Source organism: Polypterus senegalus, chromosome 10 (genome assembly GCF_016835505.1).
Source record: "Polypterus senegalus isolate Bchr_013 chromosome 10, ASM1683550v1, whole genome shotgun sequence".
Taxonomy (NCBI): Eukaryota; Metazoa; Chordata; class Cladistia; order Polypteriformes; family Polypteridae; genus Polypterus; species Polypterus senegalus.
In genome coordinates this window covers 117767548-117839636 of record NC_053163.1, presented here as the reverse complement: position 1 = coordinate 117839636, position 72089 = coordinate 117767548, and the positions used below count along the sequence as shown (strand labels likewise).

General features: G+C 39.3%; 1 protein-coding gene and 1 long non-coding RNA gene across 5 annotated transcripts in view; both read left to right on the top strand.

The window, feature by feature from the left end:
• Positions 1-10974, top strand: part of txn2 (thioredoxin 2) — a 25200-nt gene extending 14226 nt beyond the window's left edge. For 3 of the 4 annotated variants that reach the window (XM_039766430.1, XM_039766431.1, XM_039766432.1), the window contains exons 3-4: positions 2373-2496; positions 9900-10974. In XM_039766430.1, the coding sequence (XP_039622364.1) occupies positions 2373-2496; positions 9900-10016 (241 nt within the window). In that variant the 3' untranslated portion in view covers positions 10017-10974. Of the gene's footprint in view, positions 1-2372; positions 2497-5434; positions 5485-9899 lie in introns of all 4 variants that reach the window. The other variant, XM_039766433.1, reaches the window with a different exon arrangement.
• A 4352-nt stretch (positions 10975-15326) lies between these two features.
• LOC120537472 lies at positions 15327-60127 on the top strand. Its single transcript, XR_005635330.1, has 4 exons — positions 15327-15466; positions 36602-36698; positions 40025-40154; positions 59808-60127. It is a non-coding gene; the product is annotated as an uncharacterized LOC120537472 (long non-coding RNA).
• The last annotated feature ends 11962 nt before the right edge of the window (positions 60128-72089 follow it).

Genomic DNA, 72089 nt, shown 5'->3' with positions numbered 1-72089 from the left:
CAATTAAGGGTTTACATGACCATATAATTGGATTATCAGTGGGGAAATATACTTCTAATAATGTGGTTTCTCCGAGGCAAATAACCTGATTTCTCCGTTCAGAATAGGAGTTTGCATAGCATTTTAGAAACCAGATTTCTGTGAATAATCAGGTTATTGATGTGCATGTAAACGCACTAATTGATGGAATTGCAAATTAAAATTTTATAAATATTCCTGTCCGTGACCCTGAATTATATTAAGTGGATTTAAAAATGTTAAGGTAGCCATTGGTAAGAAAAACCCAAAGAAATTAACACTTTTATATAAAAAAAAAAAAGTGAAAAAACAAAGTATAACGTATTTTCTGTAATTGCGAAGTACCTAAAAGTTCTGGAGTTATTGTAATAAAATGATTTTAAATAGACCTGTCTTTTGAAACATTTCATTATTTTAAGAAACACTTCTGCCTAGGTTCCCTTGAAACCATGCTATCTTTAGATATAATGGGCTTCGTTCCCTCAGCTCTTATTTGACTTGTCCTTTTTCCTAGGGAAACAGATAAATTTTATTTGCAATTTTAGTTGTTTCTTCACTTTGCCCAGAGGGTGGTATATTTATGTTAACATAAGTATGTAAATGCTTTCTGTCATTTTGCTTCTTATGTCTCCGTACCTCTCATCTTCCTTTTATAATTTGATTGCTAGCTGCCTACATGTAGAGAACTGAATTAATGTGCATATTGTTTTTAAACTCTACTTTTAATTATACTGATTATCTCCTTACTGTTTGTGAATTAAACAGTAAATGATTTAAAGTGAAATTGCTCTCTTGCATATTCCTGGTGGACTCTGCTAATTATCTCCATCCTGACTGAGTATTCTGTTCTTATCTGTGCTCTCCATTTCCTTCCCATTAATCAGGCCTAACTCCAAAAGCTTATGCTATTACATTTGATTGTACTTTTGTGATGGCGTCTTGATGGCTCTCCTATAAACAAAGCTGTCCAATTGTTATGTCTTGAAATGTTCTTCTTTTAATTTTTGAGATATAATATTTTTTTTTTTTTTGTAACAATTTTTAATTCTCATAGATTTCGTGGTTGTGGAAAAGTAGTGCTTATGTTAGCAGCACATGGCAGGTACCAGCCCTAAATGGAATTGCATACAGGGCACACTAGGTCAAACATTTACACTCATTCATAATAGGCCAAGTTAGAATTCCCACCAAATGCCCAATTCTCCTCTTAAGGGTAACCTGAATTAAACTAAGAAAACACACACAACACTGACACTTAGAGAATATGCAGACTTAAACAAAGGCAGTGAGTCTACTGGAAATAAGGATAAGTTCCCTGGAGCTGTGGCACCATTATCCAGTTATTAGAACACCATTAAACGGACTGCTCAAAAAAAATTAAGGGAACACTTAATCATCACAGTCTTCACCTGGTTTGGTGTAAATACATGTGACAACAGGTGTACTGGAGAGGCAACAGCAAGACAACCTCCAAAAAGAGAATGGTTTCGCAGTTGTGCCACAGATAATTGCTCTCTCCTCATCCTTCCTGACTGATTCTTCTTTAGTTTTGTGTTTTGCTAGTATCCTTGTCACTATTGGTAGCATGAAGTATTACCTGTAGCCGATTTTGGTTCCACAGGTAGTCCAGCTCCTGGGCGTAGGCAGTGGTACCCTGACAGCTGTTGGGTACTGGGATTAATTCTTTAGACCCTTTGTCAGACCTAGTGCTGCTGCAGTGGGTCCTGGGTTCCTCCTGCTGTGGGACAATGCCTGGCCTCATGTGGCCAGAGTGATGGCAGTTCCTGGATGACAAAGGCATTGATGCCATTGACTGGCCCACACATTCTATAGACATGAATCCAACTGAAAACCACTGGAATGTAATGTATTGGTGCATCCAACACTGCCAAGTAGTATCATAGACTGCCCAGGAGCTCACAGCTGCCTTAATCCAGGTCTGAGAGGGAATCCCCCAGAACACTCGGGAACATGCCCAGACGTTGTCAGGAGTGCAATTAGTCACATGGGGGCCATGCACACTACTGAGTCACATAGTGAATTGCTTTGGTGAAATTCACACAAGTTGGATCAACTGACTTTGCTTTTTTGTGATTGTCAAATCCAACCCTCAGTGGGTTGGTGATTTTAGTTTCCATTGACCATTGTTGCATCATTGTGTTCTTAATGAGTTACACAGTATAACTCAGTAAAGATTTTCCACTTGAATATTTTGTTGATTGAGAACCAATGTGTGATTTGAGTGTTGCCTTAATTTTTTTGAGCTGTTATGATTCGATGTAAAAATTGAAAAAAGGAGCCATAGTGAAAAAGAGAGATCACTCATATGTATGCTTGTCATTTGTTTATTATAGGTGGTGTGGTCCTTGTAAGATCTTGGGTCCCAGACTAGAAAAGATGGTTGCCAAGCAAAATGGCAAAGTAACAATGGCCAAAGTTGATATAGATGATCACACTGATCTTGCCATTGAGTATGGGGTGAGTTACAAATTCTTATGCATCATCATATAGAGCACCTTCTAAAGTGTTCTGGGGTAGGCAGTGGGGCATAGTGCTTACGGCTTTGGACATGGGACATGAAACCCTGAGGTTGTGGGTTCAAAACTCTGTGTGACCATAAGCAGGTACTTCACCTGCCTGTACTTTAATTGGAAAAATGAATGAAATGTAAAATATTGTATCTCAAATGTTGTAAGCTGACTTGGATAAAGGTATGTTAGGACTTTTCCTGAAATTTGCTTTGTAACGAGTTAATGCAATCCAAGAATTTTAGCTTCTGAAGACAGACATTATGTTTTACTTAATAGAATTATCATTTGGAAATTCTCCAGAATATTTTTTGACTATAATTTCAGATTTTTTTTTTTACTAAGATCATATTAAAACTTGAAATATATTTTACAATTTTAGCTTGTGTTTACCTCTTTTGAATGTTCTATTTAAAAACAAAAGTCAGTTTCTAACAAGTACAATTAAATCCTTACTTGTTTTTTTTCTATCAATACGATTTTAAAAAGGGCAGTTGTATGCAAAAATTAAGTATGTGCATTGTAAACGCATAATACAAAATGCATCAATATACTGTATTTCAGAGTCCGTCATACAGCAGATTTTAGAGGGTTTGGATATATTGACTGCTGATACTCCCTTAGTGACCATTGACCCTCTTCAGTGACATTTTAGGTCCAGGATAATATTTCAAATCATCAAGATTTAGAGAGAACTATCAATCAGAATGCACAGCACCACTTTCCTTTTATCACTGCTGATTTCCTTTTCCAGCCTAATATTTGGCAGTGGCGGTCAAATAACCTCAGTATCTGATCTTTGTAAGAAGATACAGTTCTCTGAGGACTGTGGCCATGAAAAATGGAAATTTGCAAATCTGCTTTCTCTGCATCAAAGTACAAGGACAGCTGACCATGCCTGTACTCATCAAGCCGTGTACACCATATGGCCATTTAACACATGATTCAAAATGGAACATAATTATAAGATGAAGTGGCTATGCAAGCTGCCACTGTACGTAAGTGCCATCTATGTTTATCAGCCTTTTAGTTGTTTCTTAATTATGTTATCCATTTTTTTTTTCAGTAGGTAGACAAAATTAGTTTTCTTTATGCTTGATAAAAAAAAAATACATTTTTAAACCCACATTCACATTGTGTTTTCTAATTAGTGCACGGTTTCTATTAATTTTAAAGGATTAGAACAAAATAGTGAGCAGTTAATACATATTTTAAATAAATATGCAATCTGTGCCTCTTCAGTTTCTTGCACCATGGGTATAATTTGTAATATTTACCGTAGACCATGGCAACTACAACAACATTAAAAATGTGAATTGCTCTGATTGATTCAAAGTAGTGGATGATTAGAAAACAGAACAACAACTTGGTAATACTTCAAACAATTAGTCTGTGTGCTTTGAATTGATACTAAATGGGTGGGTATTCACTTTATAAGGTATGCCTTGTGATGCTTTAAATTATACCTTGCATATTCTTTCCCAGTAATTTAACAATGTGTGCAAGCTATCTAAAGTTTATTTCTATTTGTTTACAAATGGACATCCCTAGTCTATTTTTGAAGGGTTTTTAAAAATGACTTAAAACTTATTGCAAGTTTAGTTTAATCTTTAAAGAGAAAACAAGTGAATTCAATAAAAAAAAAAAAACCTTATTTGCCTATGGAACCAGTGTTTCATTGAGAAGAAACGCTGTCTTTCACGGCATTAACTTTTACAGCCAAATCTATAAATATAAGTGCAAGGTAAACTAACTTTCTATATGCTGCATATGCAGTGACAAATTCCCCAAGTTTGACTGTAACTTAGCAGTTTCTGACTGATACCACGTTTTGAAGTAATAAGGACTAGTCATCTTCTCGAGTCACAATTGACTGCAATGCCATCTTTGGTGTGTTTTCACCAGAAGCAAGTGCCACAGATTTTTAATATGACTTTGATGGTGGTTTTCCTATTAACTCTGCAAAAGCATTCTATTATAAGAAAGGAAATGAAGTGTAGACATTCCTTCCCCGCTTCTTATAGACCTATTGCGCTATGCTCCGTACAGCATAATAGATGCTTATGTTTAATGCAGAGATAAAAGCAAATCCATCTTGATTTGTTTATTTCCCCTGTTGTTGGCAAATATTGGTTTGTATAGCGACTGCACCTTTGTTCAATTTAAAAAAAAGAAAAAACGTTTATATTATGTAGTGTCTTGTCCCTTTAAGCATGTTTTATAACACAAACAGCAGGTCTTGAACAAGTCTTACAGTGGTCTTTCTTTAAGGAGTAGGCAAAAGAGTATTTGGGGATATTTAGAGCAGAGTCATAACCAAAATACAATTTGTAACGTTTAGTCCTAATTGCAAGATGGAAGTTTACTCATTGCTAATGATGTTTTTACATCGGGCTATTCAACTTTGTACTCGGCTTATTATAATTTTCTTCAACAAGTGACAACAGAATACAGGAAACGTAGGTACATTTCATATCAATGGACTGGACCATGAAAGGAAGCAAATTTTAGAGGCAAGTGCTCATGTTTAGATAGATACTTTATTAATGTTTAACATATACTGTTAGCTGAGATGTACGCAATAGTCTGATCATATAATCTAAATGTGTTTTGTTGTGTTCAGTCAAAAGGTAAAAAAAAGACAACATAAATATGCCAATATGGAATAGAGCAAGAAAAATACAAGTGTTTGCATTAGGAAGTTTTGCCCACATTTCATCAATTAACAACTGTTAATTATTAAAAACAAAAGACAACCTGCTTAGAATAAATTCCCTGAAAAGGTTTAATGTATTATGTGTGTAAGACTTTTTTTTAATGTTAACAAAGACTTTTTTGTTAATGTTATTTTAAGCTACTGAAAAGCTTTTTTTTTTTTTTTTGTTTAGGAATAGCATGTAAACTGTTGAACAGGCATATGACTCTAACTGAACTTAAGGTACAAGATAAATCCATCATAACAAAAGTCTAATTACTTTTAGCATGGTTAGTTTTTGCTACCGGCATCTTTTCTGCTCCTGGATGGAAAACAATCTAACAAGCAGCCTAAAAACTGTTGTCCTTTGTCTACTGACTACCTGTTGCATATTAAGACTGTATACGTTGTTGTCCTTTACAAGGCAGTTGCATTTCACAACACAAATTTATATTAATGGCACAATTGATAAGACTACTTAGTCTAAACTCTTCATGTAAGTTAATTGACCAACAGTTAATCATTAGCTACCAGATACTGAGCATCTTACGCAGGTTCTAGCTTTATTTGAAATTTATAACAAATACTTTGAAATACTTACTCATTTTTGCTCTCCCAATATATCAATAAAGAATTTAGTACCATTAAATAAAAATAGATATTGGATGACATTAAATATAGTTGATATGAGTATGGAAAAGTACAATGTTTCTTATACAATATACAAATCATAAAGTGCTGCATACACCATAGTGCAGTATGTTGTGTAGATGTATGACATTCATTACTCACGACAGTAATGGGATAGCTGAGACTGTCGTTGATTTTATCGGTGAAAGACATCTACTATCTTAATAACTGTGTGGTAAACATCGGAAACTGCAGTATAATCTGCTGCATTGTAAAGCGGAGATATTGAAATTTGTAGCAAAATGACTATAATGCTACATTGGGTTGTGATTATCTCACGAGTTTGGTTTTCAAGGGCCTGGTTGTTTTTGATACCACTTGGTCAGATTATAGATCTCTTTACTGTATACAGTCATATTTTTATTGTTGCAATTTTTGATATAATAAGCAAATCAAATAGCAATACTGTTTCTGTGGAAAAAAAATGAGTAGTGGTGCAGGAATCACCCTTGAAAGACTCCAGCATTCAGAAATCTGCATATTCCTTTACAATCTGTGATCTCACTCAGAGAAAATTGAGTGTGTTTTTGCAGATCTAGCCATGCAAGGTTACATGATAAAGTTTCAAGACTGACTAAGTGACTAAGGTGTGGCTGTATCTCTTGAATGGCACCCTGAAGTAGGTGTTATGCCAATCGGAGTATTCAAGGACAAAGTGTTGGTCTAGAGAGACTGTATCCTTCACTGACCTAATTAATTAATTTGATAAGCAAACTGGAGCTGTTCCTGGGAGCCTGAAATAATTCTACAGATGAAGAGTCATTACTTGTGTTTCTAAATGTTCTATTTTAATCACTGAAGTGACAGTAATTCAGGGATGTTATGTGATATTTTTTTTTGCAGTCCGTAGCAGTAGTGCCTACAAAATCTCAATACATATAATTAGTCCTAATACTATTTGGAAAAATGTTCCCTGGTTGGCTGACTCAAAAATTACCTGTCTTACGCAAAATTTAAGAAGAAAAAAATCAAACTACATCTGGTGAAAGCTTAACATTGCCTACCACTAACTATAGTCTTCTTTCCATCAAACATAGTATTGTTGCTGCTTTTTCTTCCATTAGACCTGAACAACCTGTCACAATTAAGGGAACTATCTTTGGAAATTCTTGATTTACTTTACCCTTGGTAGTTCATACATGATTCAACTTAGACATTTAGTTAGAATCCAAAAATATTTCACATTAAAATACCCATTTAATGTCCAAACTTCATTTTCTGCTTTTGAAAAGTCAGTGATTGATATCAGTGCTAGTAGTCCATAGTGTCCCTTGTTAAAGTATGATTTAATCCGTTCAGCCTCTAATGACAGAATCATGTACCCTATCTTCTGTTTTTTCCAAATAAGATATGTTCTGAACAGTAAGCCTCAGCTGATGAATGTATAATGGTGTATTTTACAAATCATGTATTTGCCTGCACTGTAGCCTTCGTCAGTCATTTAAATTTACACATATTTTCCTTAACAAATAAATGATTACCTTCAGTTATTTTTTTCCTCCAAACTTTTTACATTGTTTTATATTACGATTTGCTGAATAGTTTAAGGTGGCACTTAATATTTGTGGGATTCTGTTACAGACAATTTTTACGCTGTTAATCTGATAGGACATGTGTAATTTGTACACCCCCAAAAATTAGACTTTGACTTCAAGAAACATATTTCTAATAATGGACTCATTTGCAACAGTAAAAAAGCAGTGTTTACATTTCAGGAGAGGAGTTTCTATTAAGCTAGAATAATTTATTAAACAAACACACACACCTTTTGAGTTAGTACTTGATATACACCTTAAGGTTTTATTTACAGCCAGAGTTGTTTGGAAAGGTATGTACTAATGTAGTATATTGTTGAAGAATGGCTGGGATGGCGACCTGGCCAGGAACGCCTAGGAAGAACGGAGGAGGGTTTACGCCTTTCAAAGGACCATGTGGGGGCGACTGCCCTGGTTCCTTTGGGGGTCACGGGTACAGAGCCTACCCTTTAGGGGCCCGTGGTCTCTGCCAGGGGGCGCCCCCGTGCCGTTGGAGCCCTGGACCTCGGCACTTCTGCCACACCCGGAAGGGCCTAGGGGAGAAGAATGGGGACACCTAGAGTGCTTCCGGGTATGCAGTCGGCACTTCTGCCACACTGGGGCGTGTCGGTGGGAGGTTGCCGGAACACACCTGGAGCACAACTGGGTGCTTATAAAAGGGGCCGCCTCCCTTCATTGAATGGCAAGAGTCGGGAGTGGAGTAGGACGGAGCTCTGGAGGAGAGAGAGAGGCGGCCTGAAGTGCGCAAGCCAATGTTGTGGCCAGGACTTGGAGGACTTTTGGGGTTGTGTGGTGCACTAAACTTGTAAATAATGGATGTAAATAAACATGTTGTGGGTGACATTGATGTGTCCGCCTGTCTTTGTCTGGGTCATGTTCCACATATATATTTGACAGTGTTTGTAGATTCCTACATTCAAAACTGTTCAGGTTCATTCAGAGTGATAAAGAACCACTGGTACACTCCAAGTGATTATGTAGATTTTTATTTTAAGTCCGAGTCCCTAAGTAGGCTTGTTTTGTTCTTTGTACACTACAATGTTTGTTGATTTGGATATTAGGTTTGTTCCCATGTTGACCTATTTCTGTTTAAGTCTTTTTCCAAGAATTTGTTTTTACTTTGGCTTTTATGCTAATAAATTTCTCTGTTCCTGCTGAAGTGAAACATCCCTATGACAAAATGCTGATCTCCATTGTAGTTTAAATTAGGAAAGAGCTTCCTTAGCGTGTTAATGCTGCATTGCATTTTCTCTAAAAGTAGAATTGTGCTTTGAGGTGTAACACCTCCATTGAGCCAAACATTATTTCCACATGGTTTTAAAAGTTAGGCATGGTTGTTTTGTATCCTTCTAACCTTCAATCCCAGCTTATCCCCACACAACACGACTCACTTTGAAGTGTATAGCTACAGTCCGCATCATCCAAGGCTTTGTAATTAATAACCAATTTCAAAGATACCTGGATGGGCCAATTAATGCTGAATAGTTCTATTACAAGGCACTATGCCATTCAAAGCAACTTTAGTCACTAATGAGACAAAAATTATTACACTGAAAAATGAAACACTATTCAGGTGTCGTCTGCAACAATATCATAGTTTTAAAGGAAACCTCTTGTTACACACAACTTACAAACAGATTGTTGCCAGGATAGGATTTGAATCCAGGGCCCGGTAGCCTTGACAAATTTATTTCTTAATTTTTGCAGTTCTAATTTTAATAATTTTATTATTTTATGACTTAGTGGTTATGTTGCTACATTGTGTTTTAATTTGTTTTAGATTTAGGTTATAACTTCAAAAAAGTGAGAATTTTTGTAAGGGTATTCAGGCTTTCTATATGCACTGTACTGTAATTTAAAATGAAATGTAATGCCAAGATATTTTGAGTTTTATCAAGCTTTGGGGGCGAGCTCTTGTACAATTTAATTCATTTTGGCTGCCTCTATGTGCCTAATAATTTATAATTTTACAAAGTATTCATATTCACATTTTGTCACTGGATTCAAAATAGATAATTAATTATTATGAATATACAATTTTAGATAGAGGAAAAAAAAATTCCTGTATGACCACTACAAAATCTGCAGCTCATACTGGTGAGGCCATTTCTAAATTAAAAAAAAAAAAAAAAATGTATTTAGAAGTAAGTGAATCTGATTGCTGTGCACCTCCTTTATGCAAAGTTCATGATCATGATTTCTGCTCAGTCTATATTTTATGTACAGCCTCATAAAAAAACAAGGGTTATGCTTTCATTTCACAAGTAATGTTGGAATTTCAGTACCAAAAGTGAAACGGCTGAACAAATACATTTGTTGCCGAAGAAACTGTATACAGTATATTTTTGTATTTAGTTGCTACTCGTCCAATGTTACAAGTTGCATTTCTTGTTTGTTTGACTTCTCTTTAAAATCGTTGCCCTTTTTCCTCAGGTCTCAGCAGTCCCTACTGTGCTTGCTGTGAAGAATGGAAATGTAATTGACAAGTTTGTTGGGATTAAAGATGAAGATCAATTGGATGCATTCATTCGCAAGTTGATTGGCCCCTGAAAACTCCTTATGCCCATGATATACAATATTCCTTTTTAGCATACCTCAGTCCTGATAATTGTTTCTTAATATAATGTTAACAAGTACCTACAATAAGGCAGGAAACTCGCAACTTGATTTATGACTAACCCCCCACCCACCCCCATGATAATTGGAGTTGATGGAGTACTTCTTACTTGCATTGCTAGCTATAGTTATCCTAGTATAGGTACATGATTTTGTCAGCACAGTCTGAGTCAATTTGCATTGGTTATGTTGCTAAAAGCTCCAATAGTACTTTAATAAGCATCAATTTTCCAGAATGTTTTACTGAGTAAGGAGAGAAATCCCAACTCTGTAATTTAATGCCACCAGTCTAAATTATAAAATAGTGTTTATACATTGAAACAGCCAATATATAATAGCCTTATCGCCAAGACTATAAACAGATTGACTTGGTTGCTTGGCTATATTTCAACGAGTCTAACTTGAGATATTTAATTTCTTTATTGGAATGTAGAATTTGACTTAATATTCAGCGATTTGGTTTAAGAATTAACCTTTAAATCATCCTAAACACTGTGAAGATATTTTCAATGTTTAAAATAATGCATCGTATTAATATATTTAGAATACATTTTCTGTGAAATTCAAGTAGTAACATGGTTTTGATTCTTTTTAACATTACCAGAGAACGTAAACATTTTAGCATTTTGTTGTTTTGCCCTGTATCATTTCAGGGTATTGCTGTAAATCTGGCTTTATTTAATCTGGCCACCAGGGGGCAGGTCTTTCTAGGTACTGTATTTGTGGGAGGGGGTGGGGAACATGGCCCTGAGCCCCCAGTATTTTATTTTCTGAAGATATAGAGAGGTCAGTCAGATACTTAGCAGACTTGTTTGCTGCCTGCACTGTTTACATGTCTCACTGATAACATTATAGAAAAAAATAATAAATATTTTTAATATGTATTACAAAATCTTCCTTGTTTTCCTTTTCTTTCATAAAGCTAAAATAATATTTTAAGTATTTTTTTTTTCCTTGCTGCAAGCCACAAGTAGAGCACACCTGGATGTACAGCAGACATCTGACAGATAAAAGGGGTGCTTATCACTGCATAGCCTGAGGCAACACTTGGTGATAGTAGAGCTGAAACAAACTTGTTGGTTCAGCAAACCGGGCGTGGTCTTGTTACTAAGAAAGTGGGCAACAGGTATGGCTGGTTTGAAAATACAAAAGATGCAAGTTTGTGCAAACAATTTATTTGACAGGAGTACTTCCATTTTGTCATTGTGCATGCAGTTGCATGTGCAACACATGTACATTGTTTCAGATTGCTTAATGCAAAATACTGTGGTTATATTTTGCTTGAAAATTTTAAGTTCTTCTCCATTCCATGTTATCAGAATGCTTATCTGTGGCCAATTGAGTAAGATGATGTACACTGTGTTTTTGTTTATTATACGCATGAAAGATCAAAGTGGATGTTGAGCAGCAGATGTAGAAAATGTCAGAATTCATTGTCCTCCATCACATTTTCTCCTACCCCCCCGATTTACCCCTCAGCTTCTCAGTTTAAAATTATAAATCTAACAATTCAGACATGATTAGAGTGCATATTGCGGACTTTAGTTTAAGCGTATTTGTATACATTTCTGTCATAGGTGTAGAAATGACAACACTTTTTCTACATGGCCTCTCCCATTTCAGGGCACCATAACTTTTAGGACAATTGGCGTCACTTGTAGTGTGTGTTTGTGATTACTCAGGTGTGGTTCATTGATTCATTAATGCAGGCATAAGATTCCTAGGCTTGCTTCTGCCTACAGACTACCTTTTGGATTCTGTGATTGCTGCTGTTTAACATTAGGACAAGAGTTGTCCCAATAAAAGTCGAAGAAGACATTATGAAGTTGAAAAACAATAAAATCATTAGAGACATCAGTAAAAACTTACGATTAGCTAAATCACCTGTCTGGAGCATCATTAAGTAATCTCAAAGAGACTGGTAGGCCAAGAAAGACCTCCGCTAATGATGACAGAAAAATACGACAAATCAGAAACAGTCTTCAGGTGGCAGATGTGGATGGCAGGGATAATGATCCACAGAAGATGTCATGAACAGTAATACAGAGGCTACGCTAGTTAGCCACAAAAACAGGATGGCCAAGACAAAGATGAACCTGTATCAGAGTGGTGGCAAGAGCAAATTGAGGAGATGAAAAGGAACTGCCTAGGATCCTGCGCATACCGTATTAACTTTTAAGCATTATGGTGGGGTTGTAATAGCTTGGGCATGAATGGCTGCCACAACTACGGGCACACGTATCTTCACCTGTTGAATTCTGAAGCATGTAGAAACATCTGCTCAAATTCCAGTAAATACCTCCAGACTCATTGGATGGTGTTTCATCCTACAACTAACTAAACAACAGAGTTTTTCAAAGCTAAAAAATTGAAAATTTATGAATTGTCCTAGCCAATCACCTGATTTAAATCCAATTGAGCATGCCTTCCATATAATGAAGAGCAAATGTAAGGGGATAAGCCCCTGAAACAAGCAGGGGCTGAAGATCGCTCTATCAGAGGCTTGGCAGAGTATCACCAGAGAAAATCCTCAGCACCTGGTGATGTCTATGAATCGCGGACATCAAGAAGTCCTTGCATGCAAGGGAAATGCAGCAAAGTACTAAATAGGACTGCTTTAATATCCCTGCCATTGCTATGTCCCAAACATTGTCTAGGACAGAGTAACTGACTAGAGGGAAGTGCTAATGAATTGAAATTCTTAACAATCTAGGAAATATGCTTTATTTTTCCTTAAGAAAGTTGTTCATATTGTTTAAGAAATCCAATAAAGTAAAAGGAAAAAAATGAAATAGCTGGGATTAACTGAACCAGTAGCAGTGTTAGTAAAATTGGAAGTGTTGTCAAGTCCACAAAATATAATTGTTCTTCTGTTTATTTAAAAATATAAAAATAAACATATATGAACTCTTGTTATACTTGTCGAGTTAATGCTTGGCAGTAATGACATTTTTTTTTTTTCATAGCTATAATACTGAATCTTTGTAGCTTAAATATGTTACATACCAAATCTCCCAGTGACTTGGTTCAATAAAGCTACAAGACCACAGGGAGAGGTGAATCCCGTATAGTTCTTGTGTATCAAGTAAAACTGGTTAATAACCAAAAAGGTGGTATTAAACTAAATTTTCATAAATAAATTGTCATGCAATGACAACAGCTGGTAGGCAAGATTGACATTTGAATCACAGAAATAAAGCTAACAGTTTGGAATCAGAAAAATAATTCTGTAATTTGTCATTTGTAAGCCTTCAAAACAGAGGAGTCAAAATGAGATTAATCCATTTTGGTGTGGCAGTCTGAAAATTTAAAAAGAAAGGCACTCTTTTACCTAGCATGAGAGAACACCTTGTTAAAATTAATAACTACTAATTTATTGGTATTGTTTAATGCATTTTTTCTAAGAAGACAATATGGTTTAATGGCTAAGGCTCAGGAGTTTAAATTGCACGACTGCTGATTTATTCTTATGTTTGTTACAGAGCTGGCCCTGAGCAAATCATGTAAATCATCTACCTGCATTCTAATTCCAAACAGTTGTACTCTATACTGTTCTCGCAAGTCGTTTTGAGCAAAGGCATCACCCAGGCATAGTACAGTCATATGAAAAAGTTTGGGAACTGCTCTCAGCCTGCATAATAATTTACTTTCAACAAAAAAGATAACAGTTGCATGTCTTTCATTTCCTAGGAACATCTGAGTACTGGGGTGTTTAGTGAAGCAGTATTTAGTTGTATGAAATTAAATCAAATGTGAAAAACTGGCTGTGCAAAAATTTGGGTACCTTGTAATTTTGCTGATTTGAATGCATGTAACTGCTCAATACTGATTACTTGCAACACCAAATTGGTTGGATTAGCTTGTTAAGCCTTGAACTTCATAGACAGGTGTGTTCAATCATGAGAAAAGGTATTTAAGGTGGTCAGTTGCAAGTTGTGCTTCACTTTGACTCTCCTCTGAAGAGTGACAGCATGGGATCCTCAAAGCAACTCTCAAAAGATCTGAAAACAAAGATTGTTCAGTATCATGGTTTAGGGGAAGGCTACAAAAAGCTATCTCAGAGGTGTAAACTGTCAGTTTCACCTGTAAGGAATGCAATCTGGAAATGGAAGGCCACAGGCACAGTTGCTGTTAAACCCAGCAGGTCTGGCAGGCCAAGAAAAATACAGGAACAGCATACAGTATGTGCAGGATTGTAAGAATGGTTACAGACAACCTACAGATCACCTCCAAAGAAGACCTGCAAGAACATCTTGCTGCAGATGGTGTATCTGTTCATCGTTCTACAATTCAGTGCAATTTGCACAAAGAACATCTGTATGGCAGGGTGATGAGAAAGAAGCTCTTTCTGCACTCACGCCACAAACGGAGTCGCTTGTTATATGCAAATACTCATTCAAAGTAGATGAATCTTAGAGGTTCATTTTGGAACAAAGTGCTTTGGACTGATGAGACAAAAATTTAGATATTTGGTCATAACAAAAAGAGCTTTGCATGGTGAAAGAAGAACACCTCATTCCAAGAAAAACACCTGCTACCTACTATCAAATTTGGTGGAGGTTCCATCATGCTGTGTGGCAAATTCAGGGACTGGGGCCCTTGTTAAAGTCAAGGGTCGGATAAATTCAACCCAATATCAACAAATTCTTCAGGATAATGTTCAAGCATCGGTCACAAAGTTGAAGTTACGCAGGGGTTAGATATTCCAACAAGTCACTGACCCAAAACACTGTTCAAAATCTACAAAGGCATTCATGCAGAGGGAGAAGTACCATGTTCTGGAATGGCCGTCATTGTCCCCTGACTTGAATATCATTGAAAATCTATGGGATGATTTGAAGCAGGCTGTCAATGCTCGGCAGCCATCAAATTTAACTGAACTGGAGAGATTTTGTATGGAAAAATGGTCAACAATACCTCCATCCAGAATCCAGACACTCATCAAAGGCTACAGGAGGCGTCTAGAGGCTGTTATATTTGCAAAAGGAGGCTCAACTAAGTATTGATGTCATATCTCTGTTGGGGTGCCCAAATTTATTTACCTGTCTAATTTTGTTATGATGCATATTACATATTTTCTGTTAAACCAATAAACTTAATGTCACTGCTGAAATACTACTGTTTCCATAAGGCATGTCATATATTAAAAGGGAGTTGCTACTTTGAAAGCTCAGCCAATGATAAACAAAACTCCAAAGAATTAAGAGCGGTTCCCAAACTTTTTCATATTTTTTTACATGAAGTTTTAATACAAAGCAATGTATAAATCACAAGTGAATAGTAAATTCTTGTCATATTTCTACAGTGTGAATACTGGCAGATTACGTAAATTTGGTCAAGGTCACTAAGACGGTCGATAGGGAGGACTGAAGCCGCAGCCCTTGGTTTGTAGTCTTTTAACACTTTACATTCTTTCCTGATTACATAGTTTCTTTAAACAAGTTACATGTATTTTCAAAAAGTACCTAAAATAGTACATCGATAATTTACGTAATTTTATTCCTATGCAGTATATGTATGTATTGCACTCTTAATTCCTCTACCCTATTTGTAATTTAGATCTGCATTAAGTTTGAAGTGAGATTTAGAAATGTGGTCCTTATTGTCTCTATTGGTGCAGTTGTAGTGCACCTACAAATCAAAATCCAAGTTCATTAAAAAATTCAGCTTATTAATTGAAAATACCGTTTAAGGATGCATTTGCTGTAATGTAAATATTTCATAATAGTACCTTCTATGTATTTTTAGAAATACATGCAATAGCTGTACAAGTACCATATGTTTAAGTAACAGTTTTAAAAATGCTTTTTGAAGGTTTATTTTAATGTATTTGCAAGCTAGTATACTCTTAATTTGATCCAAGGCTGTAGAACTTGATCCATAAATTATTTTAATGTTATGACAGTAGCAATTTACTTAAGTTAAATATTGTCATTTTTTGCCACGTTATCTTTGTAATTTCATCATGGTTGAGCTGTATTTTTTATTTCATTCTTTTATTTGCCATCTTAGAAAAACTCATTTACTTGAATATCAGAAGTCTCTTGAAATAGGCCAAGAGCTGGTTAATGTTCATCACATACTTCATGTAGTTTGTTTTAGTAAAATAATTAGCCTTTTATTTGACTAACTTCCATGTCAGTATACAGGTTTATGGGAGAGTGGGTGTCTGGTGTACCACTGTGTTTCTTCTTAGTTTCCCGTTGTTGTTAGAATCTAGCTAAACATACACAGATGTTAACTGGAGCCAAAGAGTTGCAAACCATCTGGACTTGACTGGACTAGGACTGGCCAGGAGGTCATTGTGTGAATGAAATCCAGCTGTGTGTAAAAAGCTATGCCTGGAATGCGTGTGCCTTAGGAAATTTGGGAATCACAGACTGCCATCTCTCATGATCCTAGTGTGCGACATGAGGCCAAAAATGAGCAAATGTAGGTTTTTTTCCAAGTTTACAATTGATCTGCTGCTTTTGCATGATGGAATCCTTCAGTGTGCACAAGGATAGCTTTCATTACAATCCACGTTGTGAAATGTTTTGAGCTTTTTTGGTAGTTCTGTTATCGCTCTGTACAGTTCAGTTGACATTTGGCATTTTCTCAGATGAAGAAAAGTTCAAGCCAGGCAACCAGTTAACTTTGATGTAGCAGTGTTAGCAGTGTTCACCATTCTTTGAGGCATTAAAGAAGAGTTAACACTGTAACACAAGATAAGGCGATATAATCTGTATGTGAAATCAGACATTTTTGAGCCTGAATCTGAAAAGGGTATTCTACGGCACTGATTTGCTAATTGGCTCAGATTAGCTGCTGTGTATGTCCTCATGTGTGAAAGGCAAATTTCATGCATTTCTGGGTCAGAGTGTATGTTTCATATTTCAGAACCAAGTCAGTATGTATGTGGAAAAAGATAAAATCAAGCTATCACTGAATTTCTGAAGCAGGAGGACATCATACCTTCAGGGATTTATTCTCTCCTAGTCAATGTGTACTAGAACCAGTTCCATTGATATATATTAGTCAAGACCTGGACAAAGAATTCCATTGTGGCAGGATGTGTCTTGAAGACAACTCAAGATCTAGCCAGCCATTTTGTTTACACTGATGACAGAAAAAATGTTGTCACCACTGAACATATCTTAATAAAGAATCAAAGAATGAAGGTGCATGAGATAGCAGACAGCTTTTGGTCAGCTGAATCGGTTCTCCATTAATAATTAAACCATGAGCAAGGTTGGCATTTGTTGGGTGTTCAAAATGTTGACTTCTGAAATGAAGAATCACTGTATCCAGTTTTCCAAAGACTCTAGAGCTATTGAATTTGGAGCTAAATATAAAAATAACAGGATGCAACATGAATACAAAAAATCACCCGGAGTCTAAACAGCAGAAGCATTGTAAGTCTTCAACAATGAAAAATTCAAGGTCCAGCTCAGTGTGTGCAAGATCATGTGCACAATTTTTTGTGATGTTGAAGGTATAGTCCATATTGGTTACATGCCTCAAAACCCCCATATAGCATGTCACGATTATACAGACTTGCTTTGGTGGTTCAACCAGCCAGGAAAAATCAGCAAGCCAAGTTGCTGATGGCACCTCCTACACATGCAGCCATAGTTGTAATGGCTGCTCTACAAAACTGAATTCGGGGAGATGCCAAATCCACCTCATTCTCCAGTGCTGGTCCTGTGTGACTATCTTGTGTTCCCCAGCCTGAAGGTCTGCCTCTGTGGAGGGGCTATCCCAGAAGGCAAGTCAGCTATAGGTATGTGGTTATACAAATGACAAAATGTTTCAGTAAAGTCTTCTTAATATTATAACAAGATTATTAGTATTCAGTGGAATTAGATAAAAAAAAAATAGTTTTAATGTTGTTTCTTTTAAATTTTCTTGCTCAACTCATTCTGAGTTACCCTACTACTTAACACCCAAAACTGATAATAAAAATAAAATCAGTAATACCTAATAAATAATAATAAGACAAAAGAAGAAAATAAAGTGTCTAGTACGTAGTGGAGGAGGACTAGTTTTGGAAAGCAACTGAGAATCAGTCTCCGGTTAAGTGCTGAGACTGAAGAACGAAAAGTGTGCAGCTCAGCCCCTAGCGCTGATGTGTCAAAAGGCGCTTTTCCACTGCATAGTACGGCACAGCACGGTTCAGTACAGCTCACCTTGGTTCGGCTCAGTTCAGCTCGGTTTGCGTTTCGACTGCAGTTTAGTACCGCTTTAGAGTGGGTGGGATTATTCACTTGTCGTTATAGTTGCGCCGCCTCTACTGCCGAGACACCGTGGAACTTTTACAACAACACGCAGACAACGACAACACTTTAGCTCGACGACGCACAAGGGTAAGCATCTAAAAAAAGCACATCACTAGCTAACTTTTATCACTGTTGCAAAGCATAAAATGAACTTAACTGCCAGTGTAACATTAAAATGCTGATTCTGTATATTACAGATCTTCCACATTTTGCAAAAAAGTCGCCGCAACAGACCATCTGTTTGGACATTTAACCGTGCTTCAGAGTGGTGGGATGTGATTGTTCCCGGTTTTACAAACACTCAGTGGCTGGAGAACTTTAATGTCTGAAGAAACATTCATCCACTTATGCAACAAACTGCGTCCAGCGATGGAGAGACGGGATACAAACCTCCGCGTGTGTGTACCTTTAAAGAAAAGAATAGCCAGTGACGCAGTAATGACGATTTTCTCCGGCCAATCAGTGACCAGCAGAGTTTACACGTCACGTTTTGGTAACGGTTCGGCGCACTTGGAACCTCGGCTGAGGTGGTACTAAAAAAAGGACCAGGTACTATTCCCAGTGGAAAACCCCCCAAAAGTGAGCTGAACTGAACCGTGTCGTGCCGTACTATGCAGTGGAAAAGCGCCAAGAGTTCCATAGTCCTTGGCTCCACTCGCAACCCACAAGCTCTCAATGTGGAGTTTGCACGTTCTCACTGAGCCTTCACTCATTTTCCTTAAAGCTCTCTGGTATCCTCTTGCATCCCAGAAGTGCAGAATGATTCACGATTGTAAAGTGAGGTCTTGGGTGCCTACATGAAAGTACCCTGCAGTGGGCTGGTGGCCCATTTAGGGCTTGTGACTCATTTGCATCTGATGCATCCACAACTGGCTGCAGCTGTCTGTGTTGGAATAAGTATGTCTGAAAAATGAATAGGTACAGATTGTGTCTTTCCATCACTGTTTGTATAAAAATGACTGCATTTAATATGTGGATTATGCAGGAGTTGTCAGGTTTCCAGGGCTTGTCTGTTAATTATGATTATGTGTACAAAGGTAAGGTAACTGATTTTGTCTAATAAAGTGAACTAAATGATCTGCAATTAAGTTTCAGTAATACTGACAGGGTACCTGCTACATTATAGGCAATGTTGTAGAGGCTGGCTGAGATTTTAAGGTGTTTAGCAACCACATTTCTAATAGTAACATGGGTGATCAACACATCATTTGTGGTCAGGAAAGTTCACTCATGGCTTTAGTCATTCAGGGACAGTACAAGAAGTCTGAAGCCTCACTTGAAGCAGTAACCCTTTTCTGGTTATTGAGAAGTGTTTTGACTTTGTTCAACACAGTGTTATACAACAATATCTCCACCAAGGACATAAACCAGCTAAAGAGGGTGTTACGCACCGCCTCTGAAAATGCAGGATGCCTTCTTCCCCAGAAAGACTGAAACATAAAACCTTACAGATCTTATCTGACCCTTTGTACCCCGCCCATCCTCTGCTCACCCTCTTTCCGGTTGGTAAATGACTTAATTCTGTCAAGAGCAGAATGATCCGCTTAACAATGGTACTTACCCCACAGTTGTGAAATGCAGGGACTTAATATTTTGTATTAATTTTATAAAGGTCCGACTGTTGTGTTAAACTGATGATTTGTGGGCTCTTAAGGAAATGCCTATTGCTGTGTTCCTTACACAATTTGTGTCTGGTTTAATTTGTATGAACTTAACCAAAGTAACCAGTGTGTAAAAAGAAGCATTTTGGCTATAAATATAAAGTTGAGGAAAGGAATGTAAATTCCTGGCTTGGCCTCCTGAGTCAATTTTCAGCGTAGGGGTTATGGTTCCTTTTTTTGTCTCCTCCTGCAGTGGTTTCCAGCTGCAGTTTTCCCAGCATTCACATACACCTGTACTAGACATTGAAACTGGGCAAGCAGATTGAACAGTGGGCTCCATTCCACTTAGTGTGTGTCGCGTAGTTACACTGATAAATGTATAAAGGTGGCAAGGTCACCCATTAGTTAGCAATGAAACCTCACAGATGCTGGAGGCTGGGCTGAAATCCTGGCCCAGTCACTGTCCATGTGAAGTTAGTATATTCCCACATAAGTGCACACATTTATTTTCTGCATACTCCAATTTCCTGACACATCCCAGGAACATGCATGTTAGGTTCATTTGAGACTTTTCATGGTGTGGAAATGTGTGTGTTGGGGGTGCCCTGTGGTGGACTGGCATTGCATTTATGGTTTGTTCCTCTCTGCCCTATATAAAAAACAGCGTGAGTCAAAATTATGTTAACGTTTGAATGGCAGAAACAATTGATTCACAAAACATACTTCATATGTGCAAGATAATTTATAGGAATGTCTGAACCTGTTCGCCATCATGTTCAACATGATCCATCCATCCATCCATTATCCAACCCGCTATATCCTAACTACAGGGTGACGGGGGTCTGCTGGAGCCAATCGCGGCTAACACAGGGCGCAAGGCAGGAAACAAACCCCATGCAGGGTGCCAGCCCACAACAGCATATACCATATGTGGCACATAAATTGTATATAAATATGTACATAGCAGTACCATTAGTGTTAACATAATTTTGACTCACCCTGTATATGTGTGTATATATATGTATATACAGTATATGTGTGTACCTCCAATATTAACAAAATAAACAAGAGTGTTGAGCTAAGAGTGTGTCAGATAAACAGATGACAAAAACCAGCTTTACTGGGCCTAACTATGCAGTTGGTGGTTCTGGCCCAACCTTCTCCTCCTCCCACCAGTTAGCCCCTGCCCCACCTCGTCTTCTGCCGGAGGTGGCTATAAAGCCCACTCCAGAAACAATTCAAACAAAAGGTTGTTGTCGTCGTTGTGAAGCGTGTGTATTTATCTGTACAGTATATATACAGTAGAGTGAAAGGAAACCTGAAACAAAAAAAATTAGGGCTGGGGTCTCGGAGAATGCCTAATTTAAATTTGTTGTCTGAAGGACTAGGAAGATACAGTACCAACATGCAGATCAAAAGGTTTGGCATATTGCCTGAAAATACAGTAAACTTCAGAGTCACAGTTCTATTCTCCTCAGAAAGTGGTCTGATAATGAATGCCAACTTTTGCTGAGAGCTTTGACTAAATATATCTAAGACTGGAAGAGGTATGACTTTTGGGGCAAGGGAAGCAACCTCTTCAGCCTTCCAGTGCTTTCATCTGCTCCATGTTCAAGAAAAAGATGGGACAAAGGTGCCAATGTCTCACTCTTTTTTCCCCTTATTCATCCAGCTCAGAACTATAAAATGCTCCCTACACTCACTAATAGGTTCATACAGTCATACGTATACACAGAGCCTCTACACTAGAGTTTCTATTAGTGACCCTAGATTTAATTGCACCCTGAGCTTTGTATAGCTTTAAAGATGCTGCATGTCCAAGGAAGCTGTCACACTGCTTGTCTTACCCCTCTTAATTTGCTGGTCTTGTCCACTAACTGACTGGAAAACGGGACTTGTCGTCCCTATCTGGAAAGGGAATGATGATCGCCTGGATTGCAGCAACTACAGGAGGATAACACTGCTCTCTGTGCCGGTTAAGGTCCTTGCTATGGTCATCCTCAATAGGATCCGTGATCACTTGCTCACCTACCAGCAATCAGAACAGTCTGATTTTACACCTAAGAAGTCTACCATCAACCGCATCCTGGCATTGAGGGTTCTCATGGAGCACTATCGCGAATATTGGCAGAGTTTCTTTGCAGCCTTTATTGATTTTCGTAAAGCGTTCGACTCAGTTGATCGAGCTGCCCTGTGGGACATCCTGAGGGTTCATGGGATCCCTTCGAGGTTGCTGGATATCATGGCTGGCCTGTACACTGGTACTGTCAGTGCTGTGCAGAGTGGAGGCAGGACCTCTGTGTTTTTCCCAGTTCATTCTGGCGTTCATCAGGGGTGTGTTCTGCTCCTACTCTGTTCAATGTTTGTATGGACTGGGTCTTGGGCAAGGTCATGGGGTCAAGTGGCTGTGGGTCATCTGTTGGTGAAGAAAGATTCACAGATCTTGACTTTGCTGACTATGCTGTGATCTTCACAGAGGCTCTGATCGGGGCATTCGAGAGATTGTGTGAGGAGTCTGAGTGTCTGGGCTTGCGAGTGTCCTGGATAAAAACCAAGATCCAGGCTTTTAATGAGCTTTTTGGCACGGCCATCAGCAGTGTGTCTGTTTGCGGAGAGAGTTTTGACCTTGTTGAGAGGCTTACTTACCTTGGCAGTGACATTCATGTCTCTGGTGATTCTTCCTGTGAAGTCATTAGACGGATTGGGAGAGCATGGGGGTCTTGAGGCCGCTGGAAAGGTGTATGTGGCGCTCCAAGTCTTTACAGTCCTGGTGCTTCCTGTCTTGCTAGATGGTTGTGAGACATGGACGCTATCCAGTGACCTGAGACGAAGACTGGACTGCTTTGGTATTGTCTCTCCGGAAAATCCTTGGGTACCATTGGTTTGACTTTGTGTCAAATGAGCGGTTGCTCATGGAGTCCCAAATGAGGCACACTACCTGCATTGTGAGGGAGCATTAGTTATGGCACTACGGCCATGTGGCGCGTTTTTCCCGAGGGTGATCTAGCTCGTAAGATCATCATTATTGGGGACCCGAGTGGCTGAACATAACACCTGGCTGTGGCAGATAGAGGGTCATTTCCGGAGGGTGGGACTGGACTGTGTGTCTGCCTGGGGGGTTGCAAACCAGGAAACCCGAGTTGTTTCGTCATGTAGTGGGTGTGACAACACACTGCACCAGTGCATGCTCCCCAACTTGACTTGACTTGACTTGTCCACTAAGGGTTTCAGATTACATGATTAGAAACTGCAGGGCATGACAAATTACACAACTCTGTGATGTCCTTCTAGCACAATTTAACATTTCTAAAATATAATGAGCTTGCCCCTTTTTTTTGACAGCCAATAAAATGTTGCCTGACAGAGCTAGTTTTGTACAAATGCACTGCAGATATGGAGAGTTCAGCCATAATCTCATACCTTTTTTCCATTCTATTGTTGTACATAAAACACGAGACGTCAGACATACAAGCCTCTGTTCTGTTTTTGCGTAACAAAAACCTGTGTTCATTATTCCTTTTCACTAATGCACTGCTGGGTGGGAGTTCATTGGTTAATCAGCTTTCATGAACACAGTGCCCGTCCCTAAGACTTAAGACAAAATGAAACGAGTTGCAGACTAGTTGGACTGGGTATGTCAAACTACACGATGATTATAATGGAATTATACTGTGACTGCCCCGACTCACTAAGATTATGTAAATGAAGTTTACAACTGAAACATGCAGGAAAAGTTGTGTAACGTGATGGGACCTTTAAAGGGATGAGCAGTCCCTAGTCTGTCAGTGTGAGAGTCAGTTTTTTTTTTATTAATTTTATTACAATCCATACAAAGCAATCAAGTTTTTACAAAAAGAAAAACTGAGTTAAGAACAGATCAATCCCCATCCTTGAGAGAGAGAGAGCAAGCCAAACGGTGTAAAATTTAAGGCTTGTAAACATGCCTAAATTAATAAATTCTCTGTGCTTTATGAACTTATTTTAAAATATTACTGATTAGATCCTGCCATGTTTTGAAAAAAGTCTGTACGGATCCTCTAACTGAGTATTTGATTTTTTCCAATTTCAAATAATATAACACATCGGTTTCCCACTGACTTAAAAGAGAAGAGTTTGGGTTCTTCCAGTTTATCAGAATGAGTCTGCGTGCCAAGAGTGTAGTGAATGCAATCACTAATTTGTTTGTCTTTCTCCACTTTAAGCCCCTCTGGAAGAACCCCAGAAAGAAAGTCAGAAAGTCTTTAATCCTCTTTCCATGCATCCATAGCCACAGTTGACCTGTCTTTCACTTTTTTTATTCAAGGTCAGGTTCCCCAAGCATCTCCTAAGCTGCCTGCCCTCTGGTTCAGGGGGCACATTACCTGTCTCTTTCCAGGTTGCCCTTCACCCTTTGCCTCTTCCTGTGCCCCTCCGGTAGGCCGTTATAGCATATCCAGTAATGTATCATATTTTGCAGGGCTTGTTGTCTACATCTGTGTGTTTCTCTCTCTCCCTCTAAAGCATTGCTGCGCCCTGCTGTGTTCCACCCTTTCCTGTCTGGCAATCCCTTGTCCATTGAGCCACCCATCAAAATAAATGACATGTTTGTGAGGCTACATTTGGCTTAAATGTAGTTCTTTACTCCGCCATCTATTGAAAGTCAGATAACACCATTATCCCTATAAGCCAGGGTATACCAAACCAACAGATTATAAATAGGTGAGTGCATTATAATATAAAGTGACTAATTCAACATCACAAGAGTTCTAGGGAATAATACACCTTGAACTTTCAATAAAATGTAAAGCATTAATATGTCCCCTTTAGTCCTGATGCTTTGGGTGGCCTGCTCTGGTGTACTCCAGGACAGCACCTCCCACCACACCTCCATGTGGAGACTCATAGGAGCCCAGACAGACTCGTACTATCTGAATAATCCGCAAACAACGCGTCTCCGTCTTTGGTGTATGATGGCTAATCTTGTTCACACCAAAACTTTTTTTTTTTTTTTTATCAGGAGTTTGTTGCCTTAGGTTTACTTGCAAACCTGAGCTGGGCTGTGCAGCATGTCAGAGCCGTGAGGGGGGAGGTTGGTGGTGGTGGTGGTGGTGGTGGTGATTATCAGTGCAGCGTGCAGAGGCAGAGACACAATAGACACACCTCCTCTCTCTCGCACTCCCTCTGTCCCTGCTTTTACCATTTAAGGAAGAAAAGCTGCTCAACTAGAAGTGGTGTGCTGTCGGCTTGAATGCTGCTGACGAGTACGACGCAAGGCATTCGCCGGATAGAGACATGCAAGCGCCTATGTAGTGGAGACCCAGTGTTTTTGTGTAGCTGATTCCCAGGTCAACAGTACAAGCAAAGTTATGCGGTAGTGCAGCCTGAAGGGAATGAAAAATGGGGGAGAAATGTTAGATAAAGCCAGACTGATATATCATGTAGCACACTCCAGATATGTTAATAATTTTAAAAGAACATTAATCTTCCATGTGGATCATAGGGCAGGACAGTGGTGTCCCTGCCAAGCTGAGCATCCAGTTTCTGCAGACTGTGGCATTTAGGTGCGGCCTCTCCGTGCCTGCCATTCTTTTAAGTGGCTAGTCAAATTGCATAGGGGCTTAAAAACAGCAAGCCTTTCTAAAATCTGGCCGGCGGGCCTGGAGGGTGGTGGACTGCCCCCAACCAAATCTCCTAATCAGCACCACCTTTGTGCAATTGTTTTTCCAAGGTGATTAACGGGATGTGGGAGGAGATTTCTTCTTCTTTCTTTTTTTTTTGTGCTTTTTTTCTTTTTCTGAGCTGCATTCCTAACGGTAGTGTGAACTCAGTGACTCATCTGAACATGACTTCCTTTTCCTGAAACAGAACTTCCAGAAGAAGGCCTTAAAAAGGCAATTTCACGTTGACCCTTTTCAGACTTGGCTCTGAATCATGTTGTTCTAGTATTGGGGTTTTAGGTTCAATCTGGTTATCCTTGAGGAAATTAAACTGCTGTTTAAAATATGATGTTGTTACTCCTCGTCTCTATGCTACTCATTCAGTCTGGTGACATGGTGGAGCAATGCTTAGTGTCACTGGGGCCTTGTCACTGTCTCGGTGGAGTTTTCATTCCAACTTAGACTGTATTTCACAGTACCCTAAATCCTAAAGACAAGCTCTACGTGATAATAAAATTTGATTTAATAGATTCTGAACAGGATGGCATGGGGTGGCAGGATGCTGAGGTTTGTGTCCCAGGCTGTGCCCTGTGTGGCATTTGCATGTTCTCCCCATGTCCACATAAGTTTTCCCTGGATGCTCTGGTTTACTCCAACCATCCAAAAACATGCAGGTTAGGTAAATTGGCCTTAGCATCTGCATGTGAGTGTGTGTTCTCCCTGCGATGGACTTATACCCTGCCCAGGAGTTGTTCCTCCTAGGAATTCTGGAGTAGGTTGCAGCTGCCCCATCACCCTCCCCTGGATAAGCAGATTAGTAGGTCTTTGAATGGATGAATTTAGGAAACAGTGTAGGACTCCATGGTGGCTCAGCAGTTAGGTTCAAATCCTGCGCACTACTTTCTCAGTAGTGTCTCCGCATTTTCTCCTTGTTTTCTCCCCACATCCCAATTGCGAATATGTTAGTGTATGTTAGTCACTGTTGAGTGACTGTGGATGTGAGCTTGAATGTGCCCTGTCATGGAGTGACATCCCCTCCAGGGTTGATTCCTGATTTGGCTTGGTGCTGCTAGTGTAGACTACACCTGAGAGCAATCCTGTATTGGAAGAAGTGAGCACAGAAAATGGATGGATGTTTCCATGTAGGGTCCCATGTTGATACAGTTGTTAATTTTAAATGTTGTTTGTTATTTTCTCTCTGGAGTCTTTTGCATGTGTAGTATTCTTTTCTTCTGACATCCCTATATGTGATATATTTATATATACACTCACCTAAAGGATTATTAGGAACACCTGTTCAATTTCTCATTAATGCAATTATCTAATCAACCAATCACATGGCAGTTGCTTCAATGCATTTAGGGGTGTGGTCCTGGTCAAGACAATCTCCTGAACTCCAAACTGAATGTCAGAATGGGAAAGAAATGTGATTTAAGCAATTTTGAGCGTGGCATGGTTGTTGGTGCCAGACGGGCCGGTCTGAGTATTTCACAATCTGCTCAGTTACTGGGATTTTCACGCACAACCATTTCTAGGGTTTACAAAGAATGATGTAAAAAGGGAAAAACATCCAGTATGCGGCAGTCCTGTGGGCGAAAATGCCTTGTTGATGCTAGAGGTCAGAGGAGAATGGGCCGACTGATTCAAGCTGATAGAAGAGCAACTTTGACTGAAATAACCACTCGTTACAACCGAGGTATGCAGCAAAGCATATGTGAAGCCACAACATGCACAACCTTGAGGCGGATGGGCTACAACAGCAGAAGACCCCACCGGGTACCACTCATCTCCACTACAAATAGGAAAAAGAGCCTACAATTTGCACGAGCTCACCAAAATTGGACAGTTGAAGACTGGAAAAATGTTGCCTGGTCTGATGAGTCTCGATTTCTGTTGAGACATTCAAATGGTAGAGTCAGAATTTGGCATAAACAGAATGAGAACATGGATCCATCATGCCTTGTTACCACTGTGCAGGCTGGTGGTGGTGGTGTAATGGTGTGGGGTATGTTTTCTTGGCACACTTTAGGCCCCTTAGTGCCAATCGGGCATCGTTTAAATGCCACGGGCTACCTGAGCATTGTCTCTGACCATGTCCATCCCTTCATGACCACCATGTACCCATCCTCTGATGGCTACTTCCAGCAGGATAATGCACCATGTCACAAAGCTCGAATCATTTCAAATTGGTTTCTTGAACATGACAATGAGTTCACTGTACTAAAATGGCCCCCACAGTCACCAGATATAAACCCAATAGAGCATCTTTGGGATGTGGTGGAACGGGAGCTTCGTGCCCTGAATGTGCATCCCACAAATCTCCATCAACTGCAAGATGCTATCCTATCAATATGGGCCAACATTTCTAAAGAATGCTTTCAGCACCTTGTTGAATCAATGTCACGTAGAATTAAGGCAGTTCTGAAGGCGAAAGGGGGTCAAACACCGTATTAGTATGGTGTTCCTAATAATCCTTTAGGTGAGTGTATATTAGTGTGTGTGTGTTTATACAGGATAAATAGATAGATATAGATATACAGTATACGCAAGTTTAAGTGATAAATTGTTCATTGAGCGTGAATGTGCATGGTGTCCAGCATCGTTCCTAATGCTGCCAGGACAGGGAGACAAAGTATTTAGTGTTGTTCCCGGAGTTCTGGATCCAGATCTATTTGAGGTGACTTTCTGTCTGGTGCTGATATGTTCTCCCTGTGGTGCTTTGGTTTCTTCCCACATCAGAAATACAGAAACATATTGTTCAGTTGCACCTTTGTTTTTGATTAAAACTGAATTTATAAAACTGAAAAATGGGATGAATGTTTTAGTGTAGAACAGAGTGAGTGTCAAAGTAGCTAGGATCCTGCTACACAGTATTTTATTTGAACTTCTGCCCAGCCACTGTCTTCCGGTGTCAATATGTGTTTCATCCAGTGTAAAAAGAAAGGTAGAACATGCTTAAAAATTTGGGGTACCAGGGTGGTAAACTCATCTAAGAAAAAGAGGGTCCTTGCAAGGAATAACAAAAAATGGAAGGACTGTTGGTCCGTTACCAGGGCACTTGTTTTCACAGGGCTCTTGGTCCAAACTGAATGCTGACTTCTTAAGAACATAAGAAATTTAACAAACGAGAGAAGACCATACAGACCATCATTAGCTAATGGTTAAGCTGTCCCAATATTTCATCCACAGGAATTCTGATTCAACTGCATGTCTCAGTAGTGTGTTTCAGATTCCCACGACTCTTTGGGTAAAGAACTGCTTGCTGGCCTCAGTCCTAAATCTACTTGCCCTTGAGTATGTGAATCACCATTAAATTGAATGAATTCTGACAGATCTACTTTATCAATGCCTTTGAGAATTTTGAAGACCTGGATTAAGTCTCCCTGCTGTCTCCTCTGCTTGAAACTAAACCATTCAGATTCTCTGCGTCTGTCACAATGGGACATGTCGTTAAGTCCTAGGATGCACTTGATTGCTCCTCTCTGCACAGCTTGAAGTGCTGCTATGTCTTTCTTGTACCGTGGTGATCAGAACTGTGCATAAAACTCTGGGTGCAGTCTCACTAGTGCATAATATAATCTGAGCATAACGTCTATTGGGTCACTTAAACAGGGTCTGGACTAGAGCGATGCAGATATAACCTCAGGGTTTGGCCACATTCTCGTCCCCCACTTAAGGGGAAAAGAAGTGTATGTAGGCAGTTATTGGCTGAGTTTCACCCTTACCCTTCCCTGCCTTTCCTAGTTCACCAGAGCCAGAGAAACACTCCCATGGATTGTGTGTGTGACACCAGGTACTCTGCTTTTCCATCACATGCCAAAGACCTGTGTGTTAACGTATTTGGCAACCCTGGTGCTCTGCGTAGGTGTTAATATTTGGGCACTTGACTCTGCTCTGCAGTGGACTGGTATCAAATCCAGGGTTTGTTCCTGTCTTGCGTTTTAAGTGAATTGAATTAAAGGAATGGAGAGCATAGTGACACAAGAGATAATGTTAATGCTTCACAACTCAAGTGTCCTTTAGCATAGAACAAGAAGAAAAAGTAACAGTTACAAGTAGAGCGATATGGTGAGGCAGTGATCGGTGCTGCTGCCTTATAATCCTAAGAGACTGGATCTGAATCCCACTGTGCTCTGTGTTGAGTTCTCCCAATGTCTGTGTGTTTTTTCTCTGGGTACTCTGGTTTTTATCCCTATTCAAAAGACTTTCATCTTAGGCTATTTGACACCTCTACATTGGCCCTGTGTGAGGGCCCTGTGATGCGTAGATGACCCACAAGCACTGTTTCAAGGACGGAGTTGTCCCCAGTGCTGCTAAAAGAGCCCTCTGTGACTCCATATTAGAATAGGTGAGATCAGATTAAAACAAGGTGTTTAACATGAAGTACATGCATGGAGTACAAGAAAAGACTTGCAGATGACAGGCTCTGCTAATGAGCCGAGGACGAGCCGCCTAACGGCAAGAGAATGTTCCACACATCTGTCCCAGCAGCACTGGCAGGCCCTTAATACACAGTCAGTGCTCATCCCTGCGTGTGGTCGTACCGCGTTTGGTTTGGCTCTGAGCGAGGGAATTATGGCCCTAAGTGACTTTACGGCTATCACTTTGGGGTTTATTTGGAGGCTTTTGGGTGAAGTATTTCTAGTCAGACGTGTGAAAGCAGGATGTGGTCTGAAGTCAGCCTTGTAAAACACAAGGTCACCTAGGGAATGCAGATGTTACATTAAATACCTTTTTTTTTTTACAAAAATATAACTCCGTCTAAAAGAAAAGGTAAAAGGAAAAAAAACTGACTTATGAAGACAGCCTATGACAGAAGGGAAAGCCTTGTGGTTTAGGCAAATTGGCCCGATTGTCTTTAAAGCCCATAAACAAATTTCTCATCAAACAGTCAGCAGGATGCTGAGGGCGAGAGAGAATTGAGAGAATTGAGAGGTGTCATCTGCCCGCAACACGGAACTGCAAAAGCTTGCAAGTGCTGACTTTCCAAAGTATTCAAAAAGAACTCTGCCATTTTTGGCTGCAATGATAGAAGTAAAAGACATTTGGCTTAAACATCATTAACCCTAAGCTAAACGTGCACATCTCTTGAAACATGGCAATTGATGGGGGACCTCATTGAGGTTCAGAAGTCCATATGAGGCGTAAATAAGTTTTAACTGTTTTCCTGTTCTTTTACAGAGAATTATGTGGACAGGCACAACATAACAGAAAAAATAGGTACCATACCCAAAATAATTACTCCATAAGTGCCTGGGTCAAGTTTCAAGATTGATAGTTGTAGCATCCTGGCAGCAAGGCGATCACAGGCCAAGATCACACTCACATACACTTCCATCAGGCCAGTTCAGAGTTGGCAGTCAACCGAATGCATGGAAGTAAAACTACAGTACTTGGAGAATGTTCACACAGACATGGGGAGAATATGCACACTTCATGCAGGCAGGCGTCTGAATCGCATTTCAGGGGCTAGTCACTGTGTTGCTGTTTCATCTCCCTTCTTAAATATCATCTAAAACAGGGTTTCTTAAACTATGGGTCTCGCCCCAAAATGAGTCACGTTCTGCTGTCATTGGATCACAAATCATTGTTGTGTTTAATGATAGTGGGTCACAGACGGTTTATGAAGTGGGTCGCCACGGGTTGATTAAGCAATGGACATTGCTCCAACGATCATCCTCAATTATGTTATCCTCAACCCCCACCGAATCGATCAGCCATGGTTCCCCATGGTGGAGGACCCCCCACATGGACGATCATCCAGACATTCATCAAGACATGGGTCTCATCGATTGGGTCAAACACTCATCTAACACATTTTATCCAGTTTGGGGTTACTGGAGTCGGAAGCCTAAAGCCAATGTCACATGACTGCTAGTCGGAGGGGTTGTCAGGCCAGATGACTGCCGTTGTTGATCTTGTCATCAGAACATGTCAGATGACAAGACTAGAAATCATTGCACCTGTGAAATTAGATGACTTCATAGCACAGTTTCACATTTCCAAAGTATCATGAGCGCACCATTTTTTCTGACAACCATTAATGTGACTCTTGACGGAGCTGATTCCCATGTGAAGGGTCTGCAGGTAAGATGAATTCACCTGCAATCTCTGCCCATTATGTTCTTTTTCCTGTTCTGTTAAGACATCAGATGGACAAGCCTTTGTTCTGTTTGTGGGGTCTAAAACACTCGTTGTCCTTGTCCAGATTGCTGCATTTTATGCACTGTAATTCCAACTGAGCCTTAATTGCTTGTCAGGTCGCACACACACAGAGCCCAACCCTATGACTTAAGATTAATTTTGTCAGGGTGAGTAGCTGGGTATGACAGACTATGTGAGTAGCAATCACCAGACGGCAGAAAAACAGTAAAAAGGTTGTGTAATTTCACATGGTCTTAACCCTGCACTACTGGATGCAAGCCATAGTTAGCAAATTCCATTCATTGCAGGAAAAGACATGCCAATTAGTTTAACTGTTGACTCTCAGTGTAGGCATCCATCTAAGGTTTGTTCCTTACTTTAGAACATTATAATAATTGTGACAAGAACTGGCCATTCAGCCCAACAAGCTCGTCCATCCTATTCAAGTTCTGAAGATCTGAAGGTTCCTAAGGTCCTTTCTTTCCACCACTCTACTTGATAATTTTTTCCATATGTCTATGGTTCTTTGTATTTAAAAACTTTTTAACATTTGTGTGAAATCTGCCCTTAGCAAGCTTTAAACCGTGTCCCTGTGTTCTTGCTGCAGAGTTTATTTTAAAGTAATGGCTGGGATCCACTGTTCTAATTCCTTTCATAATTTGAACACTTTGATCATGTCACCTCTTGCTCGCCATTTCCTTGCTCGAGACATGGCTGGGAATTGGCACCTGCTTTCTCAGGCCAGTCCAGCGAATGGACTGAACATTCCAACATTAGAGCAATTGTGACGAAAACAGGCCATTCAGCCCAAAAAGCTCATCCATCACCTTGATTGTCCAAAATAACATCGGGATGAGATCTGTAGCTCCCTAAAGTCCTACTCTTCACTACACTATGTGATAGAAGGTCCATTTTGAGTACATGAGCGAGTAAACCCTGCAATGGGCTGTGCTTGTCCCTCTCATATCTCTTACCTGATGCTCTCCATCAAGCCAAATACATATTGCATAAAAACATGCAAATGCATGTTTCTGAGTGTTGAGTATACCATAAAAGGACTTGCATCCCATCCAGGAGCGGTTGTTGCTTTGCACTTCGTGCTGACAGGATGGGCTTCCAGCCATCCAAGCCCCTAAAACTGGATTAAACTTGTGGATGGGTGTGTCAGTTGCTGTGCTCTGAGGTGGCCATGTGTTTGTTTCTACCTTTTGCTCAGTCCTGCTGATTGTAGGTCTCTTCAGTGAATGTTGCGTAATGGGCTGAGGTCCCATACCGGGCTGTTTGCTGATTTGTTCTCAATCCCTCCAGGAATTGTGTGCCCCCCACAATTTTGTACTGAAATATGCGTGTTTAGAAATGAAAAAAAGATGACTTCATCTAGTTTAATTGTTCCCAAATGGATTCGGGAAACGATTCCATTCTGTACCACATTTTATTTGATCACAAATCCACACTAAAATGCTGCAAAAAATTAATCAAAGAATTCTTGCTTCAAGTGAAGTCTGAGAATGAAAAGCATGACTTTAAAGAGCTCGATATTGAAACACTGCCTGACGTGCACTGGGGTGGGGTGGGGGCCAGGGGGAGTTGGAAAGGGCTGACCCATGAGTGATGGCGATGGAGAATACTTGTGCCAAAAGATTATGTGAGTGATGCCGGCTGTTCTTTACCCAATCCAGTAAGTAGACCTGCATTATGGGAGTGTTTCGTGGAGACCTTGTACCTTAGTGAGAAACTGCGTTAAATAAAAACATAAAGCTAGCAATTGTGCACCCCCTGGGTAAATCAGTACTTAAACATCAATTACATTCCTCACACTCACAAAGCATGTCCCAGCCAGCCCTGCTGATGTTGTTCTAGCTTGGAATGCACAGAACTCTGTTGAGTTCAGGGGTCACAATTAGACTGCCTGTGTGCGTGTGTGTGTGTGTGTGTGTGCGTGTGTGTGTGTGTCAGAGTAGGAGAGAGGAAGACAGAGGGAAGGAAAATAATGAGGCTAGATCTAATCGCAGACATTTGCTAAATCTCTCTCTTTTCTTTCTTCACATGTACCTTTCAGGACGTTAGCCCAATCAGCACTTGCATTTAGCGTTTGCAGAATCATGTTGCTTCAAGATTTTCGTGTTTTGTGCAGGGTCACAGTCTGATGCAACAGGGCTAAGCCTGTTTTGACATTGAAAGCATATGTAAGTCCAGTTCGTGCTCGGCATGATTTAGCTGTTCCTGTTTACTCTTAGAAATAATTACATACAAAGCCTGTAAAAAATGTATTAACCTCTGTATTAAACAACATGAATAACAATAGAGTTAATTTGGCTTTGTGACACTGATCAACAGAAACAGACTTTTTTAATGTCAGAGTGAAAACACGGCTGTGCAAAATGGTGTCAATTAATTTAGAACAGAAAACACCTACTAATTGGTCTCCTAAGTATTTACCCCCTTCAACAGGACACGCCTAAGTCATCGCTGGGGCAGCCTGTTGGCTTTCAGCGTCTTAGAATTAGGTCACTGGAGATCATTTGTTTGGGGTTACACCTGATTTTCTTATAAACTAGGGGGCTTCGATACTATGCGTCTCTGCCACTCGCGTTGTGAACGCACCCCAAGGAGACGCAGTCGCACCTCTGAAACGCCCTCTTAAACGGTGATACAATGGGAAGCAAATACAGTTTATTTGTAACCTCTTCTTTACTCGATAAGCTGCTGGATTGCTGCTGCTGCCATGGCTGCGTGATCTGTATCTCGCATTGGGGCATCGAACATGTAAAAGCCTGTCCTTTTGTCTCATTGCCTTGTCTCTCTTTTTACCCAGACATCCTCTGCTCCTGTTGGGGGTCCCGCTTCCGAGGCATGCCCCTATGTAGAGGAAGATATTCTATTCTTTTTATTGAGAGATGGAACTGTGCCCTCCGACTACACACGGAGCTCGATTCACTCCTGAAAGAAATTTATGTTTGTTTGAAGTGTTTGAATAATGTTCCAGTCTCTAAAATCTCCTGTGTATCTGTGCAACTCTGTGACCCAAGCATGACAGTGTATGTGGATTTCACTTTCAACAAACAACAAATCTTTAAATTCTCACAGAGATGCCTCTTCATTGGGAAGAAACAAAACTTTTCCCTGATGGCAACACAAATTAGATGATCTACAAGTCTCCGACAAAGTTTAAATCTAAACAATATATTTAATCTCTTTTTGCTGTTCTGTTATTTCACAGAGTAATAATTTCCGTTTGTTAGTGCTAATGCAATCATTACTATCATTTTTTGAGACTTTCGAATTTTCCTAATTCCATTATCTCTAACCTGCTCTGCATGTGTATCGTGCCAATGTTTTTGAATTCTTTATGACGTTCTACTTTGTCATCTATTCTTTGTCTTTTATTTCCAGCCCCGGGCGTGGTTAAATCTCTTGGCACGAAGTTCATCTTTCTCTCTGAGAAAGTCACGTCTCGTCTCTCTTCCCAAGATTATTTTATTATAATAGAGAGATACATATTATCTGGAAGGGACAACTTGTGGTGAGTCAGCATGTTGGCTTAACTAACACAATGAAGACAAAAGGACACTCCAAGCAACTCCGTGAAAAGGGGACTGGAAAGCACGAGTCAACAGATGGAGACAAGAAAATACAAAGTCACTGAATATCCACTGTAGTCCTGTTAAATCGTTCCTTAAGAAATTGAAAGAGGATGGCAAAGCTGTAGATCTGCATGGAGCAGGCCATCCACAACAACTGAATGAATCTGAAAGAAGAGACTAGTGAAGAAGGCCACCAAGAAATCTATGAGAACTCTGAAGGAATGACAATCTACAGTGGCAGAGGTTGGAGAGACTGTGTAGACATCAACTGTTGCCAGGTTCTTCATCAGTCACATCTTTTTGGAAGAGTGGCAAAGAGAAAAGCTCTGTTAAAAAATGGTAATGATAAATAAAACGCTTATAACATGTTGGTTAGAGTCTTCCAAGAAGACACATGGGAGACTCTGAGGTCAAGCTGAAAGTTCTATGGTCTGATGAGACAAAAATGATCAAAAACACACCATCCCCACCATGAAGCATGGTGGTGATAACTTCATACTTTGGGGAAAATGATCTGCAGCAGGTCTTGGAAGGCTTGTGAAGGGTGGAGAACAGCAAAACAGGAAAATCATGGAAGAAACCCTGGTGCTCTTTGCAAGAAACCTGCACCTTGGGAGAAGATTTGTATTTCAGCAGGACAATGAACCCAAGCATAAAGTCAAAGCAGCACAACAATGTAAATGTCATGGAGTGGCCATGTCAGAGTCCAGATCTCCATCCTAGTGAGAATGTGTGGCTGAACGTCATAAAAGCTGTTCACTTATAATCAGCATGCAACCTGACAGAGCTTGAGCAGTTTTATAAAGAAGAATGGAGAAAATGGCAGTGTCTGAATACACAAAGCTGACAAAGATCCATAGACACAGACCTGTCATGGTTGCCAAAAGTGCATCTACTAGATACTGACTGGGTGAATACTTATGCAATTAATTACTTTGTGATTTATATTTATAATTATCTTACACCAGTTTGCAGATACAGTATCTGTTTTCACTTTGACGTTAAAGTCTTTGTCTGTTGATCAGTGTCAAAAAAGACAAATGAAATCTGCTGCGATTCAACATTATACAACAAGAAAATGTGAAGACTTCCAAATGGGTAAAAGGTTTTTATAGGTATTGTAATGACACTTTTTATCATTTATCAAAGGTGGTCTATTCTAGTTATTTATGTAAAAAAAAAGAAAAATCACATATGTTTTTGGACAACATCAAAGCCGTAGTGCAACTGAATGGCTTCTAAGCTTATGGCTGAATGGCTTACTGCACCACTAAATCAATGTTTTTGATGTTCCAGAAGCCGGAGTTACATGGGGAGAACACATTTTTCTGCAATTCAGATGTAATGTGGCAATGAAAAATGTTTTTCCATGAAGCAACACAGTGGCAGAGAGGTAAGTAGTGATGCCTCATGGCATCAGGGTCACAGGTTCAAACCTGGCCTGCTTACTGTCACGTTTTTGCAGTATCTGCTTACATTTTTCTCCTCATGCTCTCATCTCAACTGTCCTGCACTAATTGAGTGAGTGAGTGAGTGTAGTTGTGATGGACTAAAAGCCCATCCAGTTTTGGTGTGTGCCTTGTGCTCTGTGGCAGGATAGCCTCTGGCTCTCTGCAAACCTGCATTGAATGGTGGCTCAGCAGTCAGGGTCCAAACCAGGCTAGTACATATTAGGTTAATATATGTATACTGTATAAACTGATCTGAGTGACTGTGCATGACCTGCAAAGCAATGGCATCCATTCCAGATTTAATTCTAGCTTTGTGCCAGGTGCTGCTTGAACTGGCTCCATGGATACAGATAGATGATATTTTTTTTACTTTATGCATTTTGTTCTTTTTTATATAGAAGGATTTGTGCACAAATGTAAACTGTCTTAATCTCCAGATAGCCATCAAGCTCATGCCGACCGACTGCCCACAGAGATGGTTGCTTGCTGATTCAATGCAGCCCCTCCCGCAATGCACAAATCTTGTCATGATGGCACAGATTCAAATGATGCCCCATAATGACCGCCAGCACAAACTGAAGTGATGATGCAAATTGAAATGAGCAGAAAAGAGCACCAAAGCTATGCCATACTAAAAATATATATATTTCTATTAAGATCTGCATTTCAAAAGATACATAAACCAACAAACTAGCACAAGGTCACAAAATGATAAGGCAGAAATACTGAATCAAAACAAGAGCAAAAAGGCAGACAGCAGGCAAAATCTAACAACATGAGTGGAAACAAAGCAGAAAACTCAACGGCTCTTGCAGATGCTAAAGTGGGACAGCACTAGGGCACAGATCTACCCAGTCCGCTGTGTCATGCCTACAATTGGTTCAGTGCAGCTGAATGGTTGCTGACTGGTACTAGAAAGAGAGAACATATCTTGCCAGTGTTAGCATCATTGCAAAGGCTTCCAATTAATTTTAGGATACCGTTGAAGGTCTTCTCGTTGCTTTTTAAAGTTCTGAAAAGCTTGGCATCTCTTTATTCAAACCACAAATTTTATCATCCATCCATCCATTATCCAACCCACTATATCCTAACTACAGGGTCACAGGGGTCTGCTGGAGCCAATCCAAGCCAACACAGGGCGCAAGGCAGGAAACAAAGCCCGGGCAGGGCGCCAGCCCACCGCAGGGCACACACACACACACACACACACACACCAAGCACACACTAGGGACAATTTGGAATCACCAATGCACCTGACCTGCATGTCTTTGGACTGTGGGAGGAAACCGGAGCACCCGGAGGAAACCCACGCAGACACGGGGAGAACATGCAAACTCCACACAGGGAGGACCCGGGCAGCGAACCCAGATCTAATAACTGTGAGGTGGCAGGGCTACCCACTGCACCACCGTGCCGACCCCAAATTTTATCACGTTCACTCATTTCTTCAGATCAGCTTCTGCTCTTCATGCCTCGAGCCAGATTGACTGAGTTTTCAGCGTCATGGCTACTTGACTTTGGAATGGTATAACTTTTGAAATAAGATTTATAACATACGCTTAAAACTTAGATTTTTTCAATAGTTTGGAATAAAGAAAAATTGTCTTAAAGTTGTTGGCTAGTGTGTAATGACCACCATCTTCTATTTTGAAATTTTAAAGTATGACAACATGATGAATTTATGTTGCTTATTTGGTTTATTTTCCCTTAATACTGTGCAGCACATTGGATGACACTCATGTTTTTTTAAATGTGTGTTATAAATAAAATTTTACGTACACCAATCACATGCTACGTAATTCATGTTGCTTAGCAATACAACCAAAGGGGCAGAGCCAAAGGCAGACGGTGCATGAATCAAAAGGTGGAGCCCAGGAGCAATTCTGTCAGCTACTAAGCGGCTTGTCAGTCATTACCTGAAGGCTTGTTTGATCATTTTCAGAACTTTATAGAGGAAGTGGCAGTGGCCATGTGAAAATTAAAATTAGCCTCACTGTTTTAAAATGGCTCTGGTTCCTTTTTGTACACCTGATGGAATGTAAGACCTTAAATAAGTGACAAGGTGCAAGATATGTACAGCCATAAGCTGCTTAAGTAACTGGACTAGCAAAGAGTTATTTGCTGTTAGCTGATCCCTACTCCACAGCATTTTAAAAGTTTTGCTAAAACAGTTTGCATTTTGTTTCCTGTAAATAGCACCACATTGTCATGCGTGTCATTTATTTATTTCTTTTTTCTGCGTGGCTGTCTTGCACTGTTTGTTATATGACACGCTGGGCTGAATCACGTGAATTAGTGCACAATATCAAAGGCCCTGAAGCATGACAAGGCCACCAACTCACCTGATCTTCTTTGTAAAACCAAGTCTTTATCAAGAGTTTGGCTTGTGTTTTGCATATTACTTTTGACTTTTTTTTAAAATAAAATTTTATTTTTCCAGTATTGCAGTGGCGTTGTGCCCATCAAGGGCACTGACTGTAGAGTTATAATTGGCAGTTTTTATTTAATCTTTTTCATGTTTCCATGAAACATTTCTGACAATCAATACATCTATTCTGGAGTTTTTGAACCCAAGGAACTTGATTCTGGCATTTGTTTTCCCCAAAAGGTGTGATTTACAAGATGAAATAATTTTGTTTTATCTGGTGGCCACATTTTGTTTTAATATTGGCACCACCCATTTTAGAGCAATCATCTGGGCTGTTGCTATGGCAATGTAACCAAGGATGGTCCAGGAATGCAACATGTATGGCATCACTGGCACGGCCAAATGAAACTTGGCACTTGTGTTTGTGGATCATCTGCATTTGGATACTTTAGGTGATTGTGATTCCTTTTCTTTGACAAAAATTAGTATTAAATCATAGCTTTTGTTAAAAGGATTTTTTTTTTTTTATAAAAGATTGGTTTTGACTCCTTAATAACAAACTTGGAGTACGAGTGAATATGTGAGTATTAAAAACTTTTTTTTAAAAGAGTGCAAAAAAAAACCAAACAATTATGATGAGACTAGATAACTCTGGTCAACAAATATTTTTTCACTGAACAACTTAGGATTGTTTTAATGGTACCTTTTCATCTTGATTTAAGAAATATATTCAGACTTATTCTATCCCCTGTAGTTTTTGACTTATTTCTTTTTAAGGCTGCATATTTAGTATATAAACTCTCTTAGGTTTTTTAAAATAAAATTTAAGATCAAAATGTTGGTATTACTGTTGTGAATGGTTTATAATTTTCCAGATTTCTTTCCCTGAAAATCTCATAGCAGTCGAACGGTTTCATCAGGACATTTCTGAAGTCGAGTCCCAGTATGCTTGCTGACTACTGCTGGACCCTTAAGAGGGATGGATATTCCTGAGGAAGTACTGCAGAAATTGTACGCTTCTACTTTTTAGGTGAGACGCTCCCAACATGTTTGAATAATGTAAATATATGTTTAATGTTAATTTATTTGTGTGTCGCTTAATATATTTGTGTGACAGCGAAAGTCTAATTAGATATTTGAATTCAACACAGAAAATCCTGTAAGATTCACCTATAATGATTCATGTGTCAAAAAAAGTTACATTATGTTACTCAGTGTATTTTAAGTAAGAAATTAATGACTGAAATCAAGTGCTGCCAGTGTGACAACTGTCGTTAACAGTACACTTAAGTTGGGAAGGATTTACCAAAAATAAAAATCAGCTAGTTTGATGAGAAAAGAAAACCTCCCAAATCCATCTGCTGACTCCAAATTATTTTAAAATGAAAGATCTGAGCTAAATTTGAAACAAAAACTAGTGGTACATAGAAGTTAAACATTTGCTCCGTCCAGCTTTTCATGCCATATGAGCTCTGTTTTCATGCAATTGTCTTGATCTGGCTGAGATTTCAAAAAGGCATTGGCAGTTTGCAGCTAGGGAATGGATGGATACCAAAAGGTATAGCTTAATCATGGAACTGAAATAAGCTAGGTTTGTAACCCAGAGCAAAGTAAACCAAACCTGAAGCATCTTTACATTAGTTATCAAATGAACAGAGCAGGAAGTCCTACCTATAAAGTCTTCATGGAAGCACCTGCTAGCTTGCACCACTAACAAGAAGGTAGAAGTTACTCGTTTTAAAGAGAAATCCAACATACACAAACTAGGAGCTATACACTGCCATCTTTTATAGATCATGATGACACAAATCTCCATATCATGTTGCCAGCAATGAGCATAATGACTGAGGCCATCCAACAAACAGAGCACAAAATGGCATTGTCTTAATAATGATAAAATAATTAACTAATAATTAAAGACAGACAAAAGATACAGTACATGTGTCAAAAATGGAAAAATAAATCTTGCAGCAAAAGACTTGGATTTAGAACAGTCACAAATTTGGATGCACCTGTAGGAACACAAGGTGTGTCACAAGAGTATTGTGAGGGAGCAATAGACCAGGTGACAGTTAACCAAGAACAAGACAATGTCAGGCAGAGGAATGAGTCAAAACCGTGAGATCAGAAGTAATAGAAAACCGAAACAATAAGGAGCAAGATGTTAATCAGAAGTTTAGTTGTAAGCAGAAGCACAAACCTAACACAAGAGCCTACAAGAATTCAGACGCTAACTACAGCAATGAAGACTTTGTCGAATGATAGTGCATGAAGTGACTCTCACGGTTACGCATATTAGTAGAGTGTTGTACCGTGTTAGCGATAGATTAATACAGGAGAAAGTAGGGTGAAATGACACCTTTTATTGGCTAACTAAACAGATTACAAATGCAAGCTAAGGCCCCTTCATCAGGCAAAATACTCCAGCTTATATTGGGAGAGCGAAATGATTTTTTTTCTTTCATCTTAACAGCCTTTTTGTTCAAATGTTAGCAAAATTAATAAACCTTGGATGAATTAACCTGGGTGGCACGGTGGTGCAGTGGGTAGCGCTGCTGCCTCGCAGTAAGGAGACTTGGGTTCGCTTCCTGGGTCCTCCCTGCGTGGAGTTTGCATGTTCTTCCCATGTCTGCGTGGGTTTCCTCACACAGTCCAAAGACATGCAGGTTAGGTGGATTGGCGATTCTAAATTGTGCTTGGTGTGTGTGTGTGCGTGCCCTGCGGTGGGCTGGCGCCCTGCCCGGGGTTTGTTTCCTGCCTTGCATCCTGTGTTGGCTGGGATTGGCTCCAGCAGACCCCCCATGACCCTGTAGTTAGGATATAGCGGGTTGGATAATGGATGGATGGATGAATTAACCCTGAATATGCTTACGCATATTGTCACTTCCATGATGGCATCAGGGGGATTATCACGGACATGTGATGTTTCTAAATAAAAAAAAAATAAAATGTACCAAATTATAATAAAAAAGAACATAAAACCACCATAAAATGCATACAAATGCACATTTAACAGAGTGTTAATATAATGTAGCTGGCTGACTCCACATCAGAGATGATTTATAACCTAGACAGTCATTCTCTCCCTACACAGAGTTACAACCTGACTAAAACAGTGCTCAGTAGTATTGTAATGAAAACAGCGCATTTCTTACTTTTGTTTCGTTTCTTTCCTTGTATTGTTCAAGGACACCTTTGTGTTGCCGGTGCCTTGTGTAATCATTATACATCTTCACGTAGGCCACTGTGTAATACTAACAAGTTAGTATTGTCCGCTTCCTTGAATGTGTCCACTCCCTCCTCTGTTTTAAGGCATAGTAGACACAGAGCTAAAGGATCAGAGTATCCATTAGTGTCATTTGGTAGGTGATTCACATTTGTGATATCAGTGAGATGAGGACATGGACATATCAAGCAGCTAGGCAATGTAATGATGTGGAATGGGAAGGAACAGGAACCACAAGGAGCAAATAAAAACACAGCGGAACAAAATTTAAAAAAGGTCAAAATGTATATTAGGCTACACATGCAATAAAATGGCAGTGGCAGCAAATCATAAACATTCACAGAATAATCAAAAACATAAAGGAAAAACAACAACAAGCTTACAAATTGTAAGGAAGGAATTGGTGCAGTGATAGAACAGTTAGTGAACAGAGAAGATAATCTTAAGAAAGCAAAGAATTTGGTTCAAATGGCTACCTTTAATGGCAAAATTTGCACACATGAGACGTGGCCCATCCATCTGTTATCAAACCAGCTTAATCCAGTTCAGGGTCATGGATACTGGGGTCTATCATGGCAATAGCAAGGTCAAGAAAGGAGCCAACTCTAGATTAGGCACTGATCTATTACAAGGGTAGCATCATGCGCATACCCGCGCTCACACATACGGTGCCACTTTAGTGTACCTGTTATGTGTCTTCCACATCATGTATTTTGTGTTTGAAGTGCTTTTTATATTTTTTCAATAGCTATTTATTTTACATTCATAATATTTCAGTTTTGTGTAATTATGTTTATGTGTGGAAGTATGTATATTTTTTGTGGGTGGTACCCCAAGGTGGGGGGGCACCTGTCCATCTCCTTCTAGGAATTGCCCTCAGCCAGTTCAGTGGGACTCATTCGGGAGTTGGAGTTGTGAGAATTTCTGTTTATTGTTGGATTTTCCGAATTTTTAATTATATTTTCCCTTTTTAAGGATTCTATGTTTTTTGGGATTTATTTACTGCGGGTTCCCTTTTGGCAATTCCTTTAATGATATTTTTTTGCACTGTGGAACTTTTGTTGTATTTTTTGGTGTTTTGCAGTCTTCATTTTTATAAAGATTTCTCATTTGCCCACGCGTGCACACGCTGAGGTTTACAGTTATTCACCTCTTGTGGGGCTTTTGAGATAGTTAGAGACATTTAAGGTTAGTTTTGGCTTACATCCGTTTTAGGCCTTCAAAGCCTGAGGCAGATCACATGGGTTAGGAACTGGCCCAAGTGAAGGCCTGGCCTGGCCAGTTAAGCCAGTATTACCATGACCTCACACCTTTTTGCTTCATGGAGGCTTCAATTCATAACAGTACCCAGTTAACACGCACAAAGAAAAATCGAGTTCATAAAGAAAGTGACAGTTGTCAGTGTAATTGACAGAAATTGGTCTGAGATTCAAAACCAGGCCTCTGGAGATGTTAGACGCCAGTGCCATTCATCCATCATCCCAATTTGTCCTCTTATTGGTTTCATCCATTTTCCTCTTGTCAGATACTTCAACATACTGCAGTTCTGCTTATAATCATTACTTTTTCTGTGTTTAACATATGTGATGATTTCATTTCAAGTCTGAGTGAGAGTTTCCTGCAGTTGATGGTGTCCCGTTCAGTGCTTCATTTTGGCAACCTAAGGTCCTGCTCCTGATCTTTTAATGACAATATCAGGCTTTTTAAATGGACGGACAGATGTCTGTTGATATTCCAATTCTTTCAGACTTCAAAGCACCTTCTCCATATCCATAATATGTCTATTTTTTATCTATACTGTATGAACACTGACACCTTTTACCTCAGCCTGTAACCATTTCCTCATTTCTGTCTTTCCGCCTTACAAGCAATGACTCAGTTTCCTCCCAACCCTCGTAACACTTTTTATCCCCTCCGAACACACCACTTTTCACATTCTTTGTTAGTTTTTCCTCCTGCCACAAGTTTTGCTCTCCCCTTTGCTGTCTCAAGAATGACTGTTGACACACCTTCTCTTTGGTGAAATGAACATAGCAAAATTAATAATGCTATTGATAAAATCATAGTGAGAGAAGATCATTCAGTCCATAAAGGTTTGCCTGAACAACTTCTTGAAGGTTAGCTAGGAGAAACAGAATCCCTTACATTTAATGTCTTCTAAGTTGAACATAAAAAAGTCCAAATGTTGATCTTGCCTTCTGCAACATGTCCCATCAGCATATTTCATTGGAAGAATTCCCTGGACATAAATACAACTACAGTATGTCTGCTTTCTTTTAATGTTAATCTACACTCCCCAGCTTCATCCCATTTCTCCTGATTGTGTCTCTCTGTCTCCTGAAGGAAAACATCATGTTTACATGTTTCAGACCTCCGGGAGGCCTCCTCTTTTCCTTCATTCCGGACTGTACAGATTCTGTCTCTTGAATTGTATTAAGATTCTAATTCAGACATGAATTCAATTGGCCTTTTTTTAAACTCTGGCATGGGCATTTGAAATGGTGGTGGCACTTGGCATGACCCCAGACCTGAAACAAATAGCTCCAGACCACAAAATGTAAAAGCTTTTATTTTCACACAAAGCAAGAGCTAATAAAGGAAGAAAGCTTACACTAAAGAAAACAATAAACACTTGCTGGATTTCCCCTTTCTGATCTTTCCTGAATAGTTGCCTGTATCTGCGACTACCAACGGGTGCAACTCGTCTGCTTCCATTTAACAACAACTTTCTGTCTTTTTCTTGCCGGCTCTTTCTTCAGTTAGGAACCCATGTGTGTGTGTGTGTTTGTATTCTGTATAAGTGCATAAAAAAGTGTAACCAAATTATTATGTTAATACCTTTCATATCTATCTATCTATCTATCTATCTATCTATCTATCTATCTATCTATCTATCTATCTATCTATCTATCTAGATCTATAAGTTTATATTTCATAAAGTTTTCTGTTCTTAGTTTGAGGTTCATTTATAATGTCATCATTTGAAAGATGTAGGCACTCTGTCTATACCTATACCCCATAGCAGTGGGCAGTACCTGGTGATGTCCCACTGAAGGTGAGTGATGGAGACTTCCTTATTCCTCTAAAGCTGGAGTCGGTACTCACACTCTGAACTGTTCTTGTTTATTGGTTGTAGTTTAGAGTCTACAGCACTGCCCAAAAATGGTGGTCCAGTCATGACAGTGAAGAAGTATTCTTGAATAATCTGAGACAGCTTTCATTACTACAGAGGCAGACAGCCTCTATGGGATCAGAATGGCAGCCTCTCTGTTTTGACCGCAGACACTCAGCTGATCAGCTGGATGCATCGATGTCTTTTTTCTAGCGTGAGGACAGGAACTGAATCCTGAAATCCACGTGCTTTTCAGGAGATGCAGTATATCTCAGCATTCTCCAGAAGGTCTGACTGCTGTTTGTTCATGATTCATCATAACATCCACTTATTTTTTGTAGAGTGCTAAACTATTCCTTTTTATATATGAAAATCATGTGGTTGATTTAATAACTATATTAACTATATCACATCATTAATCATAATGTTTAAATATTTCATATTTACACTATGTCTATGAATATAAATGTAGTTTATAAGTATATCTATCTGTTTATGTCTTGATTTTGAAGATCTTTCTAAATACACTTTATATTTATAGCCTTAGCCCCATGTAACCTTTAACTACATAAGCAAGTCAGGAAAAGGATGACTACATGAATATTATAAGGCACTTAAGATGAGATCCCAAACCACTTAATCTAATTCTGTTTTCACAAAATCTATGAGCAGTGAAATTTTATTCAAAAAAAAATTCTGGCTGTGTTTGTAAGACGCTGAGAATATCAACATTTGGTTAATATACCTTATAACAAGAGGCAGCAGGGTGGCACAGTGGTAGCATTGTTGCCTTGCAGTAAGGAGACCTGGGTTCACTTCCCAGGTCCTCCCTGTTTGGAGTCTGCACGTTCTCCCTGTGTCTGTATGGGTTTCCTCCCACCCTCCAAAGACATGCAGGTTAGGTGAACAGGCAATCCCGAATTGGCCCTAGTGTGTGTGCGTGTGCGTTTGCTCTGTGATGGACTGGTGCCCTATCCAGAGTTTTTTCCTACCTTGTGCCCTGTGCTAGCTGGGATAGGCTCCAGCAGACCCCTAAGACCCTGTTTTGGCTAAGTGGCTTAACAAAAATGTCATATTCAAGTCAAAAAAATACCCTGATCAAATCTGGAATGAAGTCACAGAAAACACATCCATCTATTATCCAACCTGCTATATCCTAACTACAGGGTCACGGGGGTCTGCTGGATCCAAACCCAGGGAGCAAAGCAGGAAACAAACCCCAGGCAGGGCACCAGCCCACCCCAGGGCGTGCACACACACAAACACACACACACTCACAACAAGCACACACTAGGGACAATTTAGGATCGCCAGTGCACCTAACCTGCATGTCTTTGGACTTTGGGAGGAAACCCACGCAGACACGGGGAGAACATGCAAACTCCACGCAGCAAGTACCCGGGAGGTGAACCCAGGTCTCCTAACTGCGAGGCAGCAGCGTTAACCACTGCGCCACCATGCCATCCACAGAAAACACAACTCATGAGAAATGCAAAAAAAAATAAAATTTGGTCCAAGATGGAAGTGAGCTAACACTTGAGCTGAGGTTGAAATTTCTGTTATAGCTGCTTCTCAGATATCAAATAGTGCTTGAATACTTATGAAATGTAATATTTTTTGTATTTATTTATCATTCACATAGAATGTAGTATGATTATACACAGAACAAATGTGACATTGTGTAGATAGTCAATGAGTGTATATACTTTTAAACTGTTATAATTTGCCAAAATCTGCAAAATGAACGTCTTATAATGGTAAACAGTGTTATAAACTATGTTGTGATTTTTCAGGTAAAGGAGACAGAATTTTGAAGGTACGAATGTTACACTCACTAAAAATGGTGCTGGATAGGGGTGATGTGTTGCATGTTGGTTAGCACAAGCAAGCGAGAATATCGGTTGTATAAACATTTCATGATCCCGTTACTTGGCAAGGCTCTCTAGAATCTTGTATTTGACTTTATGGAGTATATTTGTGATGACTGTTGTGAAAAAAATCTGAAGAAATATCTTGATTCAGTGTTATAGTGTAATAAACATTCAAAGGTGTAAAAGTGTTATGGCCACTGTGTGCTTACGTGTGCATGTTATACAGAGTCTGTAAAATGTATTCACCCCCTTGGAAGTTTTCACGTTGTATTGTTATACAACACCTTAATGTCAAAGTGAAAACAGATCTCTGCAAAGTGGTCTAAAATAACTGCTAATATAAAACACAAACTAATTGATCACAGAAGTTTCACCCTCTCCACGTCACTATTTAGTAGATGCCACTTGGCCAGCCATGAAGGCCTTGAGATCTCTCTCGATCAGCTTTGTACATCTGCACACTTCATTTTTCCGTATTCGTCTTTGCAAATCTTCTCAAGCTTTGTCACATTACATGGAGCCTTCCACAGGTTCAGCCACACATTCCAACTTGGACTGAGATCCGGACTCTGACTCGGCCACTTCTGGACATTAACATTGCTGTTTTGAAGCCATTCCTCTGTAGCGTTGTTGTTGTCTCCAAAGGTGCAGGTTTCTTGCAGACTCTATCAGGTTTTCTTCCCACATTTTCCTGTATTTTACTACATTTATTTTATGCTCACGAGTCTTCCAGGGCCTGCTGCAGAGAAACATCCCCACAGCTGCCATTACCATGCTTCACGCTGAAGTGGTGTGTTTTTGATAATGTGCAGTGTTTAAATAAGGCGTTTCATCTGACTGCCAAAAAGCTCAATTTTGGTCTATCAGACCATAGAATCTTCTCCCAACTGACCCCAAAGTCTCCCATGTGCCTTCTGTCAAACTCTAGCTGAGATGTTAAGCATGTTTTTTCATTTTGGTACTTTCCCAGAAAGCTGCAACTGGAGCAGCAGTTATTGTATGCACAATGTCTCTTCAATCCCAGCTTGCACAGTAACGCCTTCAAAGGTCTTATAGGTCCCTTGCTGGCCTCCCTCACTAGTCTTCTTCATTCACGATCACTCAGTTTTTGTGGACAGCCTGTTCAGGCAGATTTATAGTTCTTCCACGCTCTTTCCATTTCTTATCTGGGCTACAAAGACTGTTCAGCAAGTTAGACATTTTTTGTCTCCATCCCCCTGACTTGTGCTTTTCAGTCACCTCTTTTTATTTTTCTTTTTGATCAGTGTCAAAAACGGCAAATTAAATCCACTGTGTTTCAATGTTGTATGATAAAAAAAATGTGAAAACATCTAAGAAAGTAAATACTTTTAATAGGTACTGAATATCCTGTAATACTACATTTTTCTTTATGTCACTGTATCTGGACAATACTATTATGAGTTTTATTCACATGTGCATGTTAAATTTGGCACACAGGGCTCAACAGTTAGAATTGCTAGCCAAGCATTGGATTAGATAGCCAAAGACAACTGGAGGCTTGTATAGTCATCTTAAACACAGGTTAGGGTATTTCTGTCCTCTATCAGCACAAATCTTCTTTCCTTATTGGGAGAATGAGAACCAGCATGTAAGCACTATGATATTTCTGTATTTTGTGGGGGAGGAATTCAGCCCTTGTTTGGAGACAGAGAAGACCAGCAAGTGAAGCAAGACATTATAAAGGCTTGGACAACAGCCAGACCCTTAGAGGCGGAATCGACAAAGCTCGAAGAAAAACCTCCCAGCGTGGTGACGAGAAAATGGCTGACTGTGTTAATCCAGATTACCCACCTGGATTAAGTCTGTCCATGCGCCTCTCCGTCTGTAACCACGTTAACTGTCAGTAAATATAAGCTAAAAGATATTTTTTCTCATGTGATTCTTGTACCGCCGTAATCACGATGGGAGGGATATCGCCTTTTCTGGTATATTCTGATATTGTTTAATTATTTAATATGCCACAATTTTAAAAGAACACATTTTCAAGAGAGCTAATGCCTCTTCAGGAAACATATCCCCCTTGTAATTTTTCGAATAAAGGATCACAAAGTCCATTCTAGAAAGAAACCACATTGAACAGGGCTCTGGTACAGGGCCCACTTATTCATGTTAGTACAATTTGAAGTCATCTGGTGTACCATGAAAAAGCCCACAAGTGCACAGGGATAACCTACAGACACCACCCAGACAGTGACATGTCTTAGACTCTAAGCCGGACCCTGGAGCTCTGTAAGGCTGACAAGACTCCTTACTCACGAGGCTCTGCGTATTACTTCGGTCACCACCGTGTAAAACACCACAGCCAAACTCCAGGTCTTGAACTGAACCCTGTCAAGGCTTCACTCAGAGCTGCCAACATCTTGTATGCCCTCTTCTTGTGGCAGAGAAGCCATGCCTACCCACATTTTATCCATGTCAGCACTGGACCATTTGCGAAATTGCTGCTTTAGTTTATTCTGCCATAAGACCTTCCAGAGATCAACCATCATGCCTTCTTCATAACTTTCTGCCACTGTGAGGGGAAAAGAGGATATTGTCATATTAATGGGCAAAAACTTTTGAGTTCTCCTACATGAAACATCCATGATAGAGCCTGAACAATTTACACAGTTTTTTTCTAATTCCTGATTAATTTTTCAGCAAATAATATGTATGTAAATATAAAAAGCTCTGCATTATTTATTGGACGTAGGCATTAGGTTGATTGGTTATTACATGCTGCCACCAGATAACACTGCACAACAACTAAGCTCAGAATTTGTTTTATTTTACTTTCCTTGGGTCTATTGCTTAGACACACTCTCAGCCAGACGTCGAAGAGTAAATTGGATAAAGAACACAAAGCAAATTAAACAAAAGCCCCTAGCTGTCTTCATAAGGCAGACTAAACAAAGTTGTCTTGTTGTTTTTACTGTGCGTTTTGCCACTTGCCCTAAATGCAAAACATGATACTAGTCTCCCAATCACCAAAAATGACCACTTCGGCCAAAATGTGTTATCCAGCAGTGAGCCTTTGCCCCACTTCCAGACTTGCCGTCTGTTTGTGGCGAGGTATTGAGATGAGCTTGTGCACACAAAACATGTCTGCACTGATATGCTCGAGAAGACTTTTCACTTGAATTTTATTTTGGATTCCTGATATTGGTGAAACAAAACACGGCAGATGAAAGAAGGCGATAAAATATTTGTCTGCATTTTTTTTCCGATGAAGGGTGCTATGGAAGTGCAGTGCTTAGCAGCGCGGCCTTGCAGCCTTAGGTTTGTGTGGATTTTGTACCTTCTCCCTGTCTCCGTGTGCGCTCTCTCTCTCTGTCTGTCTCTGTGTGTATTGTGAGTTTCTGACACATCCCAAACATACGCGTGTTATGTTAATTGACTGTCGGCCTGATGTGAGTAAATGTGCCCTGAGATGAACTGACATATCTATATCATCCATGGTTGGTTCTCCCCAAAAAAACTGAGATAGGCTACTACTCTGAACTAGTTTTAGAGAGAACTTTAGGGGAAAAAAATGAGTTTTTAACAATTTTCTTATGTACCAGTTGGATCATTCATGCTGACAAACACATATAAATCTTCGAACATCTAGCAGCTCGTAACAGGAAGTCAGTCTGTAGTGAGAAACAGATTTCTTCTAGCACATTCTGGTTCTGACTGGGATTTTAGCCTGTCAGATTATCTGTATATGGAATTAATTATTTAATTATGTGAATGTTGCAGCTTGAGTGTCTGCATTCGGACTAAACTGAGTCGTGTATTGCATTTTTCACAATGACGGAAGTGTTTCTTCACAGAGTTGTTTTGATCAAAAACAGCTTACTCTCTGCCTGTTTAACACATTCCTACAATAGTCTAGGAGATTTTAAACTTTGGAAAATTCTAACATGGTGGCGTGGTGGCAGTTGCAAAGTACAATTCCTCCCTAGGTCTTTGCTGCTTTGTTTTTGTAAGTTTTCTCCGGTTACTTTGGTTTACTCCCACATTTCAGAAATGTGCAATAAGGCAGTGTGAGGGGCTCAGTGTGACCTCCACTGGGCTGGCATCCCATCCACGGCTTGTTTCTGCCTTGGACCCAGGGCTGCATTTCAGATTTTTAAATTCGGGCTGCTGGAGCTGAGAGGCAGCTAACATTTCCATCACTCTGGCATTCTAAAGAATAACAGCAGAACATATTTTCAGTGTTTGTAATGATAAGCTACTGTAAACAGTACACGATAAAAGAGAAAATGGCTGTAAAGTAAACAAGGCTTTTAAGAGATTAGTGGTCAGCGCATAGAAGGAGTCGTATAACATAGCTGGGTGGTTAGAGCAGCTGCAGAGGGATTTCCAGTCCAGTTGCTGTCCTTTAAGTTTTCCCAGGTTCTCTGACTTCCTTACAAATCCCAAAGGCAAGAATGATTGACACTAAATTGACCCAATCTGAGGTAGCATGCTCAGCAATGGGCTGGTCTTCCTTCTTGGGATGATTTTTGTCTTTTTCTTGAAAGAAAGTATTCAGACCCCTTCACTTTCTGCACATTTTATTGTGTTCCAAGTTTAAAAATAATTTTTTTCAATGACAAAAATTGCTACTGTGTCCCATCAATCGACACTCAATGACCCATAATGGCAAAGAAAATATGTTTTCAAAAAGATTTGCAAATTAATAAGAAATCAAAAACTGAAATCTCTCATTCATATATGTATTCAGTCCTTTAACTCAGTACTTTGTAGAAGCCACTTTGAAAGCAATTACAGCTTTGATTCTTCTTAGGGGAAGTCTCTACAAGCTTTACACACCAGGATGTGAAGAGTTTATTCCATTCCTCCTGGCAGATCCTCTCAAGCTCCCATTAGATTTGACAGGAAGTGTCTTTAAACTGTCATCTTCAGGTCTCTCCACGGATGTTCTGTGGGGTATAAGTCTGGGTTTTTGCCTGGCCACTCAAAGACAGTCAAAGATTTGCCCAGAAGCCCCTCCAACCTTGTGATCTGTTGCCCCAGTCTGAGTTCACATGCACTCAGGAGCAGGTTTTCTTCAAGGATCTTTCTGTATTTGGCTGCTTTCATCATTTCCACAATTCTGGCTAATCTCCGTTTCGCTAATAAGCACCCCTATAACATGATAAGGCTACCACCATGTTTCACCACAGTGATGGTATTAGGCAGGTGATGAGAAGCGTCTGGTCTTCACCAGACATAATGTTTAGAGTTCTGCCCAAAGAGTATGATTGTTGTCTCGTCAGACCAGATAATCTTTTCCCTCATGCTCTTAGAGTCTTTTAAACTGCCATATACCACTTTTCAAGAGTGACTGCTGTCTAGCCATTCTACCATAAACACCCAATTGATGGAGAGCTGCTGAGGTGGTTGGCCTTCTGACAGGTCTTCCTATCTCAGCAGAGAACCTCTGGAGCTCTTTTAGAGCAACCATTAGGTTCTTTGTCCCATCCCTGACCAAGGTCCTTCTTGCATGGTTACTCAGTTTGGTTGAAGAGCCAATTCTAGGAAGAGTTCTGGTGATTCCAGACTTCTTCCATTTCACAATATTTAGGCTGTTGAGCTCCTGGAAATTCTCAAAGCTTTAGAAATGGTTTCATACCCTTGCCCTGATCTTTGCATCATTGTATTTTCATTGTGGAGACCTACAGAGAATTCCTTGAAATTCATGGCTTGGTTTATCCTGACATGCACTGTGAATTATGGAACCTTATATACAGGTGAGTGCCTTTCTAAAGTCCGATTAATTCAGTTTGCCACAGTCTAAACACATCTCACGGACAACTAAAGCAGACGGGAGGCACCTGAGCACAAGTTGGAGTGTCAGATCGAAAGGGCTGAACACTTATATGAATGAGAGATTTCAGTTTTTGATTTTTATTAAATTTGCAAACATTTATGAAAACATCTTTTCAGTTTGTTATTATGGGTTATTGCGTGTACACTGATGGGCAAAATGGCACATTGATCGTTTTAAAATTAAACCTACAACACAATAAAGTGTGCAGGAAGTGAAAGGGTCTCAATACATTATGAATCTGCTACAGAGGTAGTTAATTAAAGGGTAATCAACAATTTGAGTGGCACGGTGGCGCAGTGGTAGCGCTGCTGCCTCGCAGTTAGGAGACCTGGGTTTGCATCCTGGGTCCTCCCTGCATGGAGTTTGCATGTTCTCCCCGTGACCTCGTGGGTTTCCTCCCACAGTCCAAAGACATGCAGGTTAGGTGCATTGGCGATCCTAAATTGTCCCTAGTTTGTGCTTGGTGTGTGTGTGTGTGTGCCCTGCGGTGGGCTGGCACCCTGCCCAGGATTTGTTCCTGCCTTGCACCCTGTACTGACTTGGACTGGCTCCAGCAGACCCACGTGACCCTGTAGTTAGGATATAGCGGGTTGTAAAATGACTCACTGACTAATCAACAATCTGAAATAATGCATTTCTGTCTGTCTCCTTTCCATACGGGTCGTGTGAATACACCAGGTGTGTTAGAAATAAATTTGACATCTTCCGTCACTTTTCCTGGTCAGGGTTGCACGGAGCTGGTGGATATCTTAGCTGTAACATATGGCTGGGAGGACTGCAGCCCTGTGAAATAATAGTAGTAATTCTTTACATTTATATAGCACTTTTCTCACTACTCAAACCACTTTATGCTCCATGCAGGGAGAACCTGGGATGTGAACCCATGATCTCCTTACTGTGAGGCAGCAGTACTACCATTGCCTGAAGAAGGGGCCTGAGTTGCCTCAAAAGCTTGCATATTGTAATCTTCTTAGTTAGCCAATAAAAGGTGTAATTTTACTTGACTTGTCACTACAAATTGAGCAAAAATACATTTCACAAATCTTATTTTTCTTTGATTTTCTCAAGAGGATAGTTCAGTGCTCGGCCATCATTAGGCTGTTAAACCAACTCTGAACAGAGCCAGCCAGGCCAATGGGCGAGTCAGCCATGAAGACCCAAGGCAGAATGAAAAGCTTTTGGTTGTAATATGATTAAATAACATTTGGAAAAAAATATATATATCCAGTATATATATAATATATATACAGTATATATATATAATTTTTTTTAATATCAAATTACTTCAAATTTTTAAAAATGGGAATCTATGGAACATTCACCCACAGTCCACTGTAAAGTGTAGTGTTTTGTGAATATCTGAACATTCTCAATACAGTAGGCGCCATTCCTCTGTTTTTTGGGTTCTTTGATAGATGTTAAATGATTAAAATAATACCACAAGACATTGTGTAAAACCAAACAGTTATTGATGGTTATGTGGTGCTTGGTTAATGTTAGCATCTGATTCAGTTCTGTCTGTGGAGTTTGCGTGTTCTCCCAGGGAGCTCTGGTTTTGTCCCTCAGTGTATAGACATATACAGTGAGTGTGGGGGTGTTGGTGTGATAAGTAATTGTTCAGATCATTATTAGACATCAGTGTGGCTGAGGACACATTGAAATCCCAGACCTGGCCATCTCTTAATCAGAGCAAGGAACACAAATGTTCAATTCTACATTCATGCCTTGTGTACTATGATTGTGTTTCTGAAGTAAAAAGCATGGGGATCCTGTATACACAAGGTTCAGACACGGATAACTGCTGTGCCACTGTTGACAGAGCCTCCCTAGTGCCGGTGGGAGACACAGTGTCAGGCCTTCCGTTAAATTTTCTCAGTTGATGCTGGGATCATTTCTTACCTTTAACATATGGCAGTTCCTGAGCTCATTTCTAAACCTTTGTGTCCATCCAGAAGTCTCTTCAAAGATGCCCAACTAGAGAAGAAAATACAATTTAGGAGCAAAGCATATTTGGTACCCAGTGTAACTGTTACATATTGACACTACTACATTTTTTTAGAAGTAGGTAATTGGCACAGACATGACTGGCAATTTGTTAATGGTGCTTAGCAAGTATGTCTGTTCTCCTCTTTTTATATATTATTTACAAAGAAAGAGACCACTTAGTTAAGATATTATAAATTCAGGATGAAAAAATAACCTGTGAGTGAATAATCTTGAAAGCAGCTGTTCCACAAATTTCTGTAGACACTCACATCATGAGAGATTTTTATATCCATGTACAGTGACAAGAAAAAGTATGTGAACCTTTTGAAATGACCTGGTTTTCAGCATTAATCGGTCATAAAATGTGATCTCAGTCCCAAGCACAGACAATATGCTTAAGCTAATGTCACACACAATTATAATCTTCATGTCTTTACTGAACACACCAATCAAACATTCACTGTATGCTGTATAAAAAATAAGTGAACTCTTGGATTTGAAAGTTGGTCAAACCTCCATTGGCAGTAATGACCTCAAAGAAGCACTTCCAGTAACAACAACAACGACAACAACATTTATTTATATAGCACATTTTCATACAAAAAAAATGTAGCTCAAAGTGCTTTACAAAATGAAGAATAGAAAAATAGAAGACACAGTAAAAAATAAAAATAAGTCAACATTAATTAACATAGAATAAGTAAGGTCCGATGGCCAGGGTGGACAGAAAAACAAAAAACTCCAGACGGCTGGAGAAAAAAAATGAAATCTGTAGGGATTCCAGACCATTAGACTGCCCAGTCTCCTCTGGGCAATCTACCTAACATAAGTGGAACAGTCCTCTTTGGATTTAGTATTTTGTATTTATTCAGTAGACACAGATCAGACCCACACACATTCAGGGGGAATTTTGAACTATTCTTCCTAACAGAGTTGATTCACTCACCCATATTCTTGAGATGTTTGGTGTAGATGGCTCTCTCGAGGTCATTCCACAGCATTTCCATTAGGTTAAGGTCTCGGCTCTTACTGGACCACTCCAAAAGGCAGATTTTCTTTTATTTTGAAACCATTCTGTAGTAGATTTACCTTGATGTTTAGGGTCATTGGCCTGATGCACCCAACTTCTACTGAACTTCACCGGGTGGACAGTCACCCTGACATTATCCTGTGGAATACCTTAATAATCATGGGAACTCATTTTCCCTTCAATAATAGCAAACTGTCCAGGCCCCAAGGCAGCCAAGCAGCCCCAAATCATGATTCTCCCTAGGGATGATATTTTCATGTGGGTATGTGGCACCCTATTTACACCATACATACTACTGCATATTTTACCTGAACAATTCAACCTTAGTTTTATTAGTCCACAAAACGTTTTCCCAGTGGACTTGTGAAGTGTCAGAATGGTCTTTGGCAAACTTCAGGCATGCAACAATGATTTTTTTGGAGTGCAGTGGCTTCCTTCTTGATGTCCTGCCATGGACGCTTTATGTGTTCAATGTTTTGTATACGGTAGATTCATGAACTGAGATGTTAACCTGTTAAAATGATTTCTTCAATGCTTTCGTTGTCACTCTGGGTTTTTTTTTTTTTACCTTACTGAGCATTCTGTGTTGTGCCTTTTGAGTTACCACTTCTTGGATACTAAGTCGTCTCCATTTATACGCAGTTTGTCTAACTGTGGACTGATAAATATCTAAACTCTTTGAAATTACTTTGTAACCTTTTCCTGCTTTATGAAAATGAACAATTCTTGATTGAAGAATGTCTGAGGAAAAACAAGGCATGCTTTACATCAGCAATGCTTCTTGTGAATAGCAAATTCAAAATTTTTGAGTCTTTTTTATTGGTCAAAGTAGCTGGAAACCAGACCTCCAATCTTGTGTCATTTAGGATGTGCCGTGTAAGAGGTTAGAGAAACTGGATTATTGGCCTTTAAGAAGCCTGGTTAACAGAGGTAGATTTCTCCCCAGATAACCGATTATGTGGCCACGTAAACCCTTAACCAGGGTACTGTTAAGGATTTTGTAGTCTGTGCATGTCTGCTGCACTCTCAGCCTGCACATGTGTTAGTGTCACAAACTATCAGTAGCCACGGGTAGAAGCCTCCACAAAGATACATTTTTAGAGGCAAATTTCTCCTGGATAAAGTAGTCTGCTGCAATATTTCAGAAATCATAAAGCTTGTGTTGCTGAGATGAATGAACAGTGCCATGATTAGCAACCCAATCTTGAGAGCATTAGGGTAATACATTAAAAGTAATGTACGTTATGTTCTTTTTAAACTAAGGAGTAACCTAATGCATAGTCTAAATATACTTGTGTTATTATTATTCCAGCACCCCTGGGTGTAAGGCAGGAAGCAAGCATACCGGTATGCCAGGCCTTTGTATGCTGCATGCAATCCTGTAACAAAAACCTATAAATAAATAATAATAAATAAGACAAAACATTATTATAACACACAAGAAAATGATCACAGTCCTCGTACTTATTTTTGAATTCATGTGGGCCAATGTGACATTTAATTCTTTTTTGCACAGTTTAATGACGTCAGAGCATTTTGGTGAAGGAAAACTCCAGAAGAATAATTGCCCATGTAAAGGTGGATTATTAAGAAAGCAGGTTTTTGCTTTAACCGGGATAGTCACCTGATTATGTACTGTATGTGCGTATAAACGCACTGATTAAATGGATTCCAGGTTTGCTAACTCCTGGTTCCAGTTAGCTTTTGTTGAAGTCATCAGTCTAGGGGTTCACAGACATTTTCCAATCTATACCTGTGAATGTTTGAATGATATGTTTAATAAGTGCAAGAACAGCAGAATCCATCTCATAGACATAATGATCATCACTTAATTGCTGGCAACATACCATTGAGCAATGAAAGAAATCAGAAGTCATGCCAAATGGTGCAAATCTAGCTTGGCAAAGTGTTGTACTGAACCACAAGCAACTAACTAGCACTGTTTCTTGGCCAACTATAAAAAATGTTTAGAAAATTCTTGTGTTCTTTTCTGATGAAGATTTTTGGCAAAATGTTAAATAATCTTAAATTATTCTATAAAATGCTGATTTAATGTATGTTGTGTAAAGGAGTTTTCTCAGTATGCTTGTCTCAGCAATGCATATCCTGGGGACATTGGGTGTTTCAGGTCTTTCGACATAAGACAACCTTGCCCAGGCAACCCAGTTGGGGTTAATCAGGCCTCGACTTGTGTCCCATCAACGTTAGTCCATTGATCATCCTTCCTCAACCAGAGGCTCTCTCTGTAGCCTTTGCAGCTACTCTGATGGCTCTGCTTCTTGCCACCCTGTGATGCCATATGTTTTGCAGAGCAAGCAGCCAACAAATCATCTGCACCCAACTTTGATGGGGTCACACCATCCTCTCTGTACTTTCCCAGGGTATAATTACACCAGCTCCTTGTTCTTGTATCCAGTGCCAGTGCCGGTGCTAGGTTATTTTGTGCCCTAGGCCAAGCTTATTAGTGTGCCATCCGACTGCTCAGTAGTAACCCGTATGGCTGGGCTTTTCCCCACATTATGATCTTTATGATCTGCACCCTATTTGCCTTAATGGTGATGCTGGCCCAGCTTCTATCTATCTATCTATCTATCTATCTATCTATCTATCTATCTATCTATCTATCTATCTATCTATCTATCTATCTATCTATCTATCTATCATAGATAGATAGATAGATAGATAGACTGACAGAATCTATCTATCTATCTATCTATCTATCTATCTATCTATCTATCTATCTATCTATCTATCTATCTATCTATCTATCTTGATTATATTGTACCACTAACATCTGTCTATCATTTTCATTTCCTAAATTGTGAATAACACTGAAGTTCCCTCCTCTGTGTCCTCCTTATAATTACAACATGACATCCTTAAGTCCTGTTAATCCACTTCAGAGTTGTGGGCGCTGGTGCCTATTCCTACAACAGTGAGCGCTAGGCAGGAAACAGGACTGGTGGGCATCCCAGGGCAGCACACACACACACTCATACAGACCCCCTTTACACACTTGACTTCACAAGGACCAACTCAGACTCACTATTTAGCCTAACATTCATATCTTTGGGGCTGTGGGAGGAATGGCACAGAATTCAGACCCAGGCTACCTTTTACATGAAGAAGGAGAGTAAATTGCTGCATGATTGTGTTACCCCCTTTTAATTATTTGTTTTGATATTTATTATTTTTATATTGTGGAAATAACATATGAACTTTAACTTTTTTTTTTTAAACACTCCAGCAAGATGACAGGAAATAGTCCAGCTGCCTATTATGAGAATAAATTCATTTCATGGGAGTCCAGCTTTGTAAATAAAACCTTTACCTGCCGGTGTCAGGAAGTCTGGTTCCCTTTGTATTGTTATATCTACAGTAGAACATATTTTTACAAAATATCTCAGTCTATTTGATCTGATTTGCTTTTTAACTTTTTGTTAAATATTTGTATTTTTAGAAATTGCCTGCCATCATCATTTTTTGTAAAAGTATTTTATTTTCTTGGATTGAATTTTAAATTGCATTAAGAGGTTTTGACACAGTATGGCTGTTACAACCCCTCAGTACTTTATACTTAGCTTTTTCAATTCTTGGCTAATTAAGCTAATAATTTAAACCTAAATGTCCTGAACGTAGCCTTCCAATTATTTTTCAGTTCTCCTTATTCTGTGGGCAGCAGTCTCAGTGGGCATTACCAGCCCCCTTTTGTCCTCCCTGCAGATTCCAGCCACTGCGGGGGATTTTCAAGCATTCCTAGGCAGGAATTTGTCCAAGGTGTCCTTGGTCAGCCTCGACGTCTCACTTCAGTGGGTGGCTCTCCAGCAGAAAATTATAGCACCGGAAGGGCAACATTGCATAAGTTCCCAAAGCCCACTTGAACTGTCTCCGCTTACTTGGGAGAAGCGGCTGTTCCTCAAGCTAACTGAAATTTTCAGGCTTCCCTGGAGAATAAAACAGGAAAGAAAACTCATTTTTATTGCAATTTATTGTTATTTTTAGCTATTATTTAGGAATGCTGGTTAATCTGTAAACTGTGAGCTTCTTCCATCATAGCTCAGCTCTTATCTTAACGTTGTGAACTTAAAACGGCATTCAAACCAAGGACAGAACTGCCATAGCTAAAAGGCAGCTCGGCTTAATGTCTGATATGTCGAACTTGAATGAAGGCATGGAGTGGCTCTGATCAAGTGACATATTTTGAAAGTTATATAAAATGGTAAACATGCCAGTTGTATTGTAATGCTTCAAAATGCGAGAGTTTCCAACCATCCTGCCTGATAGTACATGCCAAAGTGTAGAGAATCATTTGAAAATGTTGACCCCCCATTAATAAATAACCCAGTTCCTTGTTTTCCTGTCTGTACACCTTTGTTCAGCTGTGATTTGCAAGCATACAGCTGCATAATAATGACGGACTGACTGAAAAAGTTTAGAAATGAAACAGGAAACATTTTGTAATTCTAGCAAAACGGCTGACCAAAAAAGGTTACGTTTTTCACTTGTGGATGAGATTTTTTCCTTTTTGAGTAACAGTTATGTACATCTTACAAAAAGTGGCGGACCCACAATCCCTGCCAACTAATTGATTGTTGATTGTGTTTCCAGCCACCAAGAAGTGAAAGCCTTGTTTGTCTGTGTCTTAAACTCCTCTCTGTTATTAACGGTGTTTTTTGACGAAACACTTCCTCTAATAATAAATTTCTACTAGTTAATCATAGGGTGTTAAATGAAATGACACTGTTATTTTAGTGCCAGGCTTGTTAGCATCTGAAATGGTTACGAGTCATTAAATGCCAGCTCAGAAATAAAGAACAGTTGGAATTGGATTTGTTGTATTGTGCAATAGCTAAATAATATTTTTTTTTAACATTTATGCTTGTTACTTTCATAAGCCAAAGCACGAAAGATTTATTGTCATATGTCAGTTATTTAAAAATCGTCTTTGTCTGAAAATGATTTGTCATAGAGTAATACAATTTACAACAATAAGCCATATGCTCTCTCTCAGACTTTCTAAACCCATCTCTGTGCACGACTCCACATGTGAGAGGTGTTACCAGGCACTAACCTCAGTTTGACCACATCTATTGAACTCTCAGCTTGGCATCTATTTGCATACTGTTTAAAGTTTCGAACACCAACAAATTCTCATATTCTCCTTAACCTGGATGGAACCTCCAAACCATAAAGTGATCATTCTAATGTACAGCTCTTTGTCACAGCACAAGCTCACTAATTGAACTTCACTCTTAAAAATACTGGTCCTTCAATGGCATTTCACCAGGTTGCGTCGTTCCTCATGGACCCATTGCTTGACAATGTCTAAAGAGTTCTTCATATATGAATTCAGTTCTTCTTCTTATTATTATTACTCTTATTATTCAGTTCAGATTCATAATTTGTGGAGAAAACAAAAATCTTTAATATCTAGTGGGATACCGACAGATCAAGAAAACCCAAATTTAGCCTGTGTTATTCCTTTTAAAATCAGGGATGCGTTGGTATCCTCAAACTGTTCATGGCTATTTATAGAGCCAGTTATGGATCTAAATAAGTAAAGGCTCTTTTTGGAACCTCCATGTGGATGGTTCTTTTGGGTTCCCCTATGGCAGGGTTTCTTAACCCATGGGTTGCGGGTTGCCTCAATTAGGATGTGAGTTATTGTTGTATTTAATGGTAATAGGTTGCAGATGGGGGGGGCCATGGATTAATTAAGGAACACAATTGGCCACACTGACAATTATCCAAGCATTCAACATGGAATCTCAAAGACACTAAAAAGTTCTGTGACAAAAAAAAAAATAGTTTAAAAACCCTGCACTATGGTATCACTCTGAAGATCCACTATGGCACTTTTATATTTAAGAGTGTTGTCCAGCTGATGAACTCCTCACCACCCTCAACTTCACACTAGTGAAGGGATGAGGTGTATGATATTCATATGGAAAACATTCAGCCATTCTACAAACATGTTAGCCTTGATCGGCTACAGGTACAATATATCCCAGTCAAATTGTACATTTTAGACATTTCTTTTCTGCTCATTGCTTTGATAACAGGACTAAAGTGAAGTAACCCTCCTATAGCAGGAGCATTCCCAAAGCCTTTCCACTTGAGTGACTACAATTGTTGTTTTTCACCTTCTGTGAGGCAAGCAGGACTTGAGCTGGTGTCCTGTCTTGTAATTGTGGAAATGCCAAGGGCTGCACAAAATGATCCCATTTACACTTCCTAATAAGTGATTTAGTAGGGGAAATAGAAAGGATTTGGAGTGATGAAAGAATAATTTTGTTTAAATGGTATTACTGATATGTATTATTGTAACACTTTGATATCTACTGGTTTACATAAAAGGTCTGTTGTATATACAAAAACTTCAGTCGATTGTTTAGCATTATTCATACTTTGATGAATACATTTTAAATTGATGAATTGGTAAAAAAAAAATGTCTATCAAGTCAAACGAAAGGAAAGAAATGTAACATATAAACGGAGCGGCTTTGCCACCAGCAGATAACAGGATTCTCCTCCCTTCCTTTCAGATTCCAGCTGTAGCAATCACCATCAATCACTACTGCTGTATAACAAAGGGAGAGTGTGAAAAAGATAACATATCTTAACATTCTGTTACTTAGTCCAACAATTCAGAGTCTTGGGAGTCACACTTACTTATTTGGCTGATGTCTTTATCAAAGGTGACTTGCAACATTTATGATACAATTGGTTACATTTCTTTTGGTTTTCTAATTGGAGCACAGGCAGGTCAAGTGACTTGCTCGTGGTCACATAGTGCCAGTAGCGGGATTTGAAGACCAAACCTTAACCACTACACCACACTGCCTGCCACAGCCCATCCTGGTAGCATCAGACAGAAGGTGTACCTGGTTAAGGTATACCACATGCAGCACCTTTAGATGTGGCAATGAACCTGCATGTCTTTGAAATGGGGAAAATAACCATGAAGACACCGGAAAAAAACCTGAAACCTTCACACAGAGAACAACTGATCATGGGATTCAAACCCAGGATGCTGGATCTGTGTGTTGGTGGCACTAGCCATTAGCCTACCATGCCACCTAAATAGACAATATACATTGTTAAAATATCCCAAAACAGACACCTTCCACACTGCAATGTTTTTATTTAAAAATGCAGACATTAGTCTCTGTTTTTGCCTTTCATCATAACTACCCTGGCGTTTTCAACCCTCAAACAGGAAGACATTTTGGAAAACATTCTCCAGAGTCGTATACTTGTGAAAACACAGCTTCAGTGTTGTGGTGTAGACGGACGAAAACACAGATTTCTGCAAAAGCAGGTTCTAATCGCACTCTGATTGGTTTGTGTTATTATGTGGCCTTTACCTGATTGGACCCTGGTCATTACAACTTCTCTTACCTGATTGGTCACCCTTCATTGAGGAAAGCCATATTCCAACACAGAGGACATAGAGGAGTTTCTTTTCATGGCACTTGTTGTATTTCTTACCTGATTTTCAGTGGTAGCCTTCATTGGCATAATCTTAGTGAGTCGGAGGTAGTAAGCAGCACACTCTCGTTAAGTCGATAATTTAATATGACATACCCAACGACTCTCTCCCAACTAATACGAGACTCATTCCAATGTAATTAAACAGGTTTGATTTTGTCTTTAGTCAGAGTGGCGGTCACTTTGTGCATGAGAGCTGGAAGCCAATGAATGCACATCTGGAAGTACAATGTATATGATGCCACAACAAGGCATAAAGAGCCCAGGTGCTTTGGACCTCACAAACAGAAGAGAGCCTTGACTGTCTGATGTCTTGTGTTTTACATATTACAGCAGAACAGACAAAGATGAAAAAATACCCAAGATCACAGCTGAACTCACCCTGTCTCTTAACACTTCGTACAGTATGGACCCCATCAGGCAGCACACTACTGGCTGTCAGAAAAAGGGGCGAGTACGCCTACAGCAGAAGGTCAGCACTCAGTCGGTAAGCATGACGAGGGCATTGATTTTCAGTCACTTAAACTGACATGGCCCGGTGACGCAATCAACAACTGCAGTCAACACATTTGACATAACCCACAGCTACAAGTCTCATACGTGATATCGGCTTTAGTGGCAAAAGCGTTGAATTGCATGCCACAATGATGTGGGATGAGGCCCCACTTTTTACTCATTGTGTGGCACTAATTTAGTAAAATGCATATTGTTGTACATTACTTACAATAAAAACATCATTTATATACACAAAGCTAACAAACATCTGGCTTTATAGAGCACTGCCATCAAATTAATTATGATACTCAGCAATTTATTTTTAAACCCATTTAGCACCACTAAGGTTCATTTTATTTTGGATAATCTGAACAACTGAATATAACATTAATGTAAGGAATTACTGACTTTGATGTTGCAATTTAATACTGCATAAACATATTCATGGAACAAATATGCAGCATGAACTCCAAAATAGACTGAATAAATTTTGGAAATGTGCCATTTAATTCCTTCAAGTTTCACATTACACTCAAAAAGTCTACCATTCATCCGCTGACTGAACTCACTTGCTACAAAACTGGGTTAGTAGCAATCAGAGCCATCCCAGCCCTAAACATGGAGGCCAGTCTATCGTATGGCATGAACACACAGACACTTACTTTGAGTCAACAAGTAACGTAACACCCACGTCTATGGGATGTGAAGTGAGCCCATGTAGTCGGTGCCCAGGCCACAAATCAAGTCCCTGGAACTGTGAAACAACAGTGCTGACCGCCACATCTACTCATCTTTTTACTGGTCCTGTTTAATCCAATTTTCCAATGCCACCTGCATGAAGAGTTTTTAAAAACAGTTCACTCACTAAGTGCACTGACTGATGGAACATGTATGTTAGTTTTCCTCCATATTTTGTATTTTTATCATTCATTGAATTCCCAGTATATCCACCTAATATTTAGAAATGTGTTTATACTTTTAAATGAGGGTCGACAGCGCATACACATGCAAATACAGCATTTTTTATTTGTTTTTATTCAATGTACTTCTATACAAATATTACAGTAACACTGGCACAATTGTAACAACCAATGTTTGATATATTACCTCTTGGTTTGAGCACAAATAACTCTAAACCATTTACAAACTAAAAAAGAACAATATTTATATTATATAGTTCCTCTTAATGGCAAGGCCCATCCTGAAACTACTTCCTTTTGTGGTATCAAATAATTTTACAGAGACGTGTTTATACTCTTGTAATGGAGGCAGCTTTGGGGGCTTGCTGAGGGCAGTACTGTGAGTCAGTAATGGAGAGGGAACCTTCAGCCTCCTGATCTCCATGGCAGCCTTTGCCTTCGATAATGTTATATAAGTAAAAGAATTAAATGTGTCAAATGCCATGCAACATAGCGTATAGTTATACTTTGTAAGGTAGTATAATGACTGTTATTTAGACTGAAAGAAATGAAGAAAAAAAAAACATATCACAACATACTAAATGCAGAAAAAAAGCATAAACTTGTCTCTAATAGATTTCCTGACACTCCAGATTTGTACTGGGCAAGCAGAGCTGACAGATCCGCTGTTATCAGATGTATTTCGTCACATGGCTTCTGGATCCCTAAATGTATTCACCGATTTGTGTTGTAGGTCCTATGCTTTGTGAGTTCAAAGCTGAGATAAAAACTGACAAGATTTGCTGAGATGGTTCCTGAAGTAATGTTCGCTCAGGCTGACATATTTGTTTGTGCGGCAGAAACTTCACCAACATACTGTAAATAATTTCAGAGCATCATAAGGAGGTGAGCAGAAGGACACAAACTCAGTGTGAGATCTTTTGTATGTCACTTCACCTTTTTGTGCTTTAATTCCTAGAATATACACAGTGTTTCATGATGCTTTTATATGATTCTACCATCCCAGAATTCCATTTAGAATAAATTATATTTTTGTTTATTTGATGAGAAATCATTTAGTTAGAAAAGGGACATTCAGCACATACCGACTACCTTGTATCGTCCACATTAAGTTATGATTTTTTATTAGAACAAAGACTAAAATACAACAAAGCAGGGAAATTGAAATGTGTGGGTGTATTGGGGGCATCAACCCTAATTCAGGATAATCACGGACTATGCCAGCTTCTTAGAAACGGAGGCAGTCCCCTCCCATGATGTTTCCCAGCAGTAAATTCCAGAAGTTAAAAGCTCCTGAGTTGCCTCAAAGCTTGCAGACATTAGCCAATAAAAGGTGTCATTTTGTTCTGTCTTAGTACTACAGACATACAAGACAATCAAATGTACCGCTACTACATGGAATTGAAGACCCGGTGGAAGAAACTGGCACACATGGACAGCGACATCTTCTTCTTAACGAAATGCAGATTACATCTTGCCTGAAGAAGGGGCCTGAGTTGCCTCGAAAGCTTGCATATTGTAATCTTCTTAGTTAGCCAATAAAAGGTGTCATTTTGCTTGTCTTAAGTCTGCAAATGCAAAGTTTCATCCCACCATTGCTATTGTATCTCCTAGTTTCCTAAACAAAAACGTGTTATCTTGTTTACAATCTTCAGGAATTCATCAGCTTCTACCAGGCCTCCAATTGTCCTACTTTCTATCCTGGCTGTGCAAATGTTGCGTCTCCAGCATTGCCTTATTTGTTAGTCTACTAGACTGTTATCAAAAGTGATTCTTATATGCATACTAAATAAGACACATTTATCCTCCCATTTTGAAACACTGCATTTTCCAGTACAAATCTGAGATGAATTAGACTCTATCCCAGTAACAACAACCATAAGGTAGTAATGGGATACCAATCCATCACAGACATATTCACTCACCCATAGTCATTTTCTTGACACTCACCAATGTAGCAGTGGGTTTGTGCAGAAAATCTGAAACCCACATGAACACTGGGAGAACATGCTAACACCATAGAGAAGGTACTCCAGATAAGAAAAAAAAACAGGATCAAGTGATGGAAGTGGCAATACTACTTGCTTTGCCACCTTACATCCCTGAAAATGTGTGCCAGGAGGCATGGAAGCAGTTTGTTATTTAATTAACAGCAGCCATGCCACATGCACTTCAGAAGGAGTCATCCACCTAAAGCTAAGCCTGTTCAAGCCCGGCCAGTACTTTGAATGAGAGACCAACCAGGAAAAGCTTGGGTTGCTGCTGGAAGAGGTGGTGGTGGGGTCAGCAGGGCACGCTTACCCTGTGGTCTGTGTGTGGATCCCAATGTCCCAGTATAGTGATGGGCACACTGTGCTGTAAAATGTGTGCTCTCCTTTGAATGACAAATACATCTGAGGTCCTGACTGTCTGTGGTCATAAAAAATCCCTGGGTAACCTTCATAAACAGCAGGGTGTATCCTGATATCCAGGCTAAATTGTCCACCACGGCCTAGTCATCCTGGTCCTCTAATCTTTCTCTGTCTCTAATCTCTCTTTCAATACCTCACCACCTAATAGCTAATGTGTGGTGAGAGTACTGGTGCAAAAATGGCTGCTGTCACATCATCTAGGTGGAAGCTGCACATTAGTGGTGGTTGAAGTAGCTCCCCAATCACTATGAAAAGCACTCTTGAGTAATGAGAAAAGCTCTATATAAATGTAAAGAATTAATATTATTAATTTAAGTACACCCTATTGCCAGAAATGAGTATGAGATGATAATCAGACCTGCAGAAGACACCAGTCAAATGTATAACACATACAAAGTACATGCACATACCCATGTATGGACGGCTAGTTTGTTGTAGCCAGTCAGCTGTAAATCATGTCCTTAGGCTAAGTCATGGGAGCAAATCAAAAAACAAAAATCCAGAAGACAGGCAAATCTCACACATGGGGCTCTTAACATCAGTTAGAAATCAAACTGGGATCCAATGCCAATGCACTGTATTGACTGATACCATTAAGTTTTAATACCATTTGCCAAGTGACAGTACTAACTATGAAAGGTTCTAAATATAAATAATGACTGATGATTAGCAGTGGGTTACTGCATTAAGTACTAGTTGACATTAACTGGTTCACAATACTTGCACTAAGAGTCCTGACTCATATCAAATACCATGACCTCATCAACTGCCAACTCCCAACACGCACACCCCACCCCCACCGCCCAATTGCTATAGGTCAACCTCCTATCCAGTTTAGACTCATCTTCTCCTGAGCTTCTCCTCACCTACAAAACACTGAAACTTAATACCAGACTACTCGCCTATACATCTTACTTAATTTAAACCTGTGTGTCAACTGAGAGCCTTTAAAACCAGCCGTCTCACAGTTCTACTGCTCTGCTGCAGTGCTCCCTAAGAAAGTAATTTAAAGATCAGTGGCAGCCACTCTCTGGAACAGATCAACCCCCCCATGTCTGTGTACCAAACTCCTTTGATCCCAACATTCACCCTTGAGCTAAAAACCCATCAAATCTCCACTGCAATTCTACCCAAATTGTAATCAGCTGGACATACCTAGCCCATTACATGTCTGAAGAAGACAAGAGGCATTTAGAAAATAACATATAATAGATGTCAGGGTGACAAGATGGCACAGAGGTTAGCTCCATAGCCTGCAATAGAAACCTGCCTAGGGTACTATCTATTGCAGAGTCTGCACATTCTCCCTAAGTCTTTGTGGTTTTACTTGAGGTACTCCAGTTTCTTCCCATATGTCATAGAATTGCATGTTAGGCTACCTGACAGCTCTAAATTATGTATAGGTGAATGAGTCTGCTGTCAGACAAGTCTCTCATCCAGGGTTTGGTTCCTGCCTTGCATTCTAGCTTTCCCTAGCCTATAGTGGAATAAGCATATTCAGAAAAGAGACAGCTATACTTCAAATAGTCTACACAAGTTCACAAATTCATTGTTTAAACCAGAGCATGTACTCTATATTGACAATCACTCTGATGCGCCTACTGTGAGCACAACAGACAATTATTAGTCGTTACTAAGGTGTTGTTACTTCAGCTCTAGGATGAGATTACATTCTGACCCCCTTCAAAAAAACTGCAAACTTTAAACAATTCTTCATTATGACTTGCATCCACAGTACGTAATCTGAAATAAATTTCCTTGTTGAATGAATTTTCTATTTTTCTATTTTGATTGATTTTTTAAATTGATGATAGTATGCAATCACACTTCATCAGTTAGTCAGTAATGCATTCATTCATATCCACTATGCTGATATGGGGTCCACCAGTTTCCTTGCAACATCACATCACTAACTATCACACAACACTTTACCCAGAAAGCAAGATCAGAATTGTCTGTCAAATATGTAAGCATAACATAAATCTAATATGACATACTAATATTAGAATAGTTTGTTTGCTGGTATTAACTGGGAACAAACTGGGATGCTATGTAATACAGTATTTGTTACATAACATTCTCAAATGATCATCTTAATTTAATTCACATGGATAATGAACAAGTGATTGTCATGTTTTGGTGGTACACTTAACTCCAGTTTTAGGATCTTGGTAATTTAACCACAAAAAGGAAAACAGCAAAATGTAACTTTTACTGCTTTATTTGAAGTTATGGCCAGGTATAATCCATGTAAAAAAGTGAAATGTGTATACCAAATCATTTGACATCTATTTTGATTTTATAAGGGATAATACTATAATCATAACCCACCTATTTTTCTGAATATAATTAATTTACTTTCTGGAAATTATAGTAGTGTCCTATTCCTTGTTTGTTAAATTTTATTTTAAGAAATCTATATATTTCAGAAATATTAGATAGATAGATAGATAGATAGATAGATAGATAGATAGATAGTGAAGGGCAATATACAGGATGTCCATAAAGTCAGTGTGGACTTGTTGAAAATTAACAAGAACAATAAAAAAGATGTTTCTTCTTTCTTTCTATCACATATACTTACAAAGTTACAACTATTTTAAATTGCACATGGACTTTATGGACGCCCTGTGTAATAGATAGATAGATAGATAGATAGATAGATAGATAGATAGATAGATAGATAGATAGATAGATAGATAGATAGAACTTTATTTTAGTAATATAATGAAAAATTAATAACTAGGAATATGTCAGTTTGTTTATTTGTTCATCCATCCATCTTTGAAGCGTTTACAAAAGAATTTGATTTCACTTACCAATTTTAATTCCATAAATGAAAATATTCTGACCACATATCATCTACCTATCCATTCCCCCCACTTAATTCAGTTCAGGGTTACAGAGGCTGGAACGTTTGATAAAAATATTTTGAACACAGCAGGAACAGCCCTGGACAAACCGCCTGTATAATGCAGGGCACAGTCACATTCACACACCCACATGCTGTGGCAGCGGCCTTATTTGAAGTCACCAGTTAGTTTAACACATGTCTTTGGAATGTGGGAGTGAATAGTTTAATACATTTAATTATTCTTCTTTTTGTACAGGCCCACTAAATAATTTCTTTTATTTCTTAACAGCTGAAATAGTCTATGTTTATATATAATATGCTACTGTGGCTGTTCATTTGCCTGTCCAGGATTTTAAATCACATGTAGCTCGCAAACCGTTTAAACTATTGACCTGAAATTTGGTACACATATACTACATGACGTCTACTATCCACTTTTGGGGTGATGACTAACCTCCAAGGTTATTCCTCTTTTACTGTAATTTGAATTTTTATTTTATTGTAGTAGTACTAGGTTGTTGTACCGTGTTAGCCATTATGAATGTAGAGAAAAGCCAAGCAAAATGACACCTTTTATTGGCTAACTAAAAGATTACAATATGCAAGCTTTCGAGGCAACTCAGGCCCCTTCTTCAGGCAAGATGTAATCAATGCCTGAGGAAGGGGTCTGAGTTGCCTCGAAAACTCGCATATTGTAATCTTTTTAGTTAGTCAATAAAAGGTGTCATTTTGCTTGGCTTTTCTCTATTTTATTGTAGAATAAACTGTCAGCAGTGGCCGTCACTTCCCCTACCTCTTCATATCTTAAATCATTCTTGAGGCAGATTGAAGACTTAAGTGCCAGCTTAAGTAAAAAATTAAAGAAAATGGACTAATTAATTGCAACACAAACACTGACTTCATCGGTTTTAACGCGAAAATATGCAGATGGAAGAAGAGAAGAAGCAGGCCGCTTGGGTGGAGAAAAGTAGAGCCGCTTGAGAGGCAGCAAGAGCATCAAACCTCTGAGCAAACGAATGATAAACGTACAGAGAAAGAGGATGAAAACTAGGAATGCTCAAGTCAAGTGTATTCACTGCACATTATCGTGCAGTGCACCGTTACTGGTTACATATATATTATACTTGCATTGCGCTCTGTAAAGTTGTGATGACTTGTATACATATTACTGGATTTAGAAGAAAAAGGTGAACAACAAGTGACAATAATAAAATGTTTCAGTGCTGTTCATTATATGGATACTAATTCAAATGATTATGGAACTATTTCCCTTTTATTGATTTAATCATTCACTATTTTCTGTTTAACTTTTATTAGATCTAGACTATGCTTAGTGGCACAGTAGTTAATGCTGCTGGCTCATGAATCGAGTATCATGGGTTCCAATTCCAAGTCTAGTTATTGCATGTATGGAGTTTGCATGTTCTTTCTGTATCTGTGTGGACTTTTCTTTGGATAAACCAGTTATCCTCCTTTCTGTTCCTGTTAGGTTGATTGGCAACTTTATATTGACTAAGTATGAGTGAGTGCCAGTGTCGGTATGTGCATAACAACAACCTGAGGCGGAGTGCTGCTGGGACAGGACCGAGCCCTCATTACCTGCTCTGAATAAGGGTCCTAATGTTAGCATCTCCATTGCCATCCATAAGTAGTGGAACAGTGAACTGAAAAATGACTATCTTAGCTGAATGCTCAAGCAATTAGGATTTGAGATGAGAGGATGACTATTATGCCATCAGCCATTTCACCTGCACTTCAGAACAGGTAAT